The sequence below is a fragment of the Solea solea genome, chromosome 10 (genome assembly GCF_958295425.1).
Source record: "Solea solea chromosome 10, fSolSol10.1, whole genome shotgun sequence".
Classification (NCBI taxonomy): domain Eukaryota; kingdom Metazoa; phylum Chordata; class Actinopteri; order Pleuronectiformes; family Soleidae; genus Solea; species Solea solea.
In genome coordinates, this window is record NC_081143.1 from 4,448,036 (window position 1) to 4,508,587 (window position 60,552).

General features: G+C 40.5%; 4 protein-coding genes across 4 annotated transcripts; all 4 read right to left on the reverse strand.

Annotated features, from left to right (window-relative positions):
- Positions 1–958: 958 nt before the first annotated feature.
- LOC131467163 (early growth response protein 1-B) lies at positions 959–3,792 on the reverse strand. The gene is made up of 2 exons (XM_058640906.1): positions 3,306–3,792; positions 959–3,055 (listed from the first exon to the last, which is right to left on the reverse strand). Exons 1-2 carry the CDS (start codon positions 3,460–3,462, stop codon positions 1,728–1,730), a joined length of 1,485 nt encoding a protein of 494 aa, XP_058496889.1. The 5' UTR covers positions 3,463–3,792; the 3' UTR covers positions 959–1,727.
- A 9,995-nt stretch (positions 3,793–13,787) lies between these two features.
- mogs (mannosyl-oligosaccharide glucosidase) lies at positions 13,788–19,525 on the reverse strand. The gene is made up of 5 exons (XM_058640175.1): positions 19,345–19,525; positions 18,333–18,695; positions 17,343–17,566; positions 17,016–17,209; positions 13,788–15,989 (listed from the first exon to the last, which is right to left on the reverse strand). The coding sequence occupies exons 1-5, from the start codon at positions 19,415–19,417 to the stop codon at positions 14,219–14,221; spliced, it is 2,625 nt and encodes an 874-aa protein (XP_058496158.1). The 5' UTR covers positions 19,418–19,525; the 3' UTR covers positions 13,788–14,218.
- Positions 19,526–19,630: 105 nt separating this feature from the next.
- On the reverse strand, positions 19,631–34,277 carry pdcd4a (programmed cell death 4a). Its single transcript, XM_058640176.1, has 11 exons — positions 33,868–34,277; positions 27,557–27,859; positions 27,325–27,422; positions 25,749–25,862; positions 25,434–25,655; positions 24,655–24,752; positions 23,702–23,816; positions 21,982–22,089; positions 21,291–21,401; positions 21,057–21,196; positions 19,631–20,721 (listed from the first exon to the last, which is right to left on the reverse strand). Exons 1-11 carry the CDS (start codon positions 33,911–33,913, stop codon positions 20,670–20,672), a joined length of 1,407 nt encoding a protein of 468 aa, XP_058496159.1. The 5' UTR covers positions 33,914–34,277; the 3' UTR covers positions 19,631–20,669.
- A 3,509-nt stretch (positions 34,278–37,786) lies between these two features.
- On the reverse strand, positions 37,787–53,473 carry LOC131467350 (proline-, glutamic acid- and leucine-rich protein 1-like). Its single transcript, XM_058641200.1, has 6 exons — positions 52,818–53,473; positions 48,259–48,303; positions 47,814–47,858; positions 46,763–46,910; positions 45,906–46,067; positions 37,787–44,671 (listed from the first exon to the last, which is right to left on the reverse strand). The coding sequence occupies exons 1-6, from the start codon at positions 52,866–52,868 to the stop codon at positions 43,635–43,637; spliced, it is 1,488 nt and encodes a 495-aa protein (XP_058497183.1). The 5' UTR covers positions 52,869–53,473; the 3' UTR covers positions 37,787–43,634.
- Positions 53,474–60,552: the final 7,079 nt, after the last annotated feature.

A 60,552-nucleotide genomic window follows, 5' to 3' on the forward strand; every position in this document is an offset into this window, starting at 1 on the left:
AGTGGATTCAGACTCGCAGCACTGAGTAATCGGGCATTCACGTTAATGTGCTTGAGTCAAAAGCCTCGTGAGTCACGGGGCACAACTGTGTCATCTAATGTTAGGGCGACAGTGTGGTGCACACAGGTGGCCTGTTATAATGTATATTTTGGGAGGATATACTCATCACCCATCAGTGGGCAGTGGGGGGTCTTAATGTTATATGAAACAGATTGGGCAAAGTGAGAAAAGGAAAAAAAAACAACATTTTTGTTGTTTGATCCATGTGAAGCATGCACAAGAAACTTGCTGCTTCCAGAAAGTGTTTATTTTGTTCATAAACTTTTCATAAAAATAACAACATCAATATTAATTTAAAGTATTGTAGAAACTGTGTATGTACAAAATCTTTAACAGTTAATATAACTTAAGGCGAGTAAAATTACATTTTTTGCAGTAGCCTGTTGGTGACAATTTCACCAAACTCTCAGCATTTTCTTTTTTTATAGGTTTTAAAATGAACATTTCAGCATTTATTCCAGTAAAAGTGATCAGTCGTCAAACCCTTCCATTGTAGGTAAAGTCTCCAGAAACTTGCAGCAATGTGTGCTACCTGATTACTCAAAAGCAATGTGTTTACCATATACTGGTCATTTCTAACTAAAATCAACATCTGTACATATTGTAAAATCATTTTTGCAAAAAAAAGAAAAAGAAAAAGGAAATCTGTACGACAACTCACATACACTCTGGTCCCCTTCAGATCTAAATTAAACTCATGTTGTCATCACAGCAACACTGGGATGAAGTGTGAAAATGTTTCTGATATCAAATTGTAACATTTAAAATATCGTGTTACTGGATAATAGCCCTCAAAAAACAAGACATTATTCATGATTTAGAATATATTCCACGTTAGAAAGGACACTCAAATGTGGCAAATGCAAAATATACACTTATCTATAAAAATACAAAGAAGTACAGTCATACAAATATATTTATTTCCCATTTATGATATAGCTTTCACAACTGTAATAATCCAAACAATCGTAACACAGCACAAGGACCAAATGACAAAAAAACACCTGACATCGAAATGATAAGGAGTTAAACAAACACTAAATTTGATCAAAGATGGACAGCTTTATGGTCAGATCCATAAATATGTTACATTCAAGTCAATCACCCTCACTGTTGAGTGAAGGCGTGCACCTTGACAGTGGTTGATTATTCCGATTAAAGGAAAAGTAAAACACTGACATAAACATGCATTTTTCAAGAAACATAGTCCAAACCATTGCTCTAGGAACGCTAAAAGCAGAAAATAAGAATCTTAAACGGCGATATTTAATAAGTGCAATCCATCCAGGCTCAGAGGCGGTGGAGGTTGGAGCTGTCCACGTGAAGAGGTGCTGAACAGCAGTCATGCAAATGCAAACAGAGAGGTTTGGCTCCACAAGACTGTGCAACAGCTACCAGGCTCGGTCTGTTCATCTCTTTACCGACGTTTACAACTTATGCATTTAAGTTTGCCTGAAGTCAGCGTCATCTGCAACGGACAGCAAGGCCGAAGCACTCTCTCTTCTCTGCTCCTCAAAAATAAAAACACCTCCTCAGTCTGCAGGCATTGGCTCGCCATGAAGTCAGACCAACTCAGACATCAAGTTGTAAGTCAGCTGACTTATCTTCCAAGACGGAAAGATCCTAATATTGTGTGTGTGTGGGTGTGTGGACACGTGGAGGTGTCTTCAAATCCCCTCGGGAAGAACGAAGGGCCACGGAGCGGCGCTCACCTGAGGCTTTATTTCCATTTTCTCCTTCTGTTTCAGGTGTACGCGGCCGTGCCGCTTCCTCTCGTCGCTGCGCGCAAACCGTTTGCCGCACACGTCGCAGGAAAACGGCTTCTCGCCCGTGTGAGTCCTGGTGTGGGTGGTGAGGTGGTCGCTACGACTGAAGCTGCGCAAACAGATGCGGCACTGGAAAGGTTTGTGGCCCGTGTGGATGCGGATGTGCCGGTTTAGTTCGTCCGAACGCGAGAAACGCCGGTCGCAGCTTTCCATGGGGCAGGTGAAAGGCTTCTCTTTGGCTGGGCCGTGGGAGGCGGCGGGGCTCTTTCTGGCCCTGGGGGACTTGGTCACGCGGGTCGTGTAACTTTGGGCAAAAGAATCTGGCAACAAGGAAGAATACAAGATGGAATCTATGGTGCTTGGCAAAGCTGGTGACGCGTATAAGGAGTCACACTGGTTAGATGGCTGTGCTGGTTCAGGAAAGGGTTTGAGGTTTGAGGAGAGGCCCATAGGCGGCGGGGGGAGGTAATTATTATACAGAGGACTGGAGTAGCTCTGGGAGCAGGTGTCAGAGAAACACGGCTCCTGCTTGATCCCTCCCTCCACTTTAAACTCCATCTCTGGGTTGGGACAAATCGGGGGGAACGTGTCTAAAAGTTCCTTTACATCCATCTGCTGGTCGGGGGGGAAGTCGCTCGACATCGGGAAGGTTTCTGTCTGGAAACTTGTCTCCAAACAGCCGGACTTGTTAAATGTCCCCCACTCGTAGCAGCTGCTTTCGAACTCATTCTTGACCACCACGGGAAAAGAAGCGGCCTCAGACTTTGGTTCAGTCTTCTTCTGGTTTGGAGCTCCCGAGGAGCTGAAGAGGAGCTGGGAAGTGGTCGGGTCTTGGGCCTGACTGCCGGCCTGATCATCAGCATATCTCTGGCACGTCTGCTCTGGAGAGTATCCAGGAGGAGTGGGTCCGGATGTACAGATGTAGGACTGCCTTTTGATGTCTCCAAAATTGCCATTGCTGCTGTCCATCGGCGGAGGCGATGGATAAGTTCCCCGACTGTTGCCGCTCTGTTGCACTTCTGAGATTGGCATTGTAGATATACCCACGATCTCAGTGATCATGTTGAGGAGCGTTTCGGTGCTGCACGGCGCTCCCTGAGATGCCTCCACATAGAAACTGCCGGAGTAGGCGAGCGATGAGGGGGTGTAGGTGTCTTTTGGGCACTCGCAAGGGTTAAAAGCGAATTCCGAGTTGGAAGCTTCGGTTTTGAGGGTCGCAGGTGCTCCTTCTGTTAGAGCAGAGAGAGACAAAACTTTGTCATTGACGTTGTTTTATATTTGGGGATAATTACAGTGCACGAACAAGGAAGAAAACCAGGGTTACATAAAGCTTCGTGCGTATTTGGCAGAGCTAGGGATGCATTTATGGTGGCAAGAAAAGTGACATCTATTTCATGTGCGCGGTTCATTTTTAAGCCATTAGGAAAAATAAAACTCGTGCATGCACATTTCATCGACTGTGCAGAGATGCGAACTCACCGTGGCCAAACTGGGCAGGTACCCCCCGCTCTGCGTCGACATACACCTCCTGGTTATCTTTCCGTCCGCTGTTTTCCATTCCCAGGGAAGAACTGTTGCAATTGTCAAACTGAGGATAAAAGGAATCTTTCGCATTCAAATCCATATTGTTCAACATACTGATGCACTTAGAAGTCCGCGTCTCTCTCAGGAGAAAATAAAGGTAAAAAAAAAAATAAAAAAAATAAAGGGAAGACGGTAAAAAAACAAACAAAAAAAACAAATTATGCAGATCACTGCTCTCTTCCAACCCCCCTAATGTTCAACAAATGATCCCAAAGTGGTGCTTTGTCAAAAGGTATATATGTAAAAATAAAAAAAGCAATTAAAGGTAATCCGTGTTCGTCTCTGCTCCTCGGTTGGAAGGCTATTTGCTTGCTGTGGATTTTCACATCAGCGACTTCCCCTCTCTCTCCTTATATACACTTTGGCAGCTCCCTCGGCCCTCCTCCCCATTCATCAGCTCCAGTGAGAGGATTCCCCGCTGCGTGTAAACTTCATGCCCATATATGGACAGAGGATGTGACGGGGTCCCCCCCCCCTCCCCCTCGCATCCCCGCTCCTATACAGGAGAGATGGAGACTGACGTTTCAACAAGTGGCGACCAGCGTTGGGAGGTAAAAACGTTTTAATGTTGGTCTTAATTTTCTCGGCACATTAACGATTTATCGTTTTAATTAAACGTGACATTAAACCAGAGCTATAAAGTAGAAAAATATGAAGCCGCTGTTTGTTTTGTGGAATCTCCCTCCAGACCTTCATCCATCCAAAACATGTCTGTAAAGGTGCATTATCCCAAAACACAGAGACAACATGATTTACAGCATTTACAATGAGGATGGACAAGTGTTTGTTAACAGGAAGGAATTATAGTGTTGTTATCTCATTGTTATGGGTCTCAGGTAGACCTGGTGTTGCAGCTTGGTACAAATTCATGTTCAGTGTAAGCATTAGGAATGGTATGGGGAAGGTATATCACGACATAAGATCCATACAGGATACAATAATTATTTAGGATAAATATAAAAAAGACAAAAATGACATTACTGACAGAAAAGTGATTTAAATGAATCCATAATCTTAATCTGTAATCTAAAAAAATTCTTAGTTCTGATTGGGTAACAGTAAACAGTGTCTACTCAAATCCTACTCAAGTAAAAGTACCACTATTTTGTGAGCATTTTACTTAAGTAAGAGTAAAAGTATTGGTCTGAAAATGTACTCAAGTAAAAAAGTAGCTTGTTTAAAATGTACTCAAAGTAAAAGTTACTTTAACAAGGTTGGGTTTTTTTCTTGTGTTGTACAAAAAGGACAAGGGGGCACAATAATTAATAATTTAATTAAAGGCAAACCTTTACAAAATAAAATATGTAAACACATAATGAGTCATTCACACACTGCTGGCACCGCCATCAGGAGCGATGCAGGGGTCTTGTCCAGTGACATATCAGCATGAAGATTACTGGAGCTGGAAAATGAACCCTCTCAGTTGAAAGACGACTTGCTCTACCACTTATCCACCGCCACCCCCTAAAACCATATTATTGGATGATTAAAATAGGTTCTCCTTCTCCATCATATCTTTGATAAAGATTAACTTGTTGAAGTGATTTCTCTTGTGTCACTTTCCTTTCACTGGACCAGACGCAGAGATGTGGATCTGTGTTCAGCAAATAAACTGAACATTTATCCCCGACAGTCCATTGCTTTGATTTACTTTCACAAAATCCCTCAGTGTCGTGTGGCTGCTGGATATTATGGTCACTTACACTGTCAGGGTGAATAAGTGCAAAGCCCAGTCTGAAAGAACTCTTGGCCTTTAAAAGCATTGAAGGGAGTCAATAACACCCCCGAGGTGTTCAGTGGTTGAACCCAACTGTTCACATGACATTTCAACCCCAAAGCTTTTTTTTTTTTTTTTTCAGTGTTTGCATCTGTTGCCGGGTGCACTCCATGGTCACATTTCCTATTACAAAAAGTCAATACTCTTTCATAGGACGATGCAGTGTGCAGCAGACCTCTGGTTCAGGACCATGGACAGCGGCGGTGCTGTGAGTCACACATGAAACCAGGCAGCACAGAAACCTTTCTACTTGTTACACCTGCACTGAGTGGTGACTCCTGTGTGTGAATGGCATTCTTTTGCATCCATTTACACCGTAGAGGACTATGGGAAATTTAAGTCACTACTACCGTAATGATTTTTTTTACATTTGCAGGAGCAGTGGTCGACAGAATTACAATGATCTTGGAGCTGCAACATGAACTGGAGCCATGTAGTATAATACCATACTGTATTAGCATATGTAGATATGACTATATGGTTATTATTCTAAAGTTATGAGTTATGATATGTTTCTATTTCATTTTTTAATCATTATTGACTAACGGTGATTTTTGGAGTAAATGTATTTTTACATAAGAGCCTGTACCTGTATTTTCTATATGTATATGCATATAATGGGAGATTGATATATTTCTGAGGGGGAAACATGTTTTATTTACTTTGCCACTTTGAGTGTGACACCAAAATTCACCACTATTTTTAAGATAGCCGTGCGTTTAGCTGAGTCTCGCACAAAAACATGAAAGTAGTGTTAAGATACACTTAGACAAGACCTTCTGTCTGAGTAATCAACTTAAACTCCGATAATTTTTTGATAATAATTATTGGGCTTTTATTAAAAAAAAAAAACCAACATAATCATTTTGAGAGTAAAATTAACATCTTAGTAGAGACTGTTCTCTAATTTTACCTTTTTTTTATTCAACAGTAGTTAATTTACGAAAATTAAGTAATCTTTTCAGAATAGGCATGGCATCTGTGACAATCCTGCACATGATTTACTAACAAACATATTGTGAGGCAAGTGGATCAAACCAGAAAATAATTAATTTTACGTTGCTACTGACTGTTTTGTCCTTTTCTTTTTATTTTGAAAGTGCTCCCGTGAGCTCAGATCTCGCTTCATATGAAGAGTACATGCTTTGTTACCGCAAAATTAACTCCGGATAAGAAGCTTATAAGCCACATGGAACAAAATGTCTTGCAGCACAGACGCAAAGTGGCTATTAGACATAATAAACAGCCTGGTTGCACCAGACGACTCAAATTTACTGTTATCTCCGTCAATACTGAGCAGTGGACAAAGAATCAAAGGATCTCCAAGACGCTTCCCTGTCATCTTTTCATGTTAGTGTATGATAATAGCATGTAAGCTCTTTCATTGCTGCAGTGACATTCTCCGGAACAAATCGTTTTCACCTCAGATGTGCACTCTAATTCTAGGCCCACAGATGTTTAGCTTTGAGGAACTGCCTCCAAGTAATCCAGAGTCTATTAAAACCAATCTGATCACACAGAGTTCAGATCACAGGATGCTGTTATGATAACTGCAGTGTGACTAACCTCTCTCCTCCATAAAATGCCACAGCACAGCGACTAAGTAATGGATTTATGTAATGGTAGCACTTACTGACATTATAGCACTGAGGTAACTCCGTACCTGAGGAAGTTAAATGAAAGCCTTTGTTTTATTCCCTCACATCTGAGCTTGGCGAGACAAAACGCTCGTGTTTCTATGCTAAACGGCCTGGTAAGTATGGAGTTATTCTCTATGTAGAGTGCGTTACAAAGTTGCTCCTGTGTTTTAACAAGGATGTTGCTGGCTGAGGAAAGATGAAACGTGGCTCTAATGAAAGGATATCTTTGCACATCGTCTGAATGGATAGTTTCTGTGAAGCATGCAGTAAAAGATGCTTTGATGTAGACTTGACCTGAAACAGGCTCACCTCAGAGTACGTCCTTTTATATAGTGTACTCTATTTATCGGTGATTGTATAAGTCCAAAATGAATCAATCCACTTGTCCAACCATCTATTTCAGCTGTGCTGTCAAAATTGTTTTGAACTTTATAAAATGTCTTAAATGCATTTTAATAATGAAACAAAACCAAAAAATAAAGCTATGTGAGATTTATTTTCATACGTGACAGATTTAGACCATGCAATAATGTCTTACTTTGCCAGTCTCTCTCTAGAGAAAACAATAAATAAGCATAATTATTGAGATTAGAATGAACACATTTCTTATAAATGCAAACTTGATTACTATTGTTATTATTTATCTGTATTTATTTTTTGGCTTTTCCCTCTCTAGGAGTCACCACAGCGAGTCATCTACTTATACAATGGTGCACATATTTGATTTGGCAGATATTTTTTATATATTTTATTTATATATTTTAAAAGTATGCGCCCAATTAACCCAATCCATGGAGAGCAATGTAAATTGTGCACCTTGCTCAGCCCTTGATCTGTTGGGATTTTAACCAGCAACCCTCCGGTTACAAGCCATGTTCCCTTTCCACTAGAACATGGGTTGCCACACCCAGGAATCTTTACAAAATGTCTCTAATCCATCTACCGTGTTACTATATAATATATATATATATGTGTATATATATATATATGTATATATATATATATATATATATATATATATATAAATAAACATGCTTTAAAATCCCAGTCTCCTGACAACTGACTCATGCACACGTTGATTTAAACAACCATTTTAAAATGTGTGAAGGTTCTAAACGTGTTTCTTGTTGTAACTGCCTTACGTGAGTGACTTACATGAGGATTTTTCAGCCTGCGATATGTTTTTGGATAATTGTACATGGTCGTGTTATTTTCAGGCTCACTCCTGGACAGAGTGTGGGAGTTTTGCTCGCAGGTGGAGTTGACATGGCGGGGAGTAGTGACTGCCCTCTGAGATCACCACCTGCAAGACTAGGGACAGATTGCACAGCAATGGTCTGTTCTATATTGTTCTATTTTGAGTCGGTATTCTTTCTTCTTTTGTGATTTGCACCATATATAAAAGATCAGTGTTTCTCAACCCTGGTCCTGGAGATAAACTGTCCAGGATTGGGAGGTTTCCTAGCTCCAGCACACCTGATTCAAATGAAGGGCTCGTTATCAGGTTTCTGCAGAGCTTGATTACTGAAGCGGGGCAACACCTAAAACAAGCAGGGCAGTGGGTCCCCAGAACGCTGATATAGATAATGGTTTGATGCACCTTTTCCTCAGTGTTAATATAATAACACGCAACCTCTGAAAATAGAAGTATAACCTTTCAGTAGACATTACTCTTTGTTTCACTCTGACAGAGGTGATGCACGTCTTAGGATAAACCTTTAAAAGCTACGGCATCCTGATTTTGCAAAGCTGCACAACAGCCGAGCTATTGACAAAACCTTTAAGGCACATCAATGAATACCTATTTCCAACTTAAGGTCCTTAAATCCTCATGTGTGCCTCCTCAGGTTTCAGCCAAAGACCAGAAGTGATGATAAATTATGAGATATAATGCAGGCAAACTGTGTTTGTTATTCTTTTAGATATGATGATTGCTTTTGTTGCCGATTATAAACAAGAGGACATTCACTGGTTATTGAAAATCAGTCGCCAGTTTGTTGAATTTCCAATGGAACTTCTAAATTTAGTGTACTCTCTTTCAATTTTAACCATTTAAATAAAGACTCGAAGATTTGAAAGGGTTTTTTTTTTTTTTTTTAAACACTCATAAATCTTACTTCAATATGAAATATGTCTGACTTGAGTTAGAGTGTAGCTCCTTGGATTCTCAATGCCTTGGCACTCTGTCAACAAACTATGCAACCCACACTGTTTGAAAGTAAATAATAGAAGGACCTGATCTATACCAGGAAATCCAGTGAGATGCAGAGATGCTGTAATTGCTGTTTGACATAAAAGAACACTTAAACCGTTCCTTCTCTGGAACGCTAATGCATACAACACTATATCAAATCTATAGGACAAAAAGAAAAAAGAAAACCTGTGATTTAAAGATAAGGCAGACTATACCTGTGTGCAGCAATGATGTATACAATATCATACATGCATTAACTGTGTTGTACTATGAACTAATGCCTTTTTTTTTTTTTTTTTTTTTAAGTTTGTTGATGCAAAACAGATTTGTTGGAGCAATCCTACAAAAGCGAGAGCTGCTCAAATCCATCTGCCTCCCCCAAATTCACACTCTGACAGGTTTCACAGTCAAATCTCCCCCCAAGGCGCAAGATTAAGGAACATCTTAAATCTAAACCTGGATACAATAGGGCCTGTAAGAGACCGCAAAATGGATTGGGAAAGCTAAAACCACAGAAACCTCTGCCGGAAACACGACTTTCTATAAATACAAGATACTCGCCTCAGCTGCCAAGTTTGTTATTTTCTCTCCCTCTTTCTCTCTCTCTCTCTCTCTCTCTCTCTCTCTCACTCAGTCATGTTGGGCTCTGCTTAGTTATATATACTACATCATGCTTCAAACGCTGGGCAATTGAAGGAAAAAACGGCACCAATAAGAAAAAGTAAAGGCAGCGGAAGCGTGGTTCTTCTTTTGAAGGAGCATCTCCCTCCTGCTCTTCCTCTGAGAGTGGGAGTGGGTTAGGGAAGCCCGGTACCAGGCCCCAATGCCGCCACTGCTGCTGCTGCTGCTGCTGCTGCTGCTGCTGCTGCTGCTGCTGCTGCGGCTGCTGTTGGTGTGGCAGGTTTCCCGTGCGATCCAAAAATACTTTTGCTCTCGCCCACTTCGGTCCCCAGCCGCCTGTATTCTCTGGTTCTACAACAGGGATGGGTGAGAAGCACATTCAGCTCTCCAATCGTGATTGCGGAATGCCCCAGTGATTCTCTAACCATGCCCCCAGACTCCTCCACACACACTGGCTGCACTCAGATGGCTCCCACCCTGCCCTCTATTCTGCTGAATCCATGCTTGCAGCACTCTGACAGTCCAGTTCTTGGGCCCGATCCAACTACTGCACCTGCTGTTACCTAACTGTTTGTGCATTTTCAGGAAAATTCCATGGCACAAAATAGTGATCGTTTATCCTTTCTTTAATGACTGAAATATGCTTGAACTGTAGTTGAAGTGTCAACATGTAAATAAGCACACACAACAACAACATCACTCCCCTTAGACTCAGCTCAATAACTTCCATGAAACAAAAATCATTATCATGCAACATGGAACTAATTGCATGTACATTTGACCAACAGAAGGTAATATGTCTACATATTCTAGTCTCTGACTCATCTGCACCCACACTGATTTCTATTTGTTGCTCTTTCTTCCATCCACTGACACCACGGCGTGTATGAACAGCTACGAATGTTAATAATTAGAAAGCATCGCCGCTCTATCGATGCATATGCAGTCATTACAGATTCAAACACACAACCTAGCTTACAGCAGACATGTGAGGAAACAGATGAAGAATGTTAAGAGCTTGCAGCTAACAAAAGTAACTATGGAAACGGCCAGCTCTACATTGCACTAGCTTCCACAGCTCTCTCCAGAAATAAAAACTGTTGGGCTAAGAGCGAATCAGGTAAAGACAAAAGATCGCGGGTGAACCTATTTATAGTGAGCCTTACATAACATACATAGACCTATGTTGGCTGAGGCAAGTTTGGTGCTCAAAAATAAGCTTCCAGGGGCCAAAGGCAGGGTGGTGAGTACGGGATATGCAAGATCCTGGAGGGCCTTTCATAGGAAGACAAGAGGAATAAACAGCAATTAGAGAGGAGGACTTGCTGCCTTGATGTCCAGGGGAGGCAAATACTATTACACTGTCCTGGGAGGGCAGTGATGTCAAAGCCAGAGGACCATGATCTGCATTAACATGCAATTAGATCATGAAAATTGATTCATTAAACACTTCATAGCTATGGGGCTTTAAGAATGTGCAGACGTCACAAGAAGAGCAACAAGAAGTTCACGATGCCAGCTTGCCCAGATGTCTTGGTTAATTGTGTGAGAGGTAAAAAAGAAAATGTTGGGACGCAGCACACACACACACACACACACATTACTGTGTGGCCTCAGGACAAAAACATCTGACATCTCCAGTGAGATAATATCAGCATACAATCCTCATATACGCACAGTGAGACCTGTGTGAGGATCGCTCTAATGCAAAAGCAGCGATCCTGCTGAAATAACGCCTGCCACCATATCTTAAATCCAAATTGAGCCATTAGCATAATTATCCACTTATACTGCTTTAATTCTAAGTAGCTCTCCATTGTGAGTAAAATGATAGCTACGCCGTATTCAAAAAGCCTCTTTGCCGTCTCACAAATGCCTTATTAATTAGCTCCCTCTAGCATAAGTTCCCAGTAATTGCATTCACTACAGCAGTGGGTGCTATAGGAGGAGGCTGGTGTGGTGGTTTATGTGGAACAACTGTTGGACAACTTTGTATTCACTCGATGTAGATGTATGCTGATTTTTAACGCTAATCTGCAGCCATTTGGACAGTGCACTCAGTCCATTTCCACTGCCAATTCACAGGTTCACACAAAAATCAGTGTGTCTATAGACGCTCTGATAAAGTTGGGATGCTATGCAAATGAACACTCCCTGACTCATCTGTTTATTATGCAGTCACATTAGTTAGCTCTGATGCTGTTTGGCTATTATCCCATCTCACTGTGAAAAAAGGGTCTTGGGTGAGGGGGATGAATTGCGCAGTGAGTGCTTTAGTCACACAGATTGTCAGCACTCTTCAAAGAAATAAATGCATTTTAGACTGGAGTTGCATTGAGGGGATGTGGAATCCATTTCCTCTGAGAGAAACGGCAAAAAGACAGAGGATATGGCTCATCTGTGTCCAAATCCCTTGATACAGTGTTTTGCGTTAGTAAGTCAAAAGGTCAGATGATGAGCTTTTCTGTCTCCCACGACTGAGCCTGAAGGCATCATTCCACAGACATGTGCTGATTTTTGAACACGAAACGCAACAACAACTCAAGTCAACAGCAACATTATAACATTTACAAATGCTGATCGATGAATGTAAAACTGTTTTATTGAAATGCAGGAGGATTTAACTCCTAATGCTGCATCTCCCGCAGTCAAAAAAGACAAACTGATAAATGTGGGACTACCGATCTGCAGCTTCACAGCATATCTGCTGTTCTGCTTCCACTATTTTTAGTCACGCAACCTTAATGCACCTTGCTAAGCCTTTCTCTGTACAACTGTGATCCCCATTCAAGGGCTGGAAACCGGTGGTCATGCACACAGGAAGAGAGCCAGTATCAGCGCTCTCACAACCAACGTTTTATAGTCCGTGTCAAAGTATTAATAAAGACTGTGTGACCTGGCCTGTGAATATATGCCATCATAGTGAAAAGAATTCGCTATCTATGTACTCTCCGTGTCTTTTCATGTTGGCTAATTAAGCACAGAGCCCTCACAACAGCGGTGCTCCATGGAAACCAAAAAAAAATAAAAAATACTTGCAGCAGATTGACGTCAGCTTGAGGCCTTCAAATGTGCCATCTGACAAAAGGGTGAGCACCAGGCTGCAATACTTAAGGTCACAGAGTGTCAAAGCTACTGTCTGCTTTGACTGACTGTCAGTACTATACACGTGAGCAGCTATAACTGGGTTGTAACTAAAGAAAAAAAATATAGAAATACTGTCTGTACAAAATAGGGACAGTCTATGTCACTAACTGAAAACAGAAGGCATCAAATAATGATGAATACAGAGGAAAAATATTGATATTTACCATCTTAGAGCATCCTGGCCCTCCATTAACACAACCTATAGCAACGTGTAATGTCACCCAAGAATAGCAAAAACCTGTCTAGACTGTATTTACAGAAAGAAGAGGCCATGATCTTTTACAGACAAAATGAATAAACTGTATAAAGATTAAAATGCTCACACTTTGAGAACCTACCCTGGCCGACAGTGTATTGTAACATGGAGCAATCAAAAGTTCATTAAACTGCATTTTCGCTTGAGCAAGTCATGATTTTTGATTGTAAAAGCAAGACCTAATCAAGGTCCCATTGAAAACCACAGGAAAAGCAAAGTCATTTGTTTGGTTTTGTTGCTGGTTTAACATCAGTCTGGCCACGTCTTAAGAGAGTAAATAAAAGAGAACTTTTCTTTCTTTCTTTTTTTGTCAGCTCTTGTTCTGACCAGTTCAGGCTATTCCCAATGTTTACACAATGGCTCAGATAAATATTATCCATTTTTATCTGCTTCAAAATGACCAGTTTTTCCTCTATGTCCATGTCAGTTTATTACTTTAACAGTTTTTGAAAGTAATGAGGTGCTTTTTATGTCTGTTTATATCACATTACATCAACAACAGAGGAATAAAGACTTATCAATCATGTTTGCAAAGAAAGATTAATAAGTGGCTTGTATTTAAAAGATTTAAACGGCCCAGTTACTCAGGCGTCACCAGTAACGAGTGTCCAGTGTGAAACAGCGACAGTGTCTGAACCACAACAGCCAGGCTCAAATAAGAAAAGGTTCTGCCTGTTGCAGCTGAGACAGAGTTCACATCTGCAGTTTTTGAACTTTGAACATTAGACAAAATATGACAAAAAAGTATCAACATTTATTTATTGTTTTCATCAAAAGACAAATGTCACAGTCGATGTTGTATTCCCTGCCAGTCAAACCAGACAATGTGTACAAAATAGGTCTGCTTGTTGTTTGTTTTTCCTTCTCTACAACTCAACTTTCCTTTCTGAGGCTGCAATTTTAGAAATGTTGAGCAAAACTCGGTAAGTCTTAAAATCCAAATGAACGGTTATTGCGGCAGCGGAAGATAACAAAGAAAAAAAATGGCACGAGTAAAAATCCATCCAAGAAATCAAGAAAGAAATCTGTTATTTCATTTATAAAGATTCAATGCTGAAATTAGATCAGTAATTCCTATTCTTTCCAGCTGAATCTTTATTGTATGGCTTTAACAACTCTATATTTCATAAACGAAGGCCGGTATCATGAAAACATGAGATGAAATCTACAGAATCAGTCGTGTTCAGCCATGATTAATACTGTCAAAGCTGACCATCCAGTGAAGGGGTGGCTTCCTTGGCCCCTCCCAGTGCTGTCATTGTACTGTTCCCAGATATAACCTGTGTCCACATACTGTCTGTAAACATTGTTGATAATATTAGTCCTGAGTTCCTCATAAAGAGCAGCTGCCTTTTCTTGGTATGGACCTTGTGTGTTCCTGTAGTGGTGCAGGGCTCTAACTGCCAAGTAGTTGATGTTAATCCAAACTGGGCCCCTCCAGTAGGGGGCGTCATGTTCTGTATTTCGCTTCATATACACGGGATCAGACTTAGAGAGGGAACGCAGGCCATAGGGCGTCCACAGCTTGTCGGGGTCTCTCATGTCTCGTAAGATATGTTCTAGTTTAGGCGAGTCAGGTTGGAGGATGTGTAGTAAAAAGGGAAACAAGCTAACATAACCCAAAGCATTGACATACTGCATCTTGGGAGCCCTGCGGACCGAGCGCACAAGCCGAGTTATAGGGTATTGATGGCGCTGTTGTCCAGGAGGTACGTACACCTTCTCCTGCTGCAAAGACACAGCCTGAGTGTGGTTGCCAAAGTCGCTAAAGGCACGGTGGTGCTCTGACCAGTGGAGCTCATTCAGTAAGTTGTTATCACTGAGGACTTGGTGGGAGAATTCATAGTCCTGATAGGGCTCATCTAAAAGCCGAGCGATACTAGCCATTACACCGGAGGCCAAGGCCATCCAGCAGTGTAAATCCACGTGCCTCTCGTCAGTTGAAGGGTGTGACGCTCGTGGGTAGTCATCCAACCCAGAGGTCAAGGTCTTGGGATTGAGGAAGAGGTTTGTGTCCTTGTCCCGTCCACGCCAGCGGTAGGAGTTAGGCAGTGGCCCTGTTTGTGTGGTGTTGTACCATTCAAACCAGGTTTTCAGTCTGGGGAAAAGACGTCGGAGGAAAGGCAAAGTTGGGTGAAGAACTGCATCGCCTTCATTTGCAGAGAGTTGTTTAATAAGTTCTTGAAGGGCTAAGAAAAGAGTTGGTGGGTTGGCATTCTCGTTGCGCTGAACTACAAACTCAGCTGGGACCTTACTGCGTGCCTCATCTCCCAGAATTTGCTCACGGGGAATCCAGCCCTCCATGTTCATCAGGTCTATCCAGTGGGCAATAGCCTCCCTTGTCAACTGGGGATCCCACTTACCGAGCAGCAGCTGGTGAAAGCCTTCGTCCCAGAGGAATCCTCTTGGGAAGAAAGAGCGTGACGGTACTGCGGTGAATAGAGCACCTTCGGGGTATAAAAGTGGGTACTCGTTGTAGACTGACTGCACCACTGACTGACCATAAAAATAGCCCATTCCACCCAACATGTTGCTGAGCGCTGCCTTGGCAAACCGAATATGCGCTTGACTAAAACCTTTGCTCTGAAGCCCAAAAGTCTTCTCAAACTTTGCATCAAACTCTGCTTTTCTCTTCTCCAGCTCCTGGGTCATGATCGAGCCCACTAGCTGGTTAGGGCGATTGTGGAAGCTTCCAGACTCAAACAGAACCTCAATCTGGAACGGCAGCTGGACAGTCACCTGGTAAACCACAAAGTCACTCTCCTTCCTTGTGTCGGCAGGTTTCTGTTGGTTTTGGTGATGGGGAGGCTTGTAGGTGTCAACAGCAATGTAATGCCTCTTCTCACCAGAGGGGAAGGTGTAGACAAACCTGTGGTTCAGACTGTGCTCCACAATCTCAGTCAGCTTCTCCAAGCCAGGGGACACAGTCTGAAGATAGTTAAAACTGAAAAGGAACAAACATCTTGTTAATTGTCCTGTTTTCAAATCAATGAAACATCAGCAGTGAGGATTTCACAACATGATGTCATGCAAAGTGTAAAAGATCATACATGTGATGCTGCGAATGTACACGTGGTTCACTTTCAGGGTCACTCTTGTGCTTTTGTAATGAAAAAGTGTGAGATAAACAATGCTTGCTTTCTTTCTTTCTTTCTTTCTTTATAAAGATGTATCGACATCTCTTTTCCTTCCATTAATAACTGAACTATATGAATCAGTGATCCAAAACATAATACTGGAAGTGGTTACTCAAAATGTCTGGATAATAATTCCTATCAAATTGCACTGCAGACTTTCTTAAATCCTTATAAAACTGAGCACTTGCTCAGAATGTCAGCTCATCTAATCTCCTTCATTATGATCAATTGGCCCTTTGCAGCCATTTTGATTCAATTCAGCAGCAGAAGAGTGGGTATTACTGATCACTTTCATGATGAAACTTGCAGAGGAAGCTAAAGACAACTCCACCATAATTCATTTGATTATTTACACCCGTGATTTTCCTACAGTGTCAAAATAGCCACTGTCAGGGGTGGGCTGGGGTTGAAATTCAGCCCGGGAGCTTGGTTTTGTAGAGGCCTTTTTTTCCGATCGCACGACGGATGCAGGTGGAACTGTAATTTGATCACACATACTACAAACAATCAAAAATACTGTGTGTGTCAAATCCCTTTTCTGGGGGGTTGTTGAGGGTGGTAAGAAAAAAAACAGATCTAAATCTTTGGAGGCTGGGTGTGCATAAAAATCCAAACCTTCATCTTCAACTGGTTGTATCCCTGGCTCAGCTTCCCCTGTGCTGGACCCTGCCCTTTCCTGTGCATTTTGTACTGCTCAATCCGACCACCTGCCGTTTCGGCCTGGAACAGACCGGCTGTTCGGGAATACTTCCGAACCTCCCTATGGCCACCCCGCCCCTGGCCACAGTACAAAGGTCCTATTTACTGCTCCAAGTGTGTATTTATTAATTTACCTGGAATATTTTGCACTGGACAATTCCCCGGTAACAGGTTTTCTAAAAGTGATCTTGAAGTTTCCTAGCTCCTCTGAAAAACCAGTGATGGATGCAAGGCGGTTTCTCTCCTCGATGTGAGCCTCAAGGGAGCCCCGTGTGTCCGCTGCTGCGTAAAACATCAGGGAGATGACTGGTGCTTGAGGGACAGAGCTCTGGTAAAGAAAGAAATTTGCATCATGAAGTCATTGATATTTCAAACAAAAGACAATCATTACAACCATATACTGCAACATCCATGACAATTAAACACCACAGTAAAGCTGAATACACATGGTCAGAACTCACATGCTGCTTGGCAGTGATCCTGCAGGTCCAGTCTCCTCCATGATCCCCTCCCATCCTCTTGACAAACTCTGTGGTTAAGGTGAAATCATTGTCTCGGATTTCCTGAACACCAAAAGTGATTCCATCATGCATCAGCCAGCCATAGCCTTTCAAACGGTCCCCCTGCTCACAAGTGTGCCTCAGGTTTATGTCCATCTCAGAAAACTGACGCATCCACATCATGCCTGGAGAGACATGTCAATGAAATTTAAATCATTTTCATATTCCAGGAGTGTCCCTTAGATATCCCACCACAAAAAATTACTCAATAATACATAAAATATCTACATAACAAAGACTTAATAGCTATTGATGTAATGTTTGTGCAAACGCACTATGTAGAACTTTGCAGCAGGCAAAACTATCACTCTATTTATTGTTATATGTGACAGATATTATGTTCAAGATAACCTTCAGTTTGTGTGTTTGGAGCATGCGCGGTTCTAATGAAAGCACTGTTGTCATGAAAGCTTTGCTATCAAAGCTCTTTTGTTATGTTAACCTTCATAAGGGTCTTTGTCTAACTACTAATCACCAGAACCCGTACGATTTGTGGGTTTTACAACCTTACAACCTAACTGTGTGTGTGAAATAAATCTTCATGAAGACACTCGAGTTGTTCCCGCCGTACTTGTTCTGGTTACCCTTTCCAGAAGGGATTATTGAGCTGAAAGGATCAGTTAGTAAAAATCTGGACACACTACGAGACATAACTGCTGCAAATCAGATAAGAATAATAATAATAACAATAATAATGACTTATGATGAGTGAAACGTTTCTATTTAACATTAATTGGTTTTTTCAACACTCACTGAAATACAATAACCTAAAGTTGTCCTTCCATTGCAATAATTATCAGTAGTGAGTGATTTAAAACTTTTATACATGTTAATATTTTTGCCCACATCACCCAGCCCTTGTTCAGCTTGAAATTGAATGTGTATGCCAACCTGTCACAATGGACCTGGGAGTCCTGGTTTTCATGCCAAAGTAGACCTGTGGCCTGTATGAACCCCAGAACCTCTCTGGGGAAACCTTAGCACTGCTGCTGTTTGCGTCCAGGACAGGTGGTGATGGGTGCAAAGTCGCCACCCGTTTGGCCAGGCTGGACCGCATGTAGAGGGCATAAAAGAACCAGATCAAACTGAATATACAAAGGCCGATAGAGATGTTGATGAAGATCTTTCCAATATCGGCTTTCTTTTTCTTCTCCTTGCGATGAAATGCAGAGGGCTTCTCATCTTTCCTTGGTATTGGAGATACTTCAGTGGTCCCCACCCTCTTCCTCTGCCTACCCATGCTGCCCCCTGAAACTGCAGGGGGAAAAAAGGACAAGATACATGGATTTTATGATTTTGTAGATTTTAATCTGTATGGAGCTGCATCACATAAACCACTTACATAAATGATCACCCGTCCCTTTAACTAATTAGTCAATTTTTTTATAGAAATGTGATAAAAAAAAAAATATATATATATATATATATATATATATATATATATATATATATATATATATATATATATATAACACATTATACAGGTTTAAATCAACATGGGGGGACTTCATTATTAGTCAATACAATGATGTTTGTAATGAAATGCAATTACTTATTACAAAGCAAGGTAAACCCAACAGTTCGTATATGCAATTACTTAAAGCAGATTAACAAATATTTTCAATTATAATCATTATATTAGCTAGTATGCAAAACGTCTCCAGGTAAACATCACTGACACCTGTTTTACCCAAAACACGTTTAGCCGGTTCACGTCGGTTCAACCCGGGATAGCAACGCTGCCAGGAGGCTACACTTAGCTGTGCCGTAAAACGAACGGCAGTTTGTGCAACGAATGATGGCTCTGACAATATTATATGAATGTAATTTGTAATCTGCTATTAAAATAGGCTCCCCGGACATATTTCAATCTTAATTTTTTAGATAGCTGATGATTACCCACCTGCCAAAAGTCTCAGCTGCTCATTCTCCGATGCTAGCCAACTAGCCACTTCCTGGTCAGTCAGCGCTCGCATCCGCTGACGTGTACTTCGCTCCTTGTGATACGTTCACGTAACATGGGAGACGAGAAATCTGCCGTCATCACAGGTTCCATAGCTGCGTATCTTGAGGTGCAGAACTTTGAACTGCGATGACAAACATCTAACTGTGAAAGGCAGCATTACGCCAATAAGTAATACTATGTTAATATTACACTAGTGTGTTTGAGAATAAAAACAATGATAAACTGTATTTTGATGCCTTTTTAATGAATGAAATATATTTCTTATCCACATTATTATTAACTGGTCAATATGTAAAACTTTTACAGACAGTGGCAGTGAAGCCTGAACAGATGTATTAGAGTTGCTTTTTTAAACAAATAATACATTTGGAAAAAATCGTTTCAGAATAATTTTCCAGAGCAAGTTTGCCTTTACATAAGGATACCTGTCCAAAGCCCACAGCTGACTATGTGACAGCTGATACATTAGTTTAAAGCAAATTATTGCCTATTCAATTTTTTTATACACATTAACCCACGTTTCTTTTATTTTAATGAATGGCATCCAAAGCATAATATTTGCCCTAAAGAAATACAACACCCAAACAGTGCCCAAACACTTCTTGCTTTGATAACTGTGCTGTACAAAGTGAAAATCTGACCCCAGGAAAAAAAGGCAAAACACTGTTCATAAAGGAACAATAGAAGCAGTGAAAAAAAAGTATGGCATTTTTGGAATTCTTTTTTTTTTTTTTTTAAATATCGCAGGTTTAGATCCCTGTTGAGCTAATTTACTGAGTGCTTGCTGACTGTGCAGTTGGCTCTGTCTTTTAAGTGCTTTCTTTAAATTTTATTTATAGCGCATAACATGAGGGAAAACAAAAGTAGCAACAGGTGAAGCAAAGCAAGAGACAAATCACCCAAACTCATGTCCCACAAAGCCCATACTGTCCAGCCTTCCATCTTTTGCTGCTCCAACTTGAATTATTCTTGACAAACAGGTACAAAGACTAAGGCAGCAGGGGCGCATCAACCCCCAAATAAAGAATATTCTTAGAAAATGTCAAAAACAGTGATTAACAAGATGAAGGGAACTGAACGCCCAGGGCACTCTTCAGTCTACTTTCACCGAACGTCAACGCTGGTTTGAGTGACAACAACATTATGGAGTAGAGGAATGAGGGAACTTTACACCACCTGCATGCCCAATTTTAGGAAAACATGCTGGAAACTGCACACGCACTTCTCCTCCTCCTCCTCCTCTTCTTCTTCTTCTTCCAGCTCTAGTTCTTGATCACTCCTCCATCTCCTTCGCTGACAAAACGCTTTCGTCCTCTGGTGAAGAAACATTGTTGAGTATAATTTTATTAAATGTTAAGGATGTGTGTGTTGTAGTTTCCCAATGGAAAACAAATTCAGTTAAAAGAACCAAAACCAACAGGAAATAAAATGTATTCTTTTAATAAGTGCTACTAATGTGACATTTACTCTTCTAGTTTACTATATAAAACCAATTTAATATGTGCGTTTAAGGTTAAGCGCTACGAGGAAGTGAGGGAGGTTAGATGCACATATAGACAATAGTGTTTGAGACTTATTCAAAGCTATAACACGGCTAATACTGCAGGAATAATTCATTAAATAATTAAATTAAATTTTGCTCAACTGACCTGGAGGGACAGGTATCCCTCAGCTGTTTGGTGATGACAGACTCCTGGTAGCAAAGGTCCACAAAGGTCTCCATGATAGAGTGAGCATGTGGTACATCCAGGCTGATTTCCTGGAGTTCATTGTAAACACGCTGGAAGCCCTACAAGGAAAACAAGGACAATATTATAATAATTCCTTCATGGATAAACATATTTCAGCTTAAATTAGGTTTAAAAAAAAAAAAAGGGACTGACCCTGTTCATCTGATCCACAGTGATGAGGCCTGTTTTCCAGAAGGACTGAAGCAGCTTTATCATCATGTGACTGGCAGTGTCGCCTTTAGACTCCAGCACCATCACTATGGTCTGAAAGGAAATAGAATTACAGAAGTACATGAAGTGGGGAATAACAAGTTAGATACAAATCTTCTATGTTCCACATTTCACCACATGATGGCAGTGTTTGGACAGACATGATAAAGCATATTGCACGATCAGACATTGTCACACCCAGAGTACACTTACATTTCAGATATTTCATGATCGTAAATGTTTATTTGTATAATAAAAACAACCATGTAACATAATAACATGTTTGTCATGAGGTCTGGCAAGATTATTAAATTGAAGAAACTCAATTTAGCCCAATTTAAAGAACGATGTAATGTATTATACGCAGACTTAACACGGCTTAATGCATCACTTCATAGAAATGAAAAGAGTTTTCTCACATGGTTTTTAAAAACATATATGTAACAGAGAATACTAAAAAGGAATAAATAATAATAATAATAATAATAATAATAATAATAATAATAATAATAATAATTATAATTTGTAAATAAGAAATAACTGTTTGACATTGTGTCAAAAATATTTTCATGGCTAAATAAATAAAAGGTAACATTCAAGTCATCAGACAAACATCAGGTGTACACTATAGTACCTCATAGACCAGCTCATGGTGGAAGTGAGGGACTTCCAGGTCCCGCAGACAGTGCTCTGCCTCCAACACATCTCCTGATATCAGGTACTCCTTGAGGAGGAGGTTCATCTGGGAGAAACACACATAAATAAAACCATTCATGTTCTCATGGGTTTCTGTTTTGTTTGTGTGATGACCCCAGGTCAGTAACTACGGTGGCCTGGAAGGACAAACACAACAAATAAACAAAGCATTTAACACATTTGCAAAACACGGAACACTTTCACAAATCTAGAAACACATTTTTGTTTGTGTGTAAACACCAGCAGCGCAGGAGCAGGAAGGAAGTGTTTATCTCATCAAATTGCTGCTGAACAAGCAGATTTTTTGAGCAGCACATTTCACTCTAGAAACTTTTTTTTGTGCGACATGAGATCTAAACACCTCTCTCCTGGGAACTATGGACAAAATTGTGTCGAGCTTACTCAGCAGTGTGTGAAGTCTTTACAACGGATTGGAATACAGTGATTGGCCATCTGGTTATAGAGGTAGATGTGGTGGGTTAAAAGACAGCACTTCTTTGTTGAGGAAAAGGATCCACTGGTGTGTTTAGTGAACACTGTCTGTATCAAGTCTTGTATAAAGTACTTGAAAGAAATACTTGAGTAAAAGTACAAGTATCTTACCAGAAAATGACTTAGGGAGAAGTCAAAGTCACCTTTTACAATCTAACTTGAGTAAAAGTCTTAAAGTACCTGACATTTTTTGTAATTTTCTGATATAAAATGTACTCAAGTATTATCTACAGCCTGGGCTTCATTGTTAGTCTGCTTGGTTACGTCACTCTCACTGGCTGGGCTGCATGAAGCGTTTTACTTAAACCAATTTATCATACCACTTCCAGTTTGAGAGGGACATGATTGATGCAACAAGGGCAAACCTCTCTAGGGTAAACCAACACTTCAGAGTCAACTCGAGGTCTAATTTGCCATGCGGAGGGACGTGTGTGTGTGTGTGGACGTGTGAGCATTAGCAATGCTTTCAGAGGAGGGAAAAGAAACATGGAAAGGAAAGCAGCAGCAAAAAGGGGGATGAGGAAGTTAAAAGGATAAGAAAAACATGCAAGTTTAAGGATAATAGGAGTTAAAGAGGCTGTGACTCCTCTGGTCACTGCATGCTCCCCCTGTGGCCACACACAATCAGGCAGGAAATCCAAACTGGAGGAGAGCCTGAAGGGTCTGAAGCTAACATAACACTGGGAAACAACTTTCCTTTATAAAAAACATACTCACACTTTTGACTTTGAATGTTGCATAACTAACAATTTGATAAATTCCCACACTTTCCACATTAGCATAATTAAATTCAAATCACGGAGCAATGAGTGTCAACAAAGACTATGGTGAGAAAACAATTGGGTTTGTGTGTGTGTGTGTGTTTCAGTAGAAGGTCTGGGTGTAATGTCTGTGTCACCTTCTGCACCCTCATTTTTGCAACTGCCACCTCTCAGGGGAGAAAAATGTTCTGCTGATGCAGCAACATAGCAGTGCTGGCCTGTGGCTCTCTCTACCCAGCATGCATCCCTGCCTTCTGTTTACATAATGACAACAAAGGAGCCGAGCTGAGCAAGACAAAGCACCCCAGCCTCAGTCGTTGGAGATTATTGATTTAGAATAAGAAAAAGATATATTTCTCCAGTATGTTTTTTATTTTATTTTAAGCTGTGCGTCTCTGAGATTACCTCTTTAACAAGATGTTTGACAGGTCTCAGGCCTCCACCCACGCCCCACACGTTATCCAAGCGAACCATCTCCCTCTTCATTGTCAGCAGCACTGCAGCACGGTCCAAAGCAACTCTGAATAAGAATAACACACAAATACCACAGCCATTACATGTTGTTTATTTGAAGGGAACGGGGTAGAGCTTCTTCATTAACTGAAACAACTGAAAAACACCAGCTAGTGTCGAGGTCCATAATATTTTATTTGACACTGAACCAAGAAGAGAATCTTACTGAACGTGCATGACTCTTATGAAGAACCAAACTTTGCACATGCTGCTGTGATCCGTTTCTCCAGTAGACATTTAGATGAAGAGCATTTAGAGCAGGAGCTCATGTCATGTGCAGCATCCCTAAATGCCACTGTACGATAGACAATAGAGCTGCAATGATTATTCTATTTTTTAAATATTAATTGACTAGCAAATAAAATTGGAGTGTTCTCTTTAATAATTAAAACAAGTGTTCCCATTTTCAGCAATTTTAAAGTGTTTTATTTTCAGCACCTTAAATGTGAATATTTTCTGGTTTCATCGCTCCATTTGACAGAGAATTCAATTAAACTGATAAAACAAGGTTTGGGAAACACTGATCAGCATTTCCTGACATTTTATGGACCATTATCAATGTCAATAATGTAGCTTTTATTTCCTCAGTATTCTGTTTACCATTAGTATTAAACCACATTTACCATTATAAGTAACAGCAGGTGTTGCACAAACAATCCAGGACTGAAATCCACACACAACCAGTTTATTTCATATACATATACAGTAAATATTGGAACCTCTCAAGTCTATTGCATTGCCTAATTCAGTGGCATTGGTTTGAAAGTCATATTTAAATGAATATCTTTGAGACCTGCCTGTAAGAAAAGTGATCATGTGCATCGATGTTGCTCGTCTTTGCTCACCTGGCATGCTCACAGTCCACTTTGCCTTTGTAACAGTCCAGGAAAGACATGGAGAGAACATGGTCCGCTATGGCTCTGGCTATGAACTGGCCCAACATCTGAAAGGAAAAGTCATGACAATGTTGCTTTAATCACATTTTGAAGTCCTTTGAGACTGCGTGCAGATACACGCTAGCACAAAAACAAACAACATTTTAGTTAACACTCGAAACTCTGCAGCTGAAAATGAAAATTCTCGATCCATGTCCAGAGGATGCTTTTGGTCAGTGTCAGAAAGACGTGATGAGCTAAAATTCTTAAAGTAACGCGCGACTTGGATGTCAAAGGTGCTAAATCAACTCGATGGAACTCAGGGTTTGACTGTCAAACGAGGCTCAAATATGCTCATCACTAAGTTTCATGTCTCCAGGTCGACAGAACGTTTTTGCCGAGGCATCAGCGTCTGATCTCTGCCACGAATTTAGATGTTGCCTTTCTCATTTCCCTCCAACGTCTCCTCTCTGATGAAGTGTCGCTGTCATCAGTGGTTTTCATTACTCGCGTCTGTATATTTTAGCACTGCCCATGCAAAACAAAACAAAACTAAAAAATCTCATTGGCGTTAGTGGGTTCAGTACATCTTCGTGCAACACTACCAAGCACTGCATGAGATGTGTTAGTTTGTGCAAAAAAAAGATTACTGAATGCATGCTGTGCCGTATGTAATGAAAATCACAGAGCAGGTATATAGATCTGAACAGAAATCTGTGGCTTGACTGCAGCTCTGTCTTCAGTTTCACCTGCGGAGCCTCCGGTGTGTCCAGTATGAGGTCTGGCAGCTCTGTCAGAATCTTGTCAAAAGCACGGGCCATTTCACTCTGTGACAGCGGCTTCCCCACCAGATCAGACAGCAGGCGGGAGGTCAGCTCTCGGTGGCTGGCCTTGCCTTCAAGGGCCAGAGACACAGCCAGGGAGGAGAACTCGTACCTGTGGTGACCAAGGTTGAGCTCCTTCAGCAACAACTAGAGGGATGAAGACAATAGCGTGTATTTACGAACATACCGCTTACTGTAATTTATAGCCAGCATGGTACAAGAGATGGACAAGTCTTTTACCTGGACCTCTTTGGTGTCCCCATGTTCAAAGTATTCCTGCACAATGGGGTTGACCATTTTTTCCAGTTCCTTCTCATCCACCTCTGGCACAACTGTTGCATAAACCGTGTCTCCCTGAACAAGAGCAGACACACACATCATCAGTGATAGGAACAACAAAGTGGATGCAGATTACTCATTTTGCATTTTTTTTTTTAGATATACTATCCAAATATCCACAGTTCAAGATTTAAATTCTTGTTTAACCAGGTTTTAATAGTTTGGAGTGGAATTTGTCAAACAAACGTCCCTTTTGTTTCACTTGCTGCACATCTATGAAAACCTGTTGTGCTACTTTTGAAGGAGAACGTTGCTTCAACGGCAGAACAATCATAAACACTGGTAAAATAATCTGAACTCAAGTACTTTCTACTTCTGTGAATTTAGAGCCAAAAGTTCAACGCGGTGAACATGTTCCTGTTTTCCACTTATGTTAAGAGGGGATTGTTGACTGTTTATTATTGTTGAAGGTGAAAAAACAAAAATCATTATTTGCCCAGCGAGAAGAAAAAAAAAAAAAGGGAGCAGGCAAAACATTTAAGGGGACAGATTCACAACACAAACATCATCCATTACAGGGATTATAATTATTTTTAATAATTATTTTGTCTTAAATGTCTGCACAATTGGGCCTTTAATGAGATAGTGTTTACATTCTGTCAAATTAACCAGTAGATTTCTGTTCAGATAAGCCCCCGACGCTGCACCACCCTGTCCCTTTAACCCACGCACACACATCTTTCCACCCAAGGCCAAATCACACTGGTGTTCCAGTGTTCAGTTGTTATCAACTTGACAGAGTCTGCATTCCCACTCTGTGCTGAGCCAGCGTGACAATCAACAGGAGGCAAACCTGGCCTTCGGCACCCAACGGAGCATTTTGCTCGATAACCGAGTTAAAGATTGAAAACACTGTTGACTGTCAATGAGAACGAGCCACCTGGAGGAAGCGTCATGTGAGCGGGCAAATCATGTGGACAAAGGTTGGCCAATCGGGCCGATTTATGGTCTGATACACTCCAGCTGACGATCACAGGGGCGTTACCTCACCTGGGCTGATCAGGACAAATGAACCTGCAGTGACAGGGTTTTACAGACATGATCCACCAGACTGGAGCTGGATCTAAACTACCCCCAATTTTAAAACCTGGTTCATGTTTCTAAGCAATACTTGGATGCAGGTGTTGATGTGAATGGAGCAACAATTGTGCAAATGACCATAAAGATGCAAAAGACCCAAAGTCCACTTTGATATTGTTATAAAAAACACTAGGCGGCCTGTGCTGTGAAGCTTATTCATCAATGAAAAAATAAACTGTGGTGAGAGAACGTGTGTATTTAAGACAACTGATGCTCGAGTAATGCCAGTATTTTTAAACTAAAAAGACTTTGATTTGCACCAAATAAAAAAAACCCATATCTTTAGTCATCGGACAGACAATAAACAGCTTTTATCATGATAAAATCATCTTCAAAGTAACCTCAGAAGATTACAGAATCCTACATTTTTTGTAATACAGGCAACAAACGGTCTCACCTGAGCAGCTTCGTCATAGTTTGGGTCCCGTGCATCAGGTTCCTCCACTTCATAAACCATCCCAGCAGCCCCCCAAACTCCTTTCCCGCCTGCCCCACCTGCAGACAACCAACAGATAAACCATAAGGACAACTCGCCAATACAGTTTGTGCAGCTAATGAACGACATACGATCAGCACGCACTACTATATTTAAAAAGAGGGTCCTGAAGATCAAATATTCCAGGACCTACCTTTTTTTGGCAGGCCTCTGCCTTTGCCCATCCTGGATTTGCGGTCGCTGGTGGCCACTTTGCCTTTTGGACTGTTCGGATCACTTCCTGCCGCGTCTCCGGACTCCGAAAAGGAGTCGCTGGTCGAGTTGCGGGACGAGGACTTGCGCAGGCGACGCTTGGCTTTGGCTTTGAGCCGCGCCTCGTGGAGTGCTTTCTCATGGGGCGTCCAGTTGCCGTTCAACTCGGCCTCGATCAGCGCGTCGTCATCGTCGCTGCAGGGACGGTGAGCCTCTGCCAGGCCGCCATCGCAAGACGGCATCCCTGTGATAAGACAGTCGAAAATTATTGGCCAGAATTTTCAGGTATTAAGGGCAGCGAATGACACGAGTCACTAGATACAGGGAGATATGACATCAGTTTGGTTAACTTGCTATAAATGTTTGACTTCGACGACCCGCACTGCAAACACCAAACATTTATCCAGTGTGAATTCAGCAAACTACATGTAAGAGCATTAAAGCTTCGCATTCTGAGGGCATGTGCTGCACCCAGTGGCTGCTTTACACAACAAGGCCAAAGGCAAAACAACAAGGGAAGATCCTGTCAATGCAAAGTCACACTGGCACACATTCTTGTGACACTCACACGGTCTGTTAGCTGATATAATATGAGTCTCTGTGTCAAATTGTTCGACATACAGTACAGTCTGTCTGTGGGCAAAACAAGTGATCGTTTTAGGAATCAAATATCAAATTCTCTGACGTGTGAGAGAGAGAGAGAGAGAGAGAGGGAGGGAGGGAGGGAGGGAGGGAGTGGAGTACTTTTGCAGATCAGGAGAGGAGGGAGGGCAAAGGGGAACACGCGCTGGAGAAATGCTGACACTAGTATCTTTTTTATTTCTCGGTGTTCTCGCGATGATTATGCAGCAGCTACAGGGGACCTGACTACATATGGTGTGGTCGGGTCCATGGCTGGTCACATGACGGGGCTGTAGGAAAGTGGAATGTGTGAGGGTGTAATGAATACTTGGATCCCTGCATGTGCATGTGTCCAAATGGCAGTTTGAGGAGTTATATCCCTATAGATTACAGGACATGGAGAGGACGGATTGGAGGCGAGGGGAAAATGTCCAAGCCACAAATACAACTACCAATCTAAAACTCGGCAGAGGTTCGTGCTGCAAACGGACCAAACTCAAGTTTGCAGGACAAAACAATAAACTTGTTTTATTTAAAAATGTCCTCAAAACAACAGTCTGTTTTAAGAATGAGAACAACAAGTTAAAAGGACGCTCCTTTGAGCAGAAACAGGTCACCTCCCTGAATTAACCTGTTGTAGAAAGGAGCAGCACCGCACCCCTGGCCTTCATCTGTCAACAGCCAACCATGTGTCATATCCTCCTTTGCTCCTCCTCCTCCCCCTCCTCCTCCCTGCCTCATGCAGGCCACAAGGCCTGCCAGCACTGTAAATTAGGAACTAACCGATGGCAGCACGCCAAACATACAACAGGCCAACTGGAAAAAAATGAAGAAAAGACTTGAACAGAGTTGCAAAACAATCAAAATATGATAAAACGCAGTCAACTCCCTGTTTGAAAACATGTGTGACTCTGTAACACGATGTTATACTGTTATACTGAGTCAGTCCTGTGTAAAAGGTGCAATCAAACTAATCAGGCTGTCTTTAACCTACAGCTGAAACAATTAATCGATTACTAAATTAAGCGACAACTATTTTGATAATCGATTAATCGGTTTGAAGCTTTTTTTCCATGATTAAAACAAGATTTACGATCGTTTAAGGTTCTTAAATGTGAGCATTTTCTTCATTTCTTTGCTCTGTACAACAAAGAAATCATTAAAAGACATTTGAGAACATCATCACTTCCAGGTTTGACAAACACCAATCAACATTTTTTAAGGTTTTCTGATATTTTATGGACCAAACGATTCATCGAGAAAATAAATCGACAGATTAATCGATTATGAAAATAATCGTTAGTCAGCTCTACTTTAACCCGACTACCAGATTGTACCAAAATGAATCCCAAACCACTCAACACAGACAGTCGCAGTGGTTTCTGAAAACCACCCCCACAGTTTAAACACACAGCCAGATGCGGGTCAGCCGAGGACCTCTGCCCCTACATTCCGTGTGTGAGCTGCACACGGCCAGTGAGCCTGGGCAGCAGTGTTGACATGTTTGATTTTAGCAATCTGTGCACTTACACTGTTTATGAATGAGCAGGTCAGTAGAGCAGAGACTTCACATAACTCCCTCGGGATGCATGCACCCAGTTTTCAAAACTAATAATAAGGTCTTTCCAAATGAGCAACTTCATTCTGAGGAGAATTCGTCAATTGCAGAAAGACTTTATGAATCAACTTTAAATGTGTATTTTTGTTTTGCTACTTGAGTCAGATGTCTGACTGTGCAGAAGGATTATTACCACGTCCAGAGTTTGGCTGTTATTTGTTCTGTATGCAGCTACGACATGTGTAATGTGGAAACATGAAGCCTCCAGTACATGTGCACGACTGAGAACATACGTCAAAGTAGGAGACGTTGTGTGCATGGTAAAGATTACAGACATTTTACAGTGCTGTGTTTCTACAGCACAACTGACGCACTCACTAATGGTTTTCAAATCAAAAAATCACACTTTGAAACACAAATGGCAAATTAAACTCAGAAATCCATTCATATCTTCGAGTTAACACCGTATATAAGAAGACTGCAAGTCAAATTGCACTCACAATATCACTAAGAAATGTTCCAAAATTGTTAGGCCTTAATCGAAAGTAGCTCCACCTTAAAGATATCTGAACCTCTTAAGTATACTGCAACGTGTCCAGTACTGCCAGTAATTTATATGCTGCATTAACTTCTGAGGCCAATGTTTAGTTAGAGGGTGGAGGTGTATGATCTAACACACACACACACACACACACAGACCAACAACCTCTTATTTGCACAAGAAACAAAGCATTTAGACAAGTGTGTGTTGTTTAACTTGCTGTTATAACTTAATTCCATTCATTTCTGTCCCCTATCTCTACATTTATTTGTAAAAAAAAAAAATGTTTTTATATCTAATGAATGATCAAATCCACAAAAGAGACTTCTCTGTATACTCAAGCACACAGAAACAAACCACAAAACCATGTGTGATGACCTCTGAGGTCAAATAAGCATCAGCATTATGATACAGGGAACAGATGGTGGGGGCCCAGCAGTATATGTCCACGTGGTTATATTATCTGTATCTGGGGTGTGGGTGTCAAACGAGTTTAACTGTCATTTCCTTCAATAAGAAGAGACACGGTTTCATGTCACATAAAAAAATGTAAAAATGTAAAAAATAAAATGTATCCACCTCCCCTACACTAGGTGGTGATAAGCTTATTTTCAGCTTGTTTGCCTATGGCGTTTTTAGACTGACCTTCTGCCTTTCTTCCATCCATTAACTTTAAAATATGAAATTTGTAAAGCTGGCAGAGTATGACTTCGGTCTCATCGTCGGATGAGAAAGATAAAGTGCAAGGGGAGGTGGGTACACAAGATTACAGCTGCTCCGATAAACAGTCGACAGTCTGACAGATCAACCAATCAAACTAAAAGGAATTGATAAAAGTGGGTGGAGTCTGTGTCTTACAATAACATTGTGTACTCTGCAGTCTGCCAAGCTGGCTTGACATATATGGCATTTTGGAAATGTCAGCAGGTCATTAACACATTAAACCTACCATTTTTACCATTTAAAAGTATCTATTAAAATGAAATAGAACATGCACCTTTAACAATTATAAGAATTCACAAAAAAAATCCCAATATATTTAGCATAATCTACTCATCCATAATCTAAGGATGAAACGCTTAAAACAGTTAAGTATACCATTAGTTCACACTAATTTTTTTACATCATTTTGGCTCTGGTCATTTGGAGGTAAATTCATTTCATTGATAGATTGTGATCACATGTTTTGACCGTTCAGGAGACGACAGAGTTAAGACTTAAAGCCTGATTAACTCATCATTTGATACGGTCCATGTTTGATAATATGCATGTTTCACCATGTTAGGTTTTATTTACTCCCCACAGCAGTGTGTGAGTGCAGTGTAAAAAGCCCGACCCACAATGCAAAGACACTTTATCTCTCCAATAATAGTCTATTGTGTGTGTGTGTGTGTGTGTGTGTGTGTGTGTCCATGCATCTCATCAACAAGAGGCTGCTCAATCAAGCACGACTGACCCACCTCTTAAAAAAAAAGGTCAGTCAAGTTCACACAAGCCATCTGTGTCACTTTTAAACACAAACACACAAAATCATAACAAACCATGTGGTGTCACATGCACAGATTGACACCTATGCAACCACAGGCAAATCAAGTAGAGTGTGTGTGTGTGTGTGTGTGCGCATGGGTATTCCTTATGATGTGGGGACTTAAATCTGTTTACGTAGTCACATTATGGGGACAAAGATCAAGTCCCCCAAATGTAAATTACTACATTTTAAAGGTGAAGACATGTTTTTAAGGTTAGGCCGAGGTGAGGGTTAGGATTAGGATTAGGCCAGTAGTAATTATGGTTAAGGTTAGAGTAAGTCTCTGGGAAAGTAATGCAAGTCAATGCAATGTCCTCTGAAGTCATGGAAAACAGTGTGTGTGTGTGTGTGCATACTCATTCTTACTTCCTCTTTAGACCTATTTCTGGTATAAACACCAAGTTTTTCAGGACCATAAATCCTCGTGGATTTGCAAGTCCTCAATATGCTACTATACAGTCTTTCTGATCTACCTCAATCTCAACACCTTATGTAAATAATAAGGTGTTTGCACAATTTATTGTTCCATTCTGATTGGCCACCGCACTGACTTCACAGCTGCTTTCATAAGGTCTCCATTTACTCTGCGGTGCATCTTGCACCTATGTAAATATAGTCATTTTATATTTATATTTTCTTATTCTTACAAAAAGCCATCTTCTGCTGCTCTATGTGCCTTAAATTGCACCTCAGGGACAAATGCATTTCTTTGAATTGAACTGAATAGGAACCAGATGATGCTGGTCATGAGGCAAAAAACTTCCCCAGTTCTGGGGAACTGGGGAAAATTAGAATTACAATGTACACTGTGGTAAGAGCTGGAGATAAAGCTTGTGTGTTTACATTACTGTATATTAATGCCTGAGCTTAAATGTCAATTACAAACCTTGATGCAGTGCAATCTGCCGTTTGTGAATCAAACTGTGCATTTCTTATATAAGCTTTAAATACACAACAGCGCCGAGATTACGTAAGGAAGCCATTTGCAGTTGGCTCTTATAGTAGACTATACATATGTACGTCACTGTCAGACAGCGCGAGGAGAGCACGAAGTCCACGAGCTCGAAGCCCATTACCGCAAAACACACACACACACACACACACACACGAGGGGACGTGTGATACGAGTAGTACACGACATAAAGAAAACATACGACTGAATTAAAGTCATATTCCGTCTCCTTATCTTTGATGATTAAACATTGGTAAAAAAAAAAATACTGCAGCAAACAGAGTCGCGCGCGTCTAAATAAATATTTATAAGATATTATGATTTAGAAGCGCTGACATGTAAACTATCGCGAGAACGTCGGGGAAAATAAACAGGAAGCACAACTGGTCGTGTAATTATTTCTATTTTTGTCGACTTACTCGACAGAGAAGACGTTTATTCGCATTTGTTCCTTTTAATAACACAATTTCTGCCAACTGTAGATTATTTACAGGCATTGACCCTGATTAGTTTTAAAAAACGACGATAAATAATCTATAGAGCGCTAAAACAAACAGAGAGACACACAATTAAACTTAGTATATCAGTGGTGGCAGGTTTGCCTTTGTTTAAAAGCATCGTTTTTATTAGTGTTTCATCTGCAAAGTCAGAACGAGACTTGTCAAAGCGGAAGTAAGCGTTGTCGCCTCGACCAATCAGGAACGCGAAAGGGTTAAAACGTGAACGCAGCTCGACAACAAACACAAAGCTCGTAAAAACAACACACACACACACACACACACACGAGAGATTTAAATTGCAAACGCAGCTCTGCGGGGGTTCACCGTGTCACGAGTGCAACACTGCGTGAAATGTGCACCAAGACGCATAAGCTGTGGTCTTGAGTTTGTGTGTGTGTGTGAGGATTAAACAGAGCACATGGTAGCCCATCCCATACAAGAGGACAATGGCTCAGTAGGAGCACGTCGACATCAACAACACCACCAGGCCTCGTGAGTGAGACTCTGCACCGAGGCAGGATGCACGCAGCGCGGCTGAATTTACTCACTCACCGTCGGCTTTGGAACCAGCAGGCCACGTATCCACTTCAGTCGCCATGGCGTGATAAAAAAAAATCCTCCTTCCTTCAGCTGCAACAAATCCACGCACACACACACACGTCTGCACCCACAGAGAGCAACGTCCTGCAAAATCAAGCGTGCTGACAAATAACGTAGAGGAGGGGAGATAATAATGCACGAGTCGTTATGACCCTGTGTGTGTTTGAGCTGCAGCCGAAGAGAACAAAAAAAAAATTAAATTACAAAGACAACAAAGAACACGTATGTAAACTGATGTGGCGTGAGCTGCAGGATTTGAGCTCCTCTCAGCGTCCACGGCTGGGAAGAGTGGAATAACACGAGTGGAGCGGGTCAACTAGCAGGAGAGCATTTCATCAGACAGAGCAGGCTGGATAAACAAAGTCTGTTTTTAACTTTGCTGGAGCGAGCAGAGCGCAGTCACGTGGGGCGAGCGCGGACGGGGAGTGGTCAGTTCAGGGGGTGGGTGCTGGTCCATTCTGACCAATCACAGAGCAGGGAGGAAAAAAAACCGTCCGCTTAAACGTTTAATATGGCGCGTTCACGTACTGTCGGGATTATGGTAAATAAATACAAAATGCACACGAACGCCCCCCCACGTCGTGATTTCTAGTGGGAAATTACGAGATCATTTTGACACGCAAGTGGACTGGAGAGGAGAGAGAAAACCTTTGACATTTCAATATGGCGGAAAGTAAAACAAATACTTACCGTTTACGTTTAGCTGCATCGTCCGCCTCCTGAATAACTATTACAAAATGTTTTAACGAAGAAGGAGCGGGTCGTGTGTCGGCCATTTTTGTATTATTATTTCGCTCCAACAACAAAAGCACTTGAACGTAACACACGTAGTTCCGATTTCACACATCTTTCCGATAGCACGTGAAGGCAACATAACATATGACATGCATAAGGAACTCAAAGCCTTTTTGACCACGAACCTAAGAATACATGTATAAATTAAATCATACAAAGAGACTCTGTTATTAAACCTGCATCCATGTATGTTTGGAACAATTTGTATTACTACACACAAACACGCACACACACACACACACACACACTTATATTGGGTGAGGTTTGGTTTTATTGTTTGGTTTTAAATCCCTGGTAAAAAAAAAACAAAAAAACTATACATTCTCAAATTAATCTGCATAGAAACCCAATCTAAAAGTATTCCTATAACCTACTTCCAATCTTTCCTGGACACTAAATACTTGAAGCTGTGAAAACTTGAGCACTTGATGATTAATTCTACCTCTAACCCTCGTTTTCTGTCATTCATTTTATTTATGTTTACACTTGTTATTCTGCTACAAAATGGATTGTAAGAATGATTTGTGCTCTTAAACTGAATAACCTATATTTCCTATACTGATTGTGCATTGTATTGTATAAATAACATTAAACATGTGGACCCCCAATCGATTTCATGTGGCCCTCCACATTTTATTATCTAATTAATTGTGTTTTTGTTATTTATAGATTAATTTTGCATCATCAGTGTTGTTAGTGTGAAGTATACATCGCTCCATATCAAAGCAAACACATTTACTTTGAAATTCTTTGATATATCATCGTGAATATCACGGTGGAATATTGTGTTATCATTTTGAGCTCATGTTGCCCTCTCCTGACCCCCCTCATGACCAGACTAGATCCTCATTGGCCCCCAGATCACTGGAGTTTGAGGATCCCTGGTCCAGAATCACTGACACTGTAACATATTCCTCAAAATATAATAGGATCAGTGTAAGCCAGTTTATATGTTTGTGTATATTTAAATGCAATTATCCACTTGTGTGTTGTGTTGTAATGTTGTGTGTTCAAAGAGGTCTGTAATGAGTGATGAAGCAGACTGGTCATTCTTCTCTGACCTCTGACATCATCACGTCATGTTTGCCCAGAGAACTGCTCATCAAAGGATATTTTCTCCTTTTCCAACTATTAACTGTAAACCCTATAGAGATGGTTATAAGTGAAAAATAAAAAACAGTAGACCAGCACTTCCTCAACAACTGTGTCACATTCGAAGTCTCAAAATGAACTTCTGACCCATTGTGATGCTCAGTCTGAACTTCAGCAGGTCATGCTGACCATGTCAACATGTCTGAATCTAATATGTGATCTAATATGTGTGTAAACTAGGTGAACAGGTGTACCTAATAAAAAGGCCAGTGAGATTTATTACATGACTTTCACCTACATGTTTTTAGTGAGTTGATCGTTGGTCATTACATCAAATTATAGATTGGTTGGATCAGTGATAGTCTTTGTCACCAGACAATACATATAGGGCCATGGTTCTTAAACTGTGGTACGTGTACCACTAGTGGTACGTAAGCTTCCTCTGGTGGTACTTGGAGGAAAATCAGAAATACTGTTCTACTGTATATCCCAGGGTATGTGATCAGAGTGGAGCTGAGGAATTTTGACCTGAGTGCGTAGAAAATGAAGCAAATAACAAAAATAAAAATAATAATTATAGTCATCTTATCTCGCATTCTATCTTAATCTAATTTCACTATACCAATGTGTGAAGTATATGTGAGGAAGAGGAGGATGAAAGAGTAAATTATCTTATGGGAAATAAATCTGCAGCCGACTTTGCTCGGCCTATTTACACCAATGTATTTTAACATAGGCTATAATGGTCAATATTTTCTCAGTACTTACTTAGTACTTAGTTTGAGAGGCACTGTTATAGGGATTGCGGCAAAATACAGTGGCTGTACTTTAGGCAGTGGTGTTACAGTGACCTTCATCCTTTTCAAAGTGGTGCTTGCTGTTTTTACATGTCGATCTTTCTCAAAAAAACAACAACCAACATCTCCATTAATGTTTTGGATGGGATCTAGTGTGCTGGGACATGGTCAGTATAATTGTGTTGTTTTTTTTGGTTCGTCATGAGCTCGTAACTTTAAAAAAATATATACTTTGTTTGCATAATTTTATGGAAAACATTGAAGTTGCTGTCCATGTCAAATTTAGACCAACAGGTGGTGCTAAGTATCCGTGCAGCCAAGATTGCTGAATGCCAATCATGTCTTCAGAAATGTGAGCCAACTTTCCTTTGACTGAGAAGCCTGCAAATTCATGAAGCTTACTTTATTATGTGATATGGAACAACAGTGGAACCACAACAACACATCAGGCTTTCCATAGTTGTTATTATGGGAGGAAACGCTTTGTTTCCATAACAACTGTGCAAACTCAGACAAGGATTCAACACACAATGTGGTACTTGTGCTGTTTCCTGACATTATTTTTAGGAAAATATGGATATTGATGTGCCAGATATTTGCATTGTTGTTCCTCTGATACATAAAACCAAAACTGTAACAATGAGCTTATGATCCTCAAGATGTGTTGATAAAGTACGGCCCATGAGGACACTTATTATAGTAGATTATACACTTTAGTCAACCATTATTCTTTAAATACCCAGTGACGCATAGTTAATCATGGAGCTTTTGTGGCCCCTGTAGCTGAAATGCCTGCTTTATCTGGTTGGTAATTCAGAGCTGGTTAAAAAAAATGCAGTGTTTCTTGCAGGGCAGCAAATGATTACATTTGATAAGAACATTATGAAAGGAGAGGTCTTGCTAATGCACCTGTTAGATGGCATGCATGCTGCGCTCTTATATGCTACGTAGTGATTGTCAGAGAGTGCCAATCCTGGACTGCATACTGATTCTTTTAGTGGTTTATTCCTAAGAAGACGAAGCTTTCAGAGTGAGTGCAGCCTGATGATTCATCCTGAATGTGGCAGTGACAGCTACTCACGAGTGGGTGGTTTCAGCGAATCCCCCACCTAAATAAAAGTTAGCCATTCTTCCATTATTCTGTATTTCAGTGCTACAGATCGTGTTCACAGAAGCACAGACATGCGTTTGGTAGCACTTATCATTTATTTTGACACAAAATCCACAGCTTTTGTTGAATAAAGTAGCACAGATGTCAGGGCCCAACATGACAGAATCCCAAAGAGCGTCAAACTCAAATGGAAGAAACCTAAACACCCCACCGTCCGAGAAAGCACCAAAAGCTGTGCCACCAAAAAAATAACCTCCAAAAAATGTGCGATCATCTCTTTGTTTGAAATATACATCAGTTAAATCTTTATGCTCTACACCAAGATACAAAATCAACTTGATCAACTCGCAAATGGCCTAAAAATGTTGGGATGTTCATCTTGACAAATATCATGTTAACAAATACCAACACTCAACTTTGGCCTGATAATAAGCAACAATGATTTTAATACCACAACAACACAGCTGACAAGAACTCTCTCACACATACACACGACACACTGAAGAGCCGCAAGTACAATTGCACAAAGATACCCTCAAAGAACACCACACTTTGTAGTTATATTCACCTGAACTAATGCACACACAGTCACATAAAGATACTGCTATAAATCCTGCAGTCCCACAGCTGCAGGAGTAAAAAGGAGAATACTTTGTTTCCAAACAGTCATGACTTATCCTGAATCAGCAGGGTCGGATGTTTTTTGCCCTTTCCTGGCAAACGAGTTCAGCCGTACCATTGTGCATTGGTTCTCTTGTGTGTTTGATTCTGTTGATCATTTTCTTAACATTACAAAATTAAGTCAGTACAAATATAGAGCAAATACTATCTTCATAAGGAAAAAGTAAACAGTCCTTTGCAGTCAAAACCCAGCAAGGTAACAGTCTTGTATCAGGCGTTGGCCTACAGAGGCGATGAGGATAGAGTTTGGGCATTTTTGTTTGTTTGCACACGGTAGCTGCTAAACTAAAGTAGTTCCATATACAGTGAACTCAGTTTGGCTTTGATGTGAAGTTAGAGTCCAGGGTGAGGATCAGACTCCTTGTGTGTCACTTTATACTCAATCCTCTTTTGGGAAAAAGGAAAAATAACTACATTAAATCCAGTGGTTTCCAAATTTTCGTCTGAATAAAAAAATACGTTTACTGCACAATAACAGACTTTTAGCTGTTTTCCAAAGTCACAACTCTATTCCCTGTCATTAAAATATGTGAATGAATTTAGATTCGTATAGTGACACATGCAATTATGGCCAACAAACATGGGCTTAAACTATAATACAAGGCCAGATCCAGTTCAATAAATCAATAAAGGGAAAAAAGCACGAGCTGCAAAACACCACAGCAATTCATTCTGACTTTTAGTTTAAGGCAAACCACATTTGTTGGAACTTTCTCAAAATAAAAGATGAGAATTTTGCTCCTGAATATTATTACAAACCTAAATACTCAAGAGGAAACCAAATGTTATCAATCGTTCAACTTAAAGGGCAGTTGCACCCATTTTTTGTCCCACTTGGTCAAATGAAGAATAAACTTCAAATCATTACGATGCTGCCGTTTGTTTACTATTACAGAGTCAGGGTTAAATTTAACTATTTAAAAAAAAAATTCAGATCTTTTATCGATAAAACTTGACAGAAATAGTTAAGAGCAGAGAAGGGCTTTTATTTTCTTTGAAGGAAGTGACTTTGACATCGACTTCTTGTCAATTTTCTTTTTTTTTTTTTTTTACAATCCCAACTTCCTGAATAACACATTTATCTCTGGAAATTAGTAAAAAAAAAAAAATTATATTTTGTGTGTGAATGGCCTTTCAAGATTTGTTTCCCAAGCTGGGATGTATAAATCTGTGGCAAATGTCAATATTTTCGAATAAAAAATTGTTTTTAGAGCATAGGCATGCCTAATTTCTACCATATTGGTGCAGGAAAAAATGTAAGCTGGAAAAAGTTCTAAATAAAAAGGTCTAAATATCTTTTATATAATGCATCAGGGTGTTTATTTTATATTTAATTCAATTATCCCGATAGACAGAAGGGAATTTTAAGAATATGGAAGTATCGTTGAATGTAATGTTAAAACACAAGAGGCACAAACCATCGCTACGGTAAAAATCAGAAATTCTGAGTTTGCACTTGGGAGAAACCTTAAGCCAAAGGCATCAAAAATGCTGTGTCATGTACAATCAAGGGCCTCTGCCCAGCACAGCTCATCGATTACTAATGAAGAGGTAAATGTCTTTTTCACAACAGCTAATTTCCTGTCAACCAGCCTTAACTAGAATAAGGAAAAAAGTGTGAATACTATTGCTAAATACTATTGTTGCAAGTCTCACATGTACTGTAAATATTTGATGCAGAGATTGCCAAGCACTGTTAGAAAATGTCTGCCCATGTTGACGTATGGCTATGTACATCATTTACAGGAAACACACACAACGTTCACATAGCAGCATTAAACGAGAGAATGCCAAACCCAAAGTCAAAGTCTAATTGTTTTTATTTCACCTATAGGCACCATATACTTTGAATGTAAAAATATTATTTGAATCTAATTAAATAAAGCTGCTGTCAGTGAAGTACTTTCATTAAAAATATGTGTTAAATAGCTCTATATTCCAACAGTCATTTTAAATCTAGAGGATTCACTCAGTGACACAACACTCTCAGTCTCAGTCTCTTAGTCTGGGAGAAACTTGATAGTTATCACATTTTATCCAATCAGGAGACAGAGCACCACAAAAAGCACAAAATGGCCTCCCTCCCTCTCTGTGTGTGTGTGTGTGTGTGTCCTCTCTGCTTGTGACTTTAGGCCATTTGTCCATTAATAAACGCGAACCCTCACTAAACGTGCTCATGAGGCGACATACAGACAAGAAGTGACGCGTCACAGCGTCCGCCATCTTGGTAAGGGCAAGTCCGCCCTATAAACCAGTGCAAGCAGATGAGGAAACTGTGTTTTTTCAGAATAAAACACACTATCTTTGACATTTATCTGATCTGGATGAATCTTGTATATGTTTAATCATGTGCAGTGCTTGACACATGTATTACACCATGTTAGAAATCTTTCAAAAACGTGATTAAAACTAAACCATTTTTGATATTTATTTGGCAAATAACAAACTGAATTCACCTTTTTAAACCTGAATTTGAGCAATTTGTTTGTTTGTTTTTTGTAAAACAATCATTTTGGATTATCATGAATAACAATAATAACTATATTTTAGCATTAAAAATATCATTTAGGTTAAAGAGCTTCTACACACTGGTGTATTAACCATTACAGAAGCATCACAATGAGTTTGATAATAACCAAAGGTGTAAGTTTAGGGTTTGGATGGTGTCTTAATACATTTGTTAAGCACTGTATATTCATCTCATACTCAATGACAGAAAATTACAATAATTTTATTGTATAAAATAAGTGCAGTAGGCTACTAATTCCCCAGATTCTTGTTTAAAAAGGGCAGCTATGTCTGCATCCTTCTCATTCCTACTTCCACTCCCAAGATGGCAGCAACATTGACGCATTCTCCAGCAGCTAATGCAGCGTCCACGTACATACTGTGTGCCCATGAGTCAAAACGACAACATCCCTGACAGCAGCTCTAAGATAAATATGTACAGCGCAGAGAAGACAACGGCGTCTCCTCTGAAACACACCCGTGAGTCACTGCACAAGAGCTTTGGACAGAGAAGACCCAGATGAAAAAAGAGCAAACTGCAATACAAACCTACTCACACCCCAGAGGCACACTCTTCTCAGAGTCCACAAACAAGCATGAGCTGTCTTTGACAAATAAAGGTGTGGAGCTGAGCCGAGGCTAAGACTTCTCCAAGGACACAGCGACGGCTCCTCTAGTCAAGAACCTTCAGAGACGTCTGTCTCACACAAACCACAGCGAGACAAATACATCTGAAATGGGATTCCAGTACATTTTGTTCTGAGATGGAACAAGTGAGCGCACGTGTGTCATGCCTTCAAAGCACTGAGACTAAATCCTCGTAATCCTAACAGAGCACCAGTCAACGGTATCACACTCCACCTTCTGGGGCAGAGACTATACAAACACAGGATACATTTGGAGAAAAGCATTCCCACACAGCGGTACTCAAAAAAATGCGTCATAACGGTGGCTTTAAACCATCACTCTATGTATATTTAACACCTCATCAACAAAAAAAAAACAACCATCAAATCTGCCTTGCTGCAGTTTTTGGACACTTTTCCAGGCATTTTCATGATCCACGATGAGGTTTAAAGTTCCTGCCTTATAAAAACTTAACAGTCCGTCCATGTCTGACCTACACTGCCTTGCAAACTTGGCAGTAACCAACCAGGAAACAGTTCAAACACTTTACATCCAAGGTCAAACAGTCTGCTAATTACACAGTATATTTATTTAAAGGTCCCGTGTGCAAGATCTAGGAGGGTTCGATGGCAGAAATTGAAACTTGAAACCATGTTTCAACAGAAGCCCGAGTGGACAAACCTGCTAGAGCGGGCATTTTGAGGCAGAAACTTGCTACACAATTAAAGAAGATTGCATCCTCTCTGTTATGCTATCACAATCTGCAATCTCGCCGTTAGATGTCACCAGTTCTTACACACTGGACCTTTAACAGTCTATACATACATCTATACATATCATCATTATATCACGGTAAAGCTTTGCCACCCATACATTTTGATCGATGTTTACATCCCCTTTAATTAAGAGAGCAACAGGAGACGCGCTGTAAAAAAGTCACACACACGTCTTAAATCAATCACTATAGTTTCCTTCTGTCAATATTTCCTCTGATTAATGAGCTGGTGAATGAAAAAAAGTCACTCTACAACAAAGGAATCTTTCTATTTCGTGGATGCAAACTTGCCGAAGTTTTTCAAGAAGTTAGAAGACAGTAGAGTGAAATGATATATATATATAGATATATATGTATATATATATATATATCTATATATATATAGATATATATATATTTATTTATACAAACATATGTATATTGTTGAAGCTGCTCTTTTCAAAATAAAATAAAATATCTATTATGATAATCAGTGTATTTTGTGCTGATCAAACAGTGTGGGATGATGGAAATAATGCTGAGTACACCGTTATCCTGCTGTTGCTACACTATATATATATATATATATATATATATATACATACATATATATACACAGTTGTGGTTCCAAACGCCTCAAAGTGAAAGAACATCTTACTTTGCATATGTTGTTCAACCACAGGCTGACTTCTCAGCTTCTCAGATTGTTGAAATTCACTCGGCACTAACTGTGAAACAATCCGTAATTATATATATATATATATACATATATACATATATATATATATATATATATATATATATATACATACACACAACAAATATGAAAGCAACTAGAAAAGTAGCTTTTAAGTCTATAAAGTAGATTCCATTTGTCATTATCCTACTTTCATTCCGCTTCTGATATATCAACCGTTGACAACCACCAACTTTGAGGAGTTTCTCTGGGGAAAAAAAAGCTAAGATTTAGCAAGCAGAGAGATACAAAGTCAACGGTGGAGGGCTGGTGTTACACTGACACTAAGCTACGTGTAAAAGATTTGATTTGATTAACATGCAGGAAAATGATGGAGAAAGAGAAAGAGAAGAGACTTTCTCCTGAACCTCTAAACAACTCGGCCAACTGAAATAAACAAAACCTTCCTCTTTAAGGTCTGAAACAGAACCCAAAGAAAACAAGAGGCTCCATTCATCCTGTCTTTTGATTTGTAACCTTTCTACAGTAGCCCCTCCCCCCGTCTTGTTTTAATACTTCTCATTGGCCGTCAGTGTACGAGGCCTCCACAGTGACAATGGCTTTGCAGGTCGTCTGGATTACACCAGAGGATGAGGAGATGCTGCCACGCTGCTCAGCTCAATCGTCCAGCAGAGGCAGCTGCCCGCTGGCCTTCACTCGACGGGAACAGTCCATGCTGTCGTGTAGCACGTCTTCCATCTCCTCCCCCTTCACGGCCTCTTTCTCTCCTCTCCCCAAATGCCCCTTCTGCAGTTCCTCTTCTTCCAGATCCTCTCTCTTCACATGACAGCGACACACCTCAATGCCTGAGTCACCTGTGAGTCGCCGGTGCCGGAAATGATCCTCCTCGTCATCTTCGTCTTCCTCCTCCTCCTCCTCTTCTTTCTCTTGCTTCTGCTCTTCTTTGCTGTTGCAACGCGTGAACACAGCCATATTTGAGGAGAGGAGAACATGTTTAGGGGGCAGCGGCATGGCCCTGGGTGTCGGACCGTGAGGTGAGGCCGCATCTCCTTTCTCGCCCTGGACTGCGGTGGGTCCAAGCGGGTCTGAGAGGACAAGAGGATGGACTTGACCAGACGGGAGGGAAGATAAGAGGATGAGGGGAGAAAGCGGCAGGCAAGAAGGTGAACAATGAGAGTGTAATGGAAGAGAAAGGGATGAAGCTGGAGGTGAGATTCCTTCACTGCCATTAGAGGGACGTGTCTGCACGGGGAGGAAATCTGGACTGGCTGCAGGTATGACATCAGGTTGTGATGGAAGTGGGGGGGACGGTGTTGGTGTGTAAGTGGCCCCTAGTCTTGGAATAATGGCACAGTCGCCTCCTACCTCACTGGGTGTGGAGATGTGGCTGCTGTCGTAAGTCTCGTCGGTCACCTGCACGGAGAAGGAGGTGCTTGAAGGGGAGGTGAGGGAGCACGACTCGCAGGAGCAGCTGGTGTAGTTGTCAGAGCTCTGGGAAGAAGTCATGCCACTGGGGCCGGGGTCCGGATAGGGGGGGCAGGGGTTACGGTGATGGTGATAGTGGGGGAAAGAGGAGCTAGGCCCCCCCATGGTACCAGCCTGCAGAGCAAAGACAGAGCTGTAAGGCGGAGGAGGGGTGCAGGGCTGCGCAGCCACCTCCTCGTAGGACGGCAACTTGAAGGAAGCCAGAAAACCTGCAGCGAAAGAAACATCGGCTCAGATGAGACAGCAGCTCCTGATAAGACTGTAGAGATGCTACACTTTTTAACAGAAAACAAATCACTTTAAAATACTAGAAGGAAAAAAGAAGACGTATTAACTGTGAAACTACAGTATAAATCCTGATATTGCTTATTCGTATAACATATACCATTTTATTAATATATTACACTGTAAATTAGTAATATATATAGTATTTTTATACTATATGCTATTATCTGAAGTATTGCATGTATTTAATAGTATAATCAACTGTGAAATTCTTTTCTTGAGTCATACTGCATATTATGTGTGTTAAATGGGACAGCATTACATTACATGCACATCAGTGTGTTTGTTCTTAGATAACTGCTACATATGGCGCCCCCTGCTGATGAAAAATAAATACTATCAGGCCAAATAGACTTACAGATATAGAAAATTGATAATAAATACAAAAAATAAAGTGTTTTAGTTTTGTTCACTTTCAAAACAGGACACAGCACAAATGTGAGCGTTCAAATTAACATTTGTTTGTCTTTTCAAAAGCCTGGATTGCAGAAAACAGTGAAACAGAACTTCAAATACTTTTGGAAATTGGCAACTGATACTTTCAAATCTCCCAAAAAGAAATATTGACATATCAAATATATCTCATCCAAACCCCCCACTATATATTAAAATACATCATATTGAGCCACAGGCTGGTTAAAAAGTTACTAAAGTACAAAATGTGTATCGATCCTTAGCTGAAAATTTGAACCAACAAGCAACCAGCTGTTTACTGAACATCATATTTTTAAACGAAAAAATATCTTTGTAGTACATTTTTAAAAAGAAACATTCTGCAACACAAGAAATCAGGAGACAAATATTAACTGTGTATAAACACACATACTGTATATGTAGCAGAGTCGTGTCTCGTCACTGTACATAAATATGCTGCATTCAGGTGTTTTTTTTTTGTCCATTTAAACATCCTCAGTTCATCACGTGTATGAAGTGATTCAGAGTTCACTCGTTTTTTAACGATTTCTTTTCTGTATAACAGACATTTATTATCTAATGTGTCTTTTGACGTAGTGTGGCTGATGTAATATAACATCTCGTTATTGTATTCGACCTGGGCGTCGTTTATAACTGAAAACACTTGCAGATATTTGCAGCTACCTGTGTGTAGAACTAGGCCTTCAACAACTTTGACTGAAATGTGTGCTGAAGTCAACATACTGAGGTCGAGCATTGAGGACGGGTAGTTGCAGGCTCCGTTGTAGGCGATCAGGTTGATCTCCCTCTGTCTCTGCTGCTGCTGGACCCTCAGCTTGGCTCTGCGGTGGCGGTAAGCGCAGAAACAACTGAAGAGGATCAGCGCCGTCCACAAGAGCCAAAACCCTGAGGAGAAACAGAAAATGAACCCAAATATTTAGAACTATGAAGACAAACATCAAGGTTCTCATCTATAATAGGTGGTTTTAGATATTTCTTTTCCTAATTTTAACATTTTTTTGCTCAGAGAGATACCAAAATATGTACGTCATTGATATTTGCCCAGTGTTTTATGTCAATTTATTTAAATAAGAATTCTATTTTAACTACCTAACAATAGGTGGGCTAAAGTAGGTGTTTATGTTATGCATCATCAATACACTCCCACATCTCGCAGGGTTAACAAACGCTGTCAGAAATTCTGAATCCACATCCAGATCACCATCAAAATGTTTCTTCTAATGGGTTACATCCCCAGAATATTTCACCCAAATCCCTCTTTTAACTTTTGAGTTATGCTGATCCCAGAAAGTCAAATATGGCTAAAAAAATATTATCTCCTTGTGGAGTTAAAAAATTCTATTATATAGAATTTATAATACAATATCATAAAAAAAAGCCCCCCAAAAATGTCTTAATAGTTATATTGCAATAAAGGTCAACATTAAACATAAAACATTAAATAAATAAGATTTAATGTTCTATAAGTTCAAATGTGATCTAAGGGAAAAGTAATTAGAGTCAGCATAAATCATATTTCTGTTGTCTACTTCTCTGTCCCAGTTTATGGCAGTGACACAGTAATCAATTAGTTGACTCACACCAGAGTTCATAATAGTAGGTACAGCAGCCCGTCTCTCCACAGCAGTGTCCAGTTTCACACAGGTAACCAGGGTTATTGTTCACACCGGGACAGTACTTGGGGCTGACTACAGGCTGGCTACCAGACCCCGGGTGCTGCTTCACCACCTAGTGGACAAAACACCACATGACAACATATATCCACAGTTGATATGACATATCGTGTGTTCCTGCACAACTGAAGCTGTCACGGTTGGTGTTGTTTTCCCTTTGGTGGACGACTCAGTTACTCAGAGAAGCTGAATCCTGAGCTTTTAAACAGAAGATAGACTCTCTGCTATTACCTGACTGAATATTCATACTTATGGTCACATCATGATATATATGACACCTATAGACGTGGCCATGGCAACGTGCTGAAGGTCACACCATGCATCAGAATGGGGAACCACATGGAGAGTGTTACTGGTGCCAGACAGGCTGGTCAGAGTGTTTCAGAAACTTCGGATCGACTGGGATTTTCACATGTGGGAGAAAATGACCAGCGAGCAACAGGCTGGGTTAATGTCAGAGGTCAAAATCATGTAATCACGTCATACCATGTGTGCATGCACAACACACACTGAAACAAATGAGCTGCAGCAGCAGAAGAACTCTGCAGGTGCCACCCCTGCCACCTGCTTCTAATAGATATCATGTGTGCCTAATAAAGTGGCCAATAAGTGTACACATACACTTACAATCTTGGTTTGAATTAACTGATCAACATTTTGACATGTTTTAGCAGGAGAAGCACAGGTGTTACTGATCATATTAATGGTGGCGCTGGCCCTGAAAGTGTGAAAGCTAAATGGAACGGAGCCCAAATTAATTTTAATATAAACAAACTACTAACTAACAGGTTTGGTGTGAGCCTGAACATAAACAAAACAATGGACGACTGAAAGATGCTTAAATGCTTTGTGGAGGGTGACAAATGCATTTTCTCTTCACATTAATCCGTAATATTGATTACTGTGGAAATCTTAGAGATTATTTTATCAGCTACAGGTTTGGAGAAGCAAATCTCACCTTATTAACTGTGCGAGTGTCTGCCTCCTTCTGAGAAACAGCAGCCTAAAACAAGAAATGAAAACACCTCGGTGAATTTTACACTTCCATCCTAGTCAATTAGCGAGTCACCGTGAAGGACACGACGCAGACATTAAATATTAGGTGTTTGACACGTCATTAAAAAGGATGAAAAATGACAATGCTCAGAAAGAAAGTGTGTGGACAAGCTCAGGCTCTTCGGCAGAATCATAACTCGCAGTACTAATGCAGCAAGAGGAGGCTGCTAAATCTGTTCTATGTACATAGTTACCACACACAAGACTCTGGAGTGCTAACAAATAATTATGAATTGCCATAGCAACCACAGTGGTTACGCTCGAAGGCTTTTCTCACTCATGCTGTCAGTGTTACATTATCCTGGGGAATCACAGACTGAGTAGCGGATGAAGGTCGAGCTCCGTACCGTAGCTGTTTCGGTGCCGTGCAGCCCCTGCAGGGACATGGTCATCTGCAGAGACACAGACATGGGGACACTGGTTAAGATGGAGCAGTGAGACAGAAAGAAAATACAAAGAACAGAGATCTGCAGCACCGAATGATGTGTTCCCACACCATTTTCGAGCAACTAAATGTTCCAATCTGATGTCGCTGACTGCCACACAAGAGATGGGAAGGTCAATGGCATAGAATAATCAGGTTTTTGTTTCCCTGTTAGACACCAATGCCCAGAAACTCTCGTGTATATGTTCTCAGCCCTTCACCACAGCAAAGACACACATTTCAGTATTTATTATTTATTAATTATGTGCTCAGTGCATGTATTACTGTGAAACAGAATTAAAAACTTTATCTATTTTAAAAATAGTTTGTGTGGTCTGAACAGTCTGTAGACACAAATGCACGGCGGAGTCGTGGGTCAGCAATGTTGCCTCACAGCAAGAAGGGTTGGGTTTGATTCCTCCCACCATCAAAACATGTATGATTGATAGAATATTCGGTCAGGTTGGTCCATTGTGTGGCGGCGCGCTCACTCGCAGCCGCTCTGATCAACCATCTATGTGACCTTGCAATTTCAGTTGTATAACGACATAAAGATCTTGTCCTTTCTTTTTACAGTACTTGGAATCAACCACCTACCACTTTATCCTCCACATGAGGGCCAGTGAGAACTCCTCTGGTCATGCATTCAACATGTCAACAATGCTGGCTCTCAACTGCTGTGTGTGTGTGTGTACCTGGTATTATTCATGCTGTGGCGACCTAAATCTGTTAACACAGTCACATTATGGTGACAAATATCCTATTTTCAAGTCAGGCTGAGGTCAGGGTTAGGATTAGACCAGTAGTAATTGTGGTTAAGGTTAGAGTAATTCTCCAGGAAATGAATGTAAGTCAATGCAATGTCCTCTGAAGTCATGGCAACCAATGCACACACATGTGTGTGTGTGTAAACAGCCATTAATTGCCAAAATACCAACATTTAAAGCCAAATTTCATAAAGCAGCCAGTTCCACATGCTGCTCTGAGACTGAAGTATCTCTTGGCTTATAGATGTTTTTATTATTATTATTATTATTATTATTTTTTTTATTACTATTTACTTGAGTGGGAATATTGCATGAACATCAATATGTAATATTAAACCCATTTGCTAATTTAATTTACAGTGTTTAACAGGTTTATTATCACTATCCAAAGCCACAGCTGCCCTACATTAACAGCTCTGGCAATAATCAAAATCATTTTTTCAATCATGTTTCTGTAATGGTTAATACACCAGTATGTAGAAGTGCTTTAACCAAAATTATATTTCTAATGCTAAAATAATAATAATAATTGTTAACTGTGAATTATTAAAGTGACTTACACAAAAAAACTGAAAAAATAGTAAAGCACATTATTTCTTGGTTATAATGTCAAATTATAGTTATTTACTTTTGAGTTTAAATGGTTAAATGTTATGCTTGATTAATTTCTGACTTCTCAGTGAAGCCTAGTGAGTCAGGTCAAATGTGAGTATAAAAAAGGTGAATTCAGTTTATTTGCCAAATAAATAACTATAACATTTTACGTTTTTGAAGGACTTAACATAAAACATTTATGTTTTTATGACAGGTGGTCTAATAAATATGTTAAGTACTGTACATACAGAACAAAACAAGAAACAAATAACAGCAACAATATCCAAAAAATAAGAAGCAGCAGAAAGTGATGTGATGTAGCAAATCAAACCAGGAAGAAGGAACCATGAGTTTCAAGTTATTAAGGGAACCTAATGTAAAGTTACTGTTGCTTAAGTGCTTAATGTATTATACATAGCTTTTATGAGATAATTGCCCTCATTGTACTGCCCTTAGATTTGCAAGGCAATTGTATAAGCCACACATTGCCCTTTTGTATTAACTTTCAGAATCCACTATTGATATATAACACACATTATTGTGGTAAGACGTGGTCAAAGGTCGGGTTTGTGCTTTGCCACGTCTTTAACACAACATTAGGAAACCACACGTTGTGTGCTATATTAACACACAACGTAAATATTCAAGAACCCAACAAAATAAGGCCAAAAAAAAAACAAGGGGAGGGGGATCGACTGAATGTTTCACAGTTCACACTGAATACATTCAAGACCTCCTGAACTCTGTATACCCCCAATATGTGCGAGGCTCCAGATCAAAGCAGCTGTCACATATAATAGAGTTTCTAGTCATAGTCAGGAGGGGAAATGCTCTGACATGGATGTGGAGTTCCTGTGGTAAGCCCACCACACATCATTGACTATATGTGTGCGAGTGTGAAGAGCTCATTCAGGTTTCCCCTGAGACCACAAACTAACCACCAATGATTTCCACCCGACGCCCCTGAAGCTCCCAACAGAACTGCACTAAATAGATTATCTGAGAGCCTGGATACAAGCTGGTGACAGGAAAGTTGCATATGTTGCATAGTGTTACATAAGAAACTCGATTCGATAAGATGTCGTCAGAATAACTAACTTCAGGCTAACTTCCTGTCAGTTGCTGCTATGAGCATTCGCCTGCTTCCTGCCTACGACACCTCACGAAAGCATTTAATAAGAGGCCGCCATGACATTGATAAAACACTATATATTAGTGAAAGTTGTAAGATTATAGAGTTATTAAGTTTTTTTAAATTGGGGTTGTATATTGACACCTAGCTGATAACATGACCTAAACAAGTGCACCCCCACAATCATCACTGTTTCCATAGACCCCGCAGAGCGATTCGGGCACGAGAGCGCTGGTTTGTTTGTTCGTTTGTTTGAGTTTGTTCAAATTCTCTGTGATCCCTCTATTAGTTAAGTTACTTAACAGGAAGTGGTGAGGGGGAGGGGGGGGGGGCGCACCAATGCACTGGAAGAACTGGTTGTGTGTGTGTGTATTCATTTACTCACTATACTGATGGGACAATCCAGAGCTATCTAAGGGCCATGATAAAGGGCAGTGTGCAAAAGTCATAAGATTAACTCTTTTGTGACTTCTGACTAATTGATGCACATTTGTGGACCGTGTAAAACTTGAATATTTATTATATGGAATATTTTATATGCTGTGTATTGGGGGGTGTTCTCTGTGTGTGTGATGTTTGCCACTTTATGTTGCTGTTAGAAAGCCCCTTCACACTCGAAACTTGAAGTTTAGAAGCCACTCACTCTCGCACACCAAAGTCCATAGAGAACATCTGTGTTTTCAGCATGCAGAGATGCAGAAGCTGTTGAACTACTGTTGCCATGTTTCATAAGTTTGTGTCAGTAAGGCAAATCTGTACAAAGGATTTCAAACACCAAAGTCACAAGATAACATATTTTAATTTACTCATGAAACCAGCCGTGGAGCGACGACTGCAGTGTGCTTTGGTGTAAAATTGATGATTTTCTCTATGGACTTTGGTGTGAGCTGTTTTTAGAGGGTATCTAATGGCAAGCAAGAGTGCTGTTAGTAAGTGACTTAAATCTGATTCTTTCTGTCCCTGGTGCCATCCATGTTGTCACTGAGAGCCAGTATCCAGCTCCCATGTAGGGTCTATGGGAACAGCAATGAGTGTGGGGGTTCACGGTGAGGTCAGTGTTCCTAATGTATCAATAACACTTACAAAAACTCAGCTATAGTATTCACATGTATTTTAAATAAAGGATTCAAACTGCTCTCATCATGTGGACCAGGGTGCAACTCAATGTAACTTACTGTCAGACTGAATTCAAGATAATTAGAACATGTCTGCCAACAGTGAAACAGCAAGAACCAGACTCTTTAAATCACACTTTAATAAAATCTCATCACACACTCAAACAATACAGAATAATTACTTCACAAAAAACAGCCATTGGCAAGGCAGCAACAAAATATAGAGTGACTGTAGCCAGCAACAGGCATCAAATATTTTTGAGTATTAAACATTTACTATTGTTGTTTGCATGTGATTATACAGATGTATTCTACATGATGGCCTTTGATTCCTTACTTTCTGAAGTGGAAGACAGTGTCACTGGATGTTGTCCACTGACCTCAGCATCACATGCTTTGCCTTGCAGGCAATCTTTTGCACTGATAAACAAACACATGGGAACCATGACTGACTTTCCTGGAGACAAACCATTCACTGCAGTGGAGCAGATGTTGTTGGGGTTTGTTTTTTCATGTCATGGAGCAACATTGTGCACAGTAGAAAGAATAAAGGATGGAAACAGTGTCTCAATAACACAAACAACACAGGCAGAGGGAGAAACACGCTGCTCTGCTGCAGTCACTGAAGACCAGCTGTTGACAGCTACCTGTGTGTACGTGTGTATGTGTGTACTTGTTTTGATTTCTTCATCTGAGGCTCTGATAAAGTGAGGATTTGGGATGTGAATCGTGGTTAATGTTGGGATGGGGCTGTATTATGATTATGGGCAGGGATCATGCTTTAGTGAAGGGTGAAGTCAATGCAGTGTGTGTAGTGTAGTGTAGTGTAGTGTAGTGAAGAGTGGTGTAGTAGTGTGGTAGTGTGGTGTATTACCTCCTCCGCCTTCAGCCCGAGGCAGAATGTCAGCTTATTCTCAGGATCCATGGTCAAAGATGAAAAACCAAGCTATGCACGGAAATAAGACTGCGGATGTTATTCTGCTAAACCTCCATCACCACTGTCCCTCTACACTCCACAGACGCGCCAGCCTCGCCATCCGCCATTCCCCCCGGTCTGTCGGATGGACGTATGGACAGACTGACAGACAGATAGACAGACGGACAGACGGATGCCCCTCCTTGCCTCCGCTCGCGCACACCGGGCTCCAGTCAGAGCTCCAGTCTCCCGGATCTAAAGCGTAGCACGGACAGGGACGCTGTTTTCACACAGCGCAGACGCGTCGGCCTGCCGTCGACTGCGCTTTGCAGTCGTGGGACGAACGGAGATGTTTCAGCCGCTGTTTTTTGCAGAGACGCTCAGAGCTGAGCATGATGTCATGCTTCTCCTTCTTCTTCTTCTTCTTCTTCTTCTTGCACGAGAGCGCAGCAGCAGCAGCGGCTTTGATTGGCCGGAGCTCCCAGCAACAGGCGCACAGAGGCTGCTTCAGTCAGCCGGTGACCCGTCACACCAGAGCACCAAAACATACACACGTGTGCGTGTGTGTGACAGAGAGAGTGTGTGTTTCTGTATGGCTATCTTTGTGAGGACCTAAAACCTAAGGAAGTGAGGACATTTTGACTGGTCCTCATATTCTGTGACCACTTTTATTCTCATAAATTCACAACTTTATTCTTGTAAATTTACAATATTTAAAATAAAATAAAATTATAATATTGTCATAATTATGGCACTTGTGGCCCTCCATAGATTTGCTGTGGTGGAGCAATGTAACCAGACGTATAACGCTCAATCAACATTCAACAGTTAAATAATTAAATTCAATAATGAGCCAAAAGAGACAATACAATATGATCATTAACAAGTAGCTGGGTTCAATAAGCAACAGTTTTACACTGGGACGTTTATTTATATAATATGTAAATGATTGTGGTCAAATGTGAGGAAAAAAATTGAATTTGTTATGTGTCCTCACAGTGTTATTATTCAAAACTGACGTTGTGGTGTTTTGTTTGGCTTGCAAATATGTTTCTCCAATGACTGAAAACACAACGAAAGATAGATTAAATCTCCCAGCAATCTGCATTATTACCTGTTGTTTTCCAAACTAAAGGAGCACATAGCTTTTTTTCTTTGTGAATAAAGAGCTTTTGAAAACAAAGAAATACAAATAAGGGACGACTTTATCATCACTCTTAGATTTTCAGCCCTCAAATGGTTGGTGATTTTGGTTTTCATTATTTGATGGGTTTTTTTTATGTCGAAGGATTATACAATTCCGTAAATATTATTATTTGATTTATTGTGCGTATTATGTTTATTTTTGTGAGCAGTTGATATGCCTGTAAAATAAGAACATGAACGGGAAAACATGACTGACAGTTTGTGTCCGGCGTCACCAGAGAGCAGCAGACTACATGTTTTCACATTCTGAGTCATTTGTGAACATGAAGGCGGAACATCGTTGTTTTGGAGCTGAACAATAATATTGTTACTTCTCTAAGTCCTTTTCAGGACCAGTAGTACCCATAGAGACTGGAACCTGGTCCTAATGAGCCAGAACCTCATTTCTGAGGAACCGGTTAAATTTAGGGCCAAGATATTTATTGTGGACAGATTAAGATTAGGATTAGACATCAACTGGTTATGATTAAGGTGAGAGATAACACTTTGTTTAGCCAAATGAATAGAAATCTCTACAAATAAGATTGGCTGGGAAATAATAGGTGAATGTGATCTCTTTGTAAAGTCTGCCTTTGTTTAAACAGCTCTATACTATTTACATATAAAAGTGTCCATCGTACAGAATGTGTACAGAGTCATTGTGATTTTCTAAAGCATGATGGAGAAGGTGTTTGGTCAGCTGCTGTGTTCACCCAAATACAAAACACGCTTCCTCTGACCCAGCGAAGTTTTGTGAGAATTCATAATTATCTGCACATACATGGATATACTAATCTAAGAAGGATTTAAGATGGTTTCAATCTGGTTATCGACTAAGTTACAACCATGTCTGTAACCCCTCATATCATTTTTGAATTGGTAAACAAATCATTTCCAAGAGATGTTTGGTAAATGAATTAATTAAATAATCCATTTTTTTATGCATGTTATTTCAGGTCAGACCTTTGTTGTCCCTCAGGGGGGGGAAATGCTGTTTGTGTCAGTGGTTAAAAAGACACAAGACTGGACACGAGACATAAGGACACAAGACAGACCACAAAATATTCTAAGCAGACTGCCAAACAAATTCAACCACAAAAGCCCAAAGAAATATCAGCAAAAATAAATAAATAAACAAATAAGCAACACGATACAGTGCTGCTATCTAAAACACGTATGCATACATCTAAGAAGATTGAATGTTAGGGTTTCTCCTCTGTAGGTCCTGACCCAGTGTTATAAACTAATGATTTACAGGAAATACAAAATGAAAGTCACAGGGAGTTTGTGTGTATTTCCCACTAAACGGTTAGACATGTGATTTACAGTATTCTAGATGCAGCCATGACAGTTTCTTACACATTCTCCATAATCAGGACACTTGTAGGTTACATAACCTACGACCTGCCATGAAGTACGTGGCTTTTGGAGCATGTCTCTCTTACTCTCTCTCTGTCTCTCGCTACTTCTCTTTTATCTCATCACCCGAGTCATCAACCCTTTCCACAGAAGGGGAGTAGTTAGAGAAAACACATCCGAAACAAAACAGTTTTTGTAGTTTTCTCCAGGAAAACATGAATATTTCGTCCACATGTGATGTTCAAATAACATTGTGACAACCACTTTCTCGACACAAGGACAATTGTTTTCTTCAATAATCATATTTCTGCATCTTTTCTGATATGGGTGGTGATGTTTTATGGTGACATACTTTGACAACAAATCATTTTATCCCATTGTAAATGCTTGAACGGAAACTTCCACTGTCACGCACTCACACATTCTCAGAACTCTCAACAGAATGAGGGCTGACACACACAGTGTGTTACGTGCTTCAAACACAATGGTTCATGCTGTAGACTTTGACGCATAGATGTCAAAAATAGAGTTTTTATATGACAACAAGGAATGCTTCCAGTATCCACACGGTCACTGTGTTATGATAAAGCCTACTCTTTAACTGACAGTCAGGTGTCATGACAGTGATGGAAAGCAGATAAGCACAAAAACACACATGTGATTCAACTTTAAGCTTCCCTTTTCTTCTTCTTAATGTCCACAAACGACGCTTACTCATTTGCTGTCTGGGAAATGCAGAGTGGCCAGGTGCTGCAACCACAACACGCAAGTGCTGCGCTCACTAAACTGTCAAGTCACATCCTGTGCCTCATGCACATGTGATATTTGCAAATGCCACTGTAAATGACAACGCAGAGCACCACGAGTCCCTGAAGGCAACGCAAAACGTGTCATTTTCCAAACTAAAGAAGAAGCAAAGAGCTTTTTCTTTTCTGAGTAGCATGTGCATCTCTCACTGGGCTCTTTTTTTCACTGACATGCTTTTAAAAAAAATTTCACGTTATATTTCATCACTCACTCATCTTCTACGGCTTCTATCTTCTATCCTCCACATGAGGGTCGGAGGTTCACTGGAGTCAATCCCAGGTGACATAGGGCAATAGGCGGGGTACAGCCTGTACACCCTGGACAGGTCACCAGTCCATCACAGGGCCACATAGAGATAAACAACCATTCACTCTCACATTCACACCTACGATCAATTTACCTAATCCCCAAATCTGCATGTTTTTGGACTGTGCGAGGAAACTGGAGAACCCAGAGAAAACACACACATGCGCGCACACACACACACGTGGAGAACTAGATTATTAAAACAGTCCGTATTATACTATATCTCCAGAATTCAACAATATAAAAATATGGCTAAAGCAGAAATAGCTCATTCGCTCAACCTAATATTCCCAAATCCCAACATGAATCTGAGGGAAAATAAATAAACAATTTCAAATACATCAATCTTTATATTGTTAGTTCACCGTTGACTTATACTTGAGTGATCAGTAAAATATATTGTGGAAAACTTTGTTGTTTTATTTCCTCCATGTTTGGAAGTTTACCACGGGGGACAGTTTTGTTTGGGTCTGTTGCCTGTGTTTCCATGGAGACGTCAGTGTCATTTGCAGAATCACATTTAACCCCGACCCCCACAGCCCTAAAAAAGCAGATTAGCAGTCTTGAAAACACATATTTGTTCATCTAAGGAATGTTTTTATCCCAACTTTATCTTTGGTCATTTCTTTCAGTAATGGCTAATAATGAATGCAAAAGTGTAGTGTGTAACGTTTAAATATAGCTTATAAATAACCACTGTCACATGACATTACACAACACTGATTAAATCTAGCAGCTCCCCTCAACATTCTCTGTATTTCTTAGTCCAGCAGTGATTTGTTCTCATATCACCTGGTGATTCATTTTATGTCAAGACGGATGGAAGCAACAGCAAAATTGAGCTAGTAAAGGGAGACTGCTCGAAATCAGTGCTGTCAAGAGATTAAAAAAACTGATTATTAATTTATATTATTATATATTAATATAATTAATTATGATCTGTAATTGATTGATCTTATTAATCTCTTTTTTAATAATGACTTAGAAAAGCCCTCAACTTGAGGTATTTTCATTTAAATTCAATATTACATTATTGTGGCAGATCAAAAGATTGATGTATAACAAAAAAGTGGCTTTATAAAGTCATTTATTGTTTTAACCAACTTGAACGGCCGCAGCCATTTACATTCCGCTGTGTTCTTTTGTCAAACTCCAAACAATTAGAAAATGTCCCGTTCATTGGGCCGAAAACTCGCATACAGACACAGTAAAGTTAGAGATTAAAAATTAAATATGACTGTAATTCATTAATCGCAATTAACGCAATACTTTGACACCCCTACTCTAAATAAGGCCCACAAAATATTTCAGAGGTGAATTTGTCGGCCTCTTGTACCCGCCCGCCTCTGTGCTGCTGCTGTATACACACAAACGCTCCCTCAGTCAGGTCTGATAGTACTGCCTGACAGAGCCCATTATCAGATGAGAGACATGGCTTAACATTTTTTAGATGCTTCAAATGTTTTGCTCTCTTTTTACATGTGAGTGGTACCTGACATCAAGCGTGAAGCCTTCAGATTATCCGCCACCTGTCACTGGTTGAACCAACCTTATTTACTGGATAAGTGTCTCTGTCTGTGGCCTCTTTAATTGAAGTATCACTGCGTTGTCATCAGCACTGTAAATCAGCTGTCCCTGTGCTAATATCCCCACAGCTGTCAAACAAGAGGAGACGGAGACAAAAACTATTCCTGGGATGTTTGTCAAAGGATCTGGACGCAAACATTTGTCAGTCAGTGTCGCCGTGCAGCCCACATGCAAACCAAACACAAATCATCACATTATATGTCAATGCCTGTAGCACCAAATGGTCTTATTGCCTTTTCTCTGCACCACGTATGACTTCACCTCACGTCCTCATGTCTCCATGTGAGTCCATGTTGTGTGAGTTTCAGCGTGGAAACTCTTGTGTGGTATTTGTTCTGCAGACGTGCGACAGTTGTGTTCATGTGACTCACCACCACCTCTTTGAAAGAGAACACAGCCTCTGTTAAATAATGAGCCGGTGGTAAAGACTTGTTTTTCCTCTTCTTTCCTCTTTTGTATTTGAGCTCAAACTTCACCTCGCTGCTCATCACAGACACAAATAGCTGCCTGTTCTAACATTTCTTTTTCCTCCCCTGCATGCTTTTGTTAATGAAAGTATTGTTTCCACATGAAGGCAGTCGAGGGAAACAATGTATTACACTGTAACTCCGAGCTCAAAACAAGCTCAAACTCTGGTTACATACGGAGAGAGGGCGCATGTGACTGACAGGCTGTGATGAACCTCTAACTCTACTGCTCCTCGCTCTCTGACAGCGGATTAAAAACACACACACACACAGCCCGGAACCACAGGCTTAACAGAGGTCCATGACAAGTCCTGGCAAGTTAACCACAGTTAACTTAATGAGGGTAGTGGAGACCATGACACACATGATTATAATGCTGCTGAGTGAAACAACCAAAACATCATGTGAGAGGACTTGCATTAGGTAACAAATCCATAGCTACACATCGCAACACACAGTGCTGTATATCATGATCCAAAGACTTAACTTTGGATATTTTGTTCTTGTCAGGCAGGTTAAAAGGGATTAACTACTGAGTCTTGTGCATCCAGGTCCGTTAAGTTCTTCTTATGTAGCACATGTAGCACAAGTCAGAGTGGTTGCATGCAAAATGTAGAAAAACAAATATTACAGAGTGGTACACTAGTATACAGTGGCTGACCCTGTTGAGCAATGGAAAAATAGAATAAATCAAGATGAACAACAACATCCAAAGCCTCTAAAACATGCAAACAAATGAACCATGAAATAAATATGTGGCTAAAATCACTATTGGATTGGATGATGAGAGAATAAATGGAAAAACACAGGGAGGAAAGGAAATGAAAGGAGTGTGTATGGAAATCAGAGGGGAAAGCATGAATATGTTAAATAAAAGTTTCTAAACTTTGATGACTTTCTTCAGTGTTTGGCATCACTGCTGCTGACACAAGGCTTTTGTCTCAGTCAGGCACAAACACAAGAGGAACCCTGTGGACCATCGTGGCCCAGAGGAAAACACAGAAGCACACAAACACACACACACACACACACACACACACACAGCAAGTGCACCAACTCTGATGTAAACCTGTCAGCAGAGGAAAGTCCTGCACAAGCAGAAAAGCTGGTTCCCTGTGTACGTCTGCGACATGTCAACGTGTTTCCCCAGCTGCATGTCTGACTTGGGGTCAATGACACTTTCTAATAGGAGGACTGACCGACTGCTGTCACCACGTTTTGATAGAAAACACGCTGTGGCAGCACATGGACGTGCACAGAGAAGGACAAGAAGATAAACACGTCTGCATTGCCATGATACTGTATCAGCTGACACGGAACATGGTGATATCTACAGAAAGAAACTGAGGGAAATGGAAATGTGCCATAAGTTTGCACTCTTGCTTTTTATGTAACACAAGATGATCGCGTGACCGTTAGGTGTAACACTTCTGCAAACATCACTCATTTGTTATTTTCCGCTCATTACAATTCACACTTCTTTGCCCTGCACCCTCTTCACATGCAGGGTTTTTATTGCTGTTGCTTTTTGCTGCACATTTCACTCCAGTAGATTCTTGGCTGGCCTGACTTCGCCACTGACTGTCTCTTATTTTTCCCCTTGTCCCCAGCTCTGATCTCTGGGGTTGTTTTTATCTGGAGGTATGAGACACTAACCCACTTCCAGTTCCTTCCTCTCTCTCCAAGACGGAGCATGTGTGTGCAAATGTCAAAGCTAACAGTTTTTGGTTTTGCACCATTTTTGCAAGCCCTCCTTTCTTTCTCTCCCATACAACACACCCGCACTCACTCACTCACTCACTCACTCTGAGGGAAGCATCCCGTTCGGAGCTGGGACTGGATAGGGATCTTTGCCATGAGTCATTACCAGGGGGACCCCTGGCACTTAGCTGTACCCCTCCTCTGCATGCAAGGAATGTTAGCGAGATACACTTGAGCCTTAATGAAAGGGGAACACTCATTCAGATGCAGACAGCAGAACT

Bases quoted from the DNA above. Each gene is read 5' to 3' on its own strand.
- pdcd4a (XM_058640176.1), bottom strand. From the start codon at position 33,913: ATGGCGACTGAAGTGGATACGTGGCCTGCTGGTTCCAAAGCCGACG. The intron at 27,860-33,867 runs GTGAGTGAGTAA...GTCTTATCACAG, and splicing joins TGCTGGTTCCAAAGCCGACG to GGATGCCGTCTTGCGATGGC. The intron at 21,197-21,290 runs GTCAGTCCCTTT...TTTTCCTTGTAG, and splicing joins CTGTGGATCAGATGAACAGG to GGCTTCCAGCGTGTTTACAA.
- LOC131467350 (XM_058641200.1), bottom strand. From the start codon at position 52,868: ATGGATCCTGAGAATAAGCTGACATTCTGCCTCGGGCTGAAGGCGGAG. The intron at 47,859-48,258 runs GTACGGAGCTCG...TTCTTGTTTTAG, and splicing joins ACGGCACCGAAACAGCTACG to GCTGCTGTTTCTCAGAAGGA. The intron at 46,911-47,813 runs GTGAGATTTGCT...TTTGTCCACTAG, and splicing joins ACACTCGCACAGTTAATAAG to GTGGTGAAGCAGCACCCGGG.
- mogs (XM_058640175.1), bottom strand. From the start codon at position 19,417: ATGCGAGCGCTGACTGACCAGGAAGTGGCTAGTTGGCTAGCATCGGAG. The intron at 17,567-18,332 runs GTTGGCATACAC...ATGTCTCTCCAG, and splicing joins TCCCAGGTCCATTGTGACAG to GCATGATGTGGATGCGTCAG. The intron at 17,210-17,342 runs GTGAGTTCTGAC...TTTCTTTACCAG, and splicing joins GGATCACTGCCAAGCAGCAT to AGCTCTGTCCCTCAAGCACC.
- LOC131467163 (XM_058640906.1), bottom strand. From the start codon at position 3,462: ATGTTGAACAATATGGATTTGAATGCGAAAGATTCCTTTTATCCTCAG. The intron at 3,056-3,305 runs GTGAGTTCGCAT...CTGCTCTAACAG, and splicing joins ACCTGCCCAGTTTGGCCACG to AAGGAGCACCTGCGACCCTC.